This window comes from Strix uralensis, chromosome 11 (assembly GCF_047716275.1).
Source record: "Strix uralensis isolate ZFMK-TIS-50842 chromosome 11, bStrUra1, whole genome shotgun sequence".
NCBI classification, from domain to species: domain Eukaryota; kingdom Metazoa; phylum Chordata; class Aves; order Strigiformes; family Strigidae; genus Strix; species Strix uralensis.
The window spans coordinates 16,838,553-16,899,500 of record NC_133982.1 but is presented as its reverse complement, the minus strand read 5'-3'; the positions used below and the strand labels follow the sequence as shown (position 1 = coordinate 16,899,500).

General features: G+C 49.6%; 1 protein-coding gene across 1 annotated transcript; it reads right to left on the bottom strand.

Moving 5' to 3' along the window:
- Positions 1-1,325: 1,325 nt before the first annotated feature.
- On the bottom strand, positions 1,326-28,034 carry RGMA (repulsive guidance molecule BMP co-receptor a). The gene is made up of 4 exons (XM_074880650.1): positions 27,785-28,034; positions 20,498-20,613; positions 7,323-7,834; positions 1,326-4,838 (listed from the first exon to the last, which is right to left on the bottom strand). The coding sequence occupies exons 1-4, from the start codon at positions 27,796-27,798 to the stop codon at positions 4,137-4,139; spliced, it is 1,344 nt and encodes a 447-aa protein (XP_074736751.1). The 5' UTR covers positions 27,799-28,034; the 3' UTR covers positions 1,326-4,136.
- Positions 28,035-60,948: the final 32,914 nt, after the last annotated feature.

Below are 60,948 nucleotides of genomic sequence, written 5' to 3'. Positions count from 1 at the left end.
AAGCCATTTTTTGGTGAGCAATATTCTGCAGTTGTTTTTCCCAGACAGCCGGCTGTGAAGAGCAGCCGGGTGGCCGCAGTGTCCCTGCTCACCCCGAGCAGTCCCAGGCAAAGCTCAGAGCAGCGAGGCATTGGCCCAAGGCCAGGCTACGGGCAGGCACAGCCAAAACGGAGCTTGAAACCGTACCCGAGACATCAGGCTGCGACACTTGAGCAGCCATCCACCACAGGAAGATGTGCTTCAGACAGAGGGGTAGGATGGGACGGGACCTGGGATCCCCCAGGAGCTGCCCACAGAGGCTGGGGCTGCCCCCTCACCTCCCGCAGAGCATGACCTGGAGAGCAGTTTGAACCTCTCAGATGCCGTAGGGTCATTGCTGCCATCACTGCCCCCGTGTCCTGGTGTCCCTGCATGGCCTGTGATTAACCAGGACAGGAGCATCCTGGTCACTCAGGGGTCACCATCCCCTTACATCCAGCACTTTGTCCCACCAGGAGATGCAGGTATCCTCTTGCTGCTCACTCGCTGCCCAAGGCTGGAGAGCAGAGGACCTTTGGTGATGTTTTGGCAGTGCAGCGAGTGAGGGAGACCCCCAGCCCCGCCATGCTCTGGGCAGTTTTTATATGACTTTGCAGATGTGGCTAAAGCTGAGCTCTTGTGAGCTGATGAAAGTGGTGGCAGAGGGAGTGGGTTTGGCTCTTTCCAAAAGCTGCTGGTTCTTCAGGACTCTGAAGGAGGGGGAGGTCAGATCTCAGATCTTGTGCTGGGTGTCTTTGCATGGATTTGCAAACACAAATAATGTGTTTTCCATTGATGCCGGTGTCCTACCCAGCCTCACTGTCTCCCTGGCCCAGCTGCCGGCACAAAGGAGTCCTGCAGCTTTCCAAAGGAAAATTAACAAAAAGATTGCAGTTTTGGTTTCCCTCATTAGAGGGCAGTAACAGACCCAGCTGGTGACAAGAGCGATGTCCAAGAAAGGGGACATGATCAAAAGCAGAAATTAGGAGGGACAGATGCCGGCTGCTGGCGTGAGCAGGGGAAGGGCAACGGTACCTGCTTGAACTCCATTGCTGCACATCTCCTTTCCCAGTGAAGCTCAGCTCTGATAGTTTATTAACCGTATTTCCCCCCCCTCTTCCTTTTTATTTTTCTCATTTGGCTGTAGATAAATAAATCTCAAAATTCTCAGGAGAATTTAGGACAGAAATGAGCTCTCAAAGGGTGCTTGTGTTACAGGTGGAAGAAAGCTGCTTTAAAGTGAATGCAGAAATGGAGCAGCATTTGCATCCTGCGTGGCAAACAGCACCATCCAACACACCGGGAACAAAACAAGACCCACTCGTTTATTGTCAAAAAACCTCAAACTTTACTTGTGTTTCTCTCAATAAATAATTTACAGTATATACACGCGGTGACACTCCCGTGGGTCTCAACACAGGGAGGAGATGGGGGGGCCTTCTCATAATGCCCCCCCTCTTTGCCTAAGTATTTTTTTTGTTTCCAAGTATCGGGTCTTTCTTGGCCACACTTCACCTTTAACCAGAACTGGGTCAAACACAAACCAAAATAAAGTGCTTCACTGTTTGCTTCTAAAATAGGGATACCCCAACCACCGTACGACAGCTGGCCACCACTGGAGTGCTCACCTGGACAGCGGGACTGAGCCACGCCATCATCAGACAGACTTTTCCTGGCTGGAAATTGCCCCTAAACCACAGCCCATCGTGCCAGAGGGCCATCGCTTTATAGGAGAGGGAGGTCTTAAGGGAAGTATTGACTTGTCACGCTGTAGCTTGGACAGCTTAGACTGCTTTCAAGAAGCACTGTGTCTTCAGAGGAATGCTTTGCACAGCTGCTGTTATCTATGGGATAACACAGAATCATCAAGGTTGGAAAAGACCTTGAAGATCATCCAGTCCAACACACCTCCCAGGGATGGGGACTCCACCACTGCCCTGGGCAGCCCATTCCAAGGCCTAACAACCCGTTCTGTAAAGAAATGCTTCATAATATCCAGTCTGAACCGTCCCTGGCCATTCCCTCTTGTCCTATAGCTTGTTACTTGGTTAAAGAGACTCATCACCAGTTCTCTGCAACCTCCTTTCAGGTAGTTGTAGAGGGCGACGAAGTCTTCCCTCAGCCTCCTCTTCTCCAGACTAAACAACACAGCAAGAAACAAATGTTCCCTTACCCAGTGACAAGTATGAGCTTTCAAAACTTGCGCTTTGATTTTTCTAGGGAAGACAAAAACTTGGTTCTTTCTTGAACAAAGGAAAGAAAAAGTCCAAATCAGCTTGGCTAGGCAATTAGTGCATTGGGAAACTAAACTGTCCTGTGCCACAGTCCAGTGGTTGCTCTCCTTGGTGCCTCCAAACTGTGATACCCTTATTTCAAAACCTCCCCTAAACAGAATACCTGGGGCACCAGCAAACAAAGCAAGGAGCAAAAGTAGTAAACACATCTTTTTGTTTCTTTTCTTTCCTTAAACATTTAAAAACCAATTACATCTCTTCATCTGTACAGTCACACGAGATCAATGCCAGGGCTCTATATATTAAAGAGACAATATAAATTACATCCATTAACACAATTTTGCATTTCTCTGCTGCTTTACAAATGGAGCTCTAGAGCTGTTAGGACACAATGAATAGTCACGTTGAGTATTTACACCAGGCTGCCTCTTGGCACCAGTTCAGATTGCCAAACGCAGCCTGTTCCCACCTCTTTTGGTGCTAGCTTGTCTCATCATGCCCAGAGACCTCCTTTGAGAGAAGGAGGTGCCCCCAAGAGTGACATGTTTTGGGGCTTCTTTCTGGGAACTTCCCCCTGAGGAAAGGAGGGGAAGCCCATCAGGAGGTCTCTAAGATGCAGACCAAAGATGGTCTTGCTGTTTGTTCAGTAAGTGATGAGGTGAACCACAGAGGAACATGGAGAGGAGGAGATGGGCAGCACTACGTGGTGGGGGAAGACTACTGATGGTTTCAAGGCAGGGAACAGACATTTGGAGGCAGTTGGGGGGGTCCTCTGCTGCATCCCATCTCCTGGCTGGATTTCTAACATTGCCCCATTTCCGATCCAAGCCCAGAAGGGCTTAAGGTGCAACTGGTCTGCAATGGGGTTGCAAGTCGCGGCCCCAGGATGAGGAGCGGAGCAGAGACCTAGCAGCAAACAAACAGAGCGCGATGCTCCTGCTCCATCCCAGGGCCTGGCTGAGCCGCGGGCAGATGAGTGCGTGCAGGGCTGGAGGGAGGTGCAGATCAGGTCTCTCCCATCGAGCAGCCTCCCTGCTGCCAGTTTTAGGGGATTGGAGAGCAAATGGTGCGAGGAACTCATCCAACGCTGGGCAGAAGTTGCAGAAACCGCTTGAATACTGGCCAGGTTTCTCCCATTGCCTTCAAGAGTCCTCAGTGGGTCCGGGCAGAGACAAGGGAGCCAGGAATAAAACTACTGAGTGATCAGCCGAATGGGCTGGCTAAAATAGGAGATGCCCTTTGAACCACAGCAAATGCAAGCCGAGGCTTGAGGAACATGTCCTCCTTCTACCCAGAAGATGCCTGGCACCAGCGGCCGGGCAAGCATGGGACCATTCCCCACTTTGGCCCCTTGCACCACTTCCTGCAACAATGGGGCTGTGGGCAGAGTGGGACATGCCCGAAAAGCAGAGCACGGCCCTGCTGAGCAGAGAGCCCAGCCCCATTGCGCTGGCCAGGCTCAGCCCCGTCTCACTGCTCGGTGCCCTTCTGGTGGGCTCTGCTCTCCAAAGACAAAGCCACGTTCATGTACACCAATGTCACATTCACCATGTGCATTTTTGGGACCTGGGGGAAGCGCTACAAGGAGGTGGGGGCTCCTCAGCAACCACACTACTGGGAGGAGGACGAGGAGAGCGGGACGTGAGGAAAGTTCAGACAAGGTACAGTCCAGCAAAAACTCCTCACTGGTCCCACTGGCAGCACGTTCCTCCCAGGCAAGAACTGGGAAGGTGAAGGACCTGGTGTGAAAAGAGAGGGGCTGACGTGTGAGGACAAGCCACGCAGCTCTGAAATCCAACCTCCTGTTGTCCAACACTGCCATCTCCTCCCTGGTTCTCTCCTGCTCCCCCTTCCCCGCTCTCCATGATGCGAAGGAGCAAACCTCTATAACAAGCACAACCAACTCTGACTCAAACACAGCAGTGCTACCCAGAGGGCAGGGGGGGTCCCTGAGGGAGCCGTGTTGCCCGGGGCCAGGTCCCGTGTCCTTTCATAGAGGTGCAGCTTGTCTTTGTTGGAGTGAAGCATCTTCACATCCTCAAAGGCATAGTAAGCAGCCAGCATGAAGTTGACGTCCCCTGTGGTGAGGAGGTCGAAGACGCAGGACTGAAAGTAGAGGTCCTCCACGGGCAGCTTTTCCCTGCACTTGGCTGTGGCTGTTTCGTACGTGAAGGCCTCGGGGGAGGCTGGCAGGCTGGGTCCCTTCCTACGAGCACGACCCTCTGTGGCCTGAGCCGAGCGGATGGTCTGGAAGTCAATCTGTTGGTTGAGCGGACAACCGCGGAGGCACAGGTAGAGGCCCTGACTGTCCCGGTCCTCCACGGCATTGACCACCTCCTCCGGCATGCGCACGGCAAAGGTGAGGTACCGGCCCACCTGCCTCACCACGATGGTGGTGCCAATGTACTTCGCCTGGATCTCGATGTGTTGGCCCGACACCTTCTCAGTGATCTTCAGGCTGTTGGCTCCGTGTTTGTCCCCACCGTTCTTGGAGCCATCAGCAAAGGCAGCAGGGAGCTCGTCCATCTCTGCCTGGTACACTTTCTGGTCCACACACTCCTGGAAGCTCTTGAAGATGATGGTGAGCTATGGGGAGGAAAGAAAGGAACAGGGTTACAACCAGCCACGACCACCTGAGAGCACATGGCCACCACCAGGAGAGGCATGGGAGGTGGAGGACTTGTCTGCTCAGCTCGGCCAGGAGCTTCATCCTAAGAAATTGCCCAACTTCTAGGCACCCAGACATGGTCATCCTGCTTCAGCACAGGGGTGAGGACACCGTGTATGGATGCAAGACCCAGAGGCTGAACTGAACATACCACCTGGATCTGCACTGTTATCTCCAGGCCCAACACAGGAGCTCCCTTGTAGATGGAGCTGGGTGGAGTATCACTACTCACAGGCCTGTGGCGACATGCCTGCGCATGCAGCACTGTCTTGCCTCCAGGGCCTGGCAGATGGGGATGAGCCCTGACTTTCTTAGAGGTGGTGGAGCTTCTCCTCTGGCTCCCATGACATTTACATCCCAAAGGCTGGGCCTCTTCCCTTTCCTGGCCACTCATAGACCAAGTCTTCTCCTCTGGGCTCCAGAACACATCATGCTCCATCTCAGACATGCAGACACACACGTGTTTAGCATGTTTGAATGGGCAGGCCTTTCTAGGGGTGATATGGGCATAGACTGAGCCCAACATGACTCCCCAACCTTGGCTGGGCTCAAACACGGGTCTCTTGCTGGAGGAAGAACCTCAGCACTTGCTCCTCCCTTGCTGACCTGGCTTTGGAGGGAAGGCTTGAGGAGGAGGAGGAGGAAGAGTTTGGAGGGGAGGGAGAGCAACTGGCTTTTCTCCCCATGCAAACTACGCTTCCTTTTTCACCTCCTGCAGACTTGCTCTTCTTCTTGCACCTCTCTCCGTGAGGGAGGAGCAGTAAGGGGGACCTCTTGCCACGTGGCCACCATGAAGGGGCAGACTGAGACACGGCCAGAGTGGGGCAGGGCTGGAGGAGAGACAGCTCCAGCAGCTACAGGGCAGGTATGCCCGAGGGCTGAGCATGAGGGGAAAAACTGAGGCTCCCCAAGGACTGGGCTGAGCAGAGTGGTGCTGGTGAGGAGCACAGAGCTGTCCAGAGCCCTGGCAAGGTCTGTCTCTCCCACCCACTCCTCCGCCGAGTGTCCAGATGCTCCCAGCCCCGCGGCAGCTCTTGCTATCGCCTCGGTTTCAGGCTGTACTAGCCCTCGCATGGACCTCCCTGCTACCTCCTCTGGGTCCAGCCCTGCCTCTGGGCAGACCAGAGAACATCATGCAAAAACACGAGTGCCATGGACCCAGAGGCTCCCATCCTTTCCAACAGCACATGGTCCTCTAGCAGTAACCCAGTAATGCTTTCCACGGTTCATGCTGGAGATCTCATGACTAATCCCTCCTCACCACAAGCCCGTGAGGCAGATAACGGGTGAAAAGGCTCAATTAAGATGGTGATCCTGGGATCCAGACTAGAAATTGCAGGTCCCTGGGGTTCTTAAGGACCACTTTCCTCAAGCCAGACTTCCTTACAAGCTTCAGCAGGTTTTGATGTCTTTTGATAGGTAAGAAGCCTCATTAAGTGTCTTTAGGGAGGTTTATTAGGGACAGGTTAAAACCAAAATGTCAGCTCCAGCTCAGGCTAAAAAAGGGGACATTCAGAGCTCAGAAACAATCCCTGTCCTACATGTGCTTCTCTCATCTCCCCACACGCAGGGAGAAGCAGAACTCCCAGACACGGCGGGACAGGACATTTTCCAAAAGCAAGAGGATGCCTCCTGCTAAGCCTCCCTTTTTTTTTGGCACAAAAAGTGGCCTGTTACTTTTAGAGCTTGCGCACCATGGAGCAACGTAACAGTTCATCAGCTACAGGTCTCTCCTGAAGCTGAGGTCATGCACACAAGTCCTGCTGTATCACAGCAACATTTTCGCTTGGGTTTTCTCAGTGTTTGCCTTGTACCTTCAGGGTGTTTATTTAGGCTGTCAAAGCACCTCCAGAACAGACTATGTCCCACAAAATGCCTTGACTTGGCTGCAAACCACAGAGACAATTACAAGCCTGGGCAGAGGGGAAGGCAGTGTAAGGAGCTCAGCTCCCTCCAGGCTTTTCCCTGCAAGCTGGAGCCTCCCTGGAAGGCAGTCCTGGGTTTGCTTGGCCCTTGGGGTGTCCCCCAAAAGGTGCCACAATCCTTCCTGGTCTGCTTGTTCACAGCAACCTGGAGTCCCCCAGGTGGGAGCCCTCTTAATTTGCAATCCCCCACTTTGGCCGTGATGACCTTCGGAGCTGCAGCATCTCAGCCTGCTCATCATGATGGGGCTGGATGTGCTCAGGAGGAAACCACAGGCCATTTAAGTGAAGGAGGAGTCAAGGAAAGGATGGGCGTCTGATATTTAGGGCCAAAAGCTCAAGTCCAGAGGAGTGCTCACCCGGTCTTACCCTCCCCAAGGAGATGGGCAAATAGTGCAGACAGATGGTGGAAAGAAAGGCTGTTCAGAAGCACCTTTGCCCTTGCCCACCTCTGCTCACAGGGACGTGCCCAAGGCTCACCTTGCTGGTGGCGGTGGCCGTGGAGCCAGGCAGCACCGGCGTGTTGGTGACCTGGACGTTCAGGTAGTTATTGTCTATCAGCGGCCAAGCCCCTTGCACCTTGCAGGTTTGGAAAGTGTCTGTGAAAGTCCTGAGGTGGGGGTCCCCGAAGAGCCCACAGTGGGTGTAGTTGGGGGCGGCTGAGTGTTTGTGAAAGCTCTTCTCATAGTGGCAGATTTCGGGGCTGTCGGAGCGCTCCTGGCTGTCCCCGGGGGGCAATGTCCGGAGGCGGGGCTGGGACGTGGGGCCATCCTTGGAGCAGTTGTGTTGCGCCATGAGATCGTCTATGCCATGCGCGGCGGAGTGGTAGGCCAGGTCGCCCCTGCAAGTGCGGGCGGTGCGGCGGGTGCAGTGCGCGTAGGCGCGCAGCGCCGTGCAGAATTCGGGCGCTTCTTCCGTGCCCAGGTGGTGGGAGCCCGACGTGGCCGCCCAGAACTCAGAGTTGCACTTGAGGATCTTGCATGGAGATGTCACTGTGGGAGGGGAAGAAAACAAGGTGGTCAGTGCTTGCATGCCTGCTAGTGGGACGGCCAACTCTACCCCCAGCAAGAGGCTGGTGTCCTCCTCCCACAGCCCAAACTCATGACATTGGCTCTACCACATGACAAGGCCTCTCTCACCAGACGTGACACTCTCACATGACCCAACTCTCATGCATCAAAGCCAAAGAAACCAACAGGATCTGCCTCAATTTAAGCCAAGAAGGGAAACAGCATCCAACTTTCAGATGAATGCTCCTGGAGGGAAAAAACAGGGTGGGGAAGAATAGGATGTATTCATTAGCAGGGATTTGGCAGGATCATTCATGTGGGGGGAGATGCAATGGGGTTTTTAATGTCCTTTTAGGGTTTGACATTCAAAGCTCTGTGCTGCATGAATTATTGTGCGTTGCGTCCAGACCGAGCTCCATGAGGGCAAAAATCTGTCTGCCTTCCATTTCCTCCTCTACAGGCACGGGGAAACCCAGCCCCAGCATGACTGCTGTGCCCCAGCCCCACGTCGACATGCAGAGGTTAGAGCAGGATCTGTGCCGTGACCAACCCTGCATCAGAGCCCGCTGCCACCCCACCACCCTCACGGCTGCAGCGGTGCTGGGAATGGTGCCTGCCAGTGTCCCTGTGCACCCGGAAAGAAGCAGGAGCCAAAAAAACCTCTTTCTTAACTGCTGTGTGGCTCAGCCCAGCCCCAGGAGCCAGTTCCCCACCACGGCCCGCTGAGAGAGAACAAGAGGTGGAGGAGAAAAACCGGCGCAGCAGGGTGTGGGGATGCCAGCGGAGCCCCCGCCTCGCATTGCCCACGCAGAGGCAAAGCCAAAGGCAGCAGGACCTTTGCCGCACTCAGCCGGAGCCTCGGTGCTTGCTGGCAAGGCAGAGGAAGGCAAAGAAAATTCAGATCCTGTTTTCTTCTCCCCCACCGTCTGCTCCCTGGGGCAGCGTGGCTTCCCCGGAGCAGACTTGAAAGCAGCTGTGCAAAAAGCACATGGCCATCGCTGAACATCGCACAGACACTGCTCTGCTGTGCCAGTTCGGAGTCTTGCTGGGTGAACCCAGGCTCACACCGCTTGAAATTCATGGCGTTTTCCTTCCTCTCCTCTTAATCGAGTCCCTCGGAGGGCTTGGAGACAGGATGGGCTCAAGCACAAAAGGCGGCAGAAGGATGAGAAGAAAAGTCCCTCCATTTCCAGATGCTTTCATGGTGCCTCTTGCAGGCATACACGTATATTGCCATCTCGGGGTTTGTTTAGAAGTAGGCTGGCAAGGCATCTGTGCCAAAACCCTTTCAGATTTGTTTAAAAAGAAAGTTACAAAACCCAGTATTGTTTCAGGGAAAACAGTATGTTTTAGTTTTAAACACTGCAGTGCTGGAAACCTAAACATAGTTGGTGCTGGAAAATCAGAAAAGGAGACTGAGGCTATAAAACACTAAGCAGTCCAGCTTTAAGAAACAAGCTTGCCTCCTCTCCCTTTCCAAGAAGAGTGAAGTGTAAATAGGAAATGGTGACAGGTTCCTCACAGTTTTAAAATTCTTGTTTAATAAACTCAGATGCTAGCAACAACACTGAGAACCCAGGAGCTGTTTCATCTTGGCAGCATCCCATTTAAACCTGCAAGAAGACTGCGGAAAGTCTTTAACTCATCATTGACCAGAGGTAACTCGATAACAAGCTTTTGACCTGGGACATGGGCTCACATTTCTGCTAAGCCTTCTGCACATACAGGTCAAATTTAAGAATATTTATTATTTCATTTAAGAATATTTATTATTTCATATCCCTTTCTTTTCTGCCCCAAGAATGTGGTTTTCCACCAAAGACATTCTGCTTATCAGTGGGCTTCCCATCACAGCCAGTTGGCTTGCCATGGAGTATGCCTGGTGTTTCTCCTAGATGAGACACGTGATGCAAGTGATGTCTTGTTATTCAGCACGCAGAAAAGCCTGGCTCCCCAGCACTGCCCGCCTTGGCGCTGGGGGCTATACGTTCAAGCACGGCTGTTACAATATGCTATAGCTAGCACAGTGCCTAAACTCGGAGGGAGAAGTAAGGGATGGTATTTAATGCAGGTGATTGCACATGGTAGCACAGCTGGAACGACAGTAGCAAGTGAGCTTGCTGGCATGGGGAATGCAAGCAGGGGTATTTCGGGGCGAGATACTCATGGTGCAGGTGTGGGTTGATCAGGGTGGAAAATAAGGAAATTGCACCTCACTCCCTGTGACAAGAGACTGTGAGCATAGCTTTGCAGATCCCCCAGGACCCTCCTGGGGGGAAGCCAGGAGTCAAAAAAAAAGCATGCAGGATTGTGACCGGTGCCACCACTGCCGGTTATCCCAAACAGCTGTGGCATCAGGCAATTAAAATCATTGCTCTCCTAGTAGTTATGCTAATATACAGCTTGAGGATGCCTTGAGGTTGCATGTGGCCTAATGCACTGTCACTGCAGACAGACTTGCCAGCACAGCCCGGGGAGGAGCTGGAGGACACATCCCTGGACACGCAGGACCCGCACACCCCACTTCACCTGACAGCTCAGTAAGGCACCGGGACGCACTGTGCGAAGTGTCCTGTCCAGTGAGCAGCTGGCAGAGTCCAGGCTGCAGCATTCCGGCTGCTGTAGCCCTTCAGCTGCTATGTGGATGCAACTTCTTAATAAGAATAAAGCCACAGCCTGTTGCTCTTTAAGGACATGCTTCGTTTGCTTGGATCAGGAGTGAGCTGTGGCAGCCTACAGACACAGCGGGCTGCTGCAAAACAGTCCCCCCACACTCCATGACACTCCATCCCTCCCTGCCGCATCACCCCAGGGTCGCGCATGACTTTATAAGGTCTGAGTTAAAAAAAAAAAAAACACAAAACAACAAAGCTGAGGGCAGGGAAGCCCATCGCCTTCCTCCCTGGGCCTGAAGGGGGAGCGTTCTTCTTTAAGATGTTATCGCTCCAGTTTTGGCACCCGTCCCCTTTGCGCTGTTTCGCTCAGGGCCCCATATAAGGCCAGATTTCCAAAGCCAGGTGCCGCAGCAGCGATGTGCGAGTGGGGCCGCACGCCCTCTTCGGCCCCTCGCGCTTGGGCTTTCTCATTGACATGTCTCCAACCACACCGGCAGCCACCAGGTTTGGCAAATCCCTCGCCCTGCTGGGGAGGGACCACGGCCGATAGAGGCTGTGGAGGAGAGCAAACACGACCCTCTCCTCCTCCTGACATGCACGCCTTGCCTCGTCCCCTCTAGCAGCAGCTTTGGCACAGCAGTGCAGGCCCATTTGTACCCAGGCCAAGAAACGATGTTTATTCAATTTCGCATAATCTATTTTCCATCGACTCGCAATGGATCTGTTTTTCAACCACAGATGACTTAGCACGGAAACGAATCCCTCTCAAGCAGGAACCCAGCAATGCTCTCCTGGGATCTGAGAGACACCCCTGCGTCTGGGTGATGCCAACACCCTTGTCCATCACAAAGGGTCCTTCGTACCAGGGACAAATGACTTCAACCCCTGGTAGCCCAGCCACCTCCCAACTTCCCCTTTCAAGGTCTTGGTGTCACTCAAACCAGGCACAAAATTTTCTTAAGTATCTTGAAACCAACAGTTTCAGAATATTTAAAAGCCAGAAGAAATCGTTAAATCATCTGGACTAAGCCAGCCCCCGTCCGTAGGCCGGTGCCCCACATTTGTTCAGGTATACCTCCCATGAGGACTTCTGCAGCCTGCGCGGTCTGAAAAGCCACCCCTTTCCTCAGCAGGCTGTTTCAGGAGTTTATCACCTTTACAAATCGTGGGTCTTGGTTATAAGTGGATTTTATCTGACTTCATTGTAATGACATAAAAAGAACCAGCAATTTTCTCCAAAGCAGTAAAAGGTCCGTTAGTAACCAGTATGTTTCCCACAAAGATATTTACACACTGCAATCAAGTCACTTGTCAATCCTCTAGATAAGCTTAACGGTTCGCACTTTTAAGTTCTCACTGGAAGGTGTTTGCCCAGCCTCACCATCAGCCCTCCCCACGGCAGGCTTGTTTCCTGCAAAACCTACCACCCAGACGGACGATACCGATGCGGGACATGCTCACCAGTCACCCGTTTCGCCGGGGCATTGCACCGCAGTGGGCACCAAGATGTGCTGTTTGGTTGTGACCTTCTCTAGAGCTCCCAGTTTGCAAAGCACCAGTCCTCCATCCAGCAATATCCCATGGTCCACCAAACACATGCTCAGGGGCCTGGGGTATCACACGACCCAGGTCCTGCTGCTCTGCCCTCATTGTTGGTACATTATATTACACACTTAAATTAAGTGTTCAAACATATTACATGCACACATCTAACTTTAACAGCCTTTTAATTATCAGTGCCCCCTATTTTCCCCTTCAGCTGGTGTCAGGTTACCTGGATTTCATTTACCCAAATCAAGCGCTTTCAGAAAACTAGCACAAAATCAACAATTCATCTGTTCTCCTGTAATTTCTCTAGCAACGAGAATTGCTGGAAATTAATTTCAGTAAGCAAAAGCCAATTCTTTTAAGACTCTTGGGTGCATGTTAACTAGACCTGTTAATTTTAAAGTGTTCACTCCTAAGAGATGTTGTTTAATATTCTCTTGGTTACTAACAGGCTGGAAAGTATTTCATCACCCACATGTGATGCAAATACATCATCCCGCATCTTTCCAAATATATGGATTGAAGTGTAGATGTGCAAGCCTCACACATGCAGTAAAGGGCTTTCTCGGAGAACACAGTAAAACGTAATTACCTTTGGCCTCAGATCTGAGCACCTAGACTTAGGCTCCTAAACACATATTTATTTAAGTAATCTAAATAAACATATTTATGCTGACACCTCAATAGGAAAGGCACGATTCTCGGAGGTGCTAAATACCAGCAACATCTACCAACTTCAAGGAGATGTGGACTGCTCAGCTCCTGGGTGGACAGCAGTCACCACCAGCACCAAAATGTCCCCAAAAGTTTTAAAAAAAAAAAAATTAAAAAAAAAAAAAAATCGCATTGCTAGTCAAAAACGTGGCTGACAGGATCCCTTCCAGCAAGGTTTCAGAAGTCCAAAGCGAAACCAGAGGGCATGAACAACATCAGCCCTTTGCATCCAGCCCCTCACACTGTCCCTGTCCCGGCAGGGAAGTCTACATGAGCCACGCCACGTGCCAGCCATGCTGGTCCCAAATCGCAGTGTGGGCTACGAGACTGGATATAAGGAAGAAATTTTTTACGATGAGGGTGGTGAAACACAGGAACAGGCTGCTCAGAGAGGTCGTAGATGCCCCATCCCTGGAAACATTCAAGATCGGGTTGGACGGGGATGTGAGTGACCTGGTCTAGTTGAAGATGTCCCTTGCTCACTGCGGGGAAGGTTGGACTAGGTGACCTTTAAAGGTCCCTTCCAACACAAACTATTCTATGATTCTATTTTACGACAGACATCAACCGGCGCCTCATCATGCCAGGGAGGGAAAGGAGCCCATCGGTATGTCCACAGCCCTGATGGATGGGGTGTCACGGGCAGGGGCAGCTCTCCCGCAGCCCCACAGGGCACCGTGGGGCGAGGAAGACCCAAAGGCCACCTGACCCAAGCTTCGTGAAAGGATTTGTGCTCGATGGCAGCAACGGGCTCTTCCAGCGACCTCCTTTGAACTGTTAATCAAGCACAATCTTGCAGAATAATAGCCTGGTTATTATTGCCTTGTTTGCATAACAAAGAGGCCCAATAAAACTGATTTGACTGTGCTCAGAGGGGGTGTGAAAGATCAGCCCTGAGAAAAGAGCTGCAGGAATGCAGCAAACTGCTCCAAAGCCTCAACCCAGGAAGAAAGACAATGCAATTTGCCATCAAGAAAAGCCCAATAGACCAATAAATTACCCATGTGCAAAGGGATTAGATCAGGTTTCAGTTGCACTGAAGTGGGGGGAGGAGGACTGGGAGGAGGGAACTGAAGGAGAAAAATAAACCTGACTCTCTTAAAGCGCTGGAGCTCATATTTTGCAAGGGCGTGCATGGTGAGGTTGGCTCGGAGGGGCAACCTTCCACCCTGGGGCCTGGGTTTTGTGCTCTCTTACACTGGCAAAAGCAGCAGATGCATTCAATCTAGACAACGGAAGCACTGATAGAGTGACTCTGGATGTATCCGAGCACACACCTCGATCCATGCAGTTTCTTTTAACCCAGTCTTTGTCTTGCTTCAAGAGGATGCTGGCAAAAGGCTTTCTCCAGTTCTTTTAAGTCAGAAGAGGGACACAGAAGTTTTCTCGTTTCAACCTGTGTCAATCACTAAAGCATCTGGAGGACCTGCCACGGCCAATTCTCTTTTGTCCTCAGCGCCGAGTTCATGGCCCCCCATCTCTCCTCTCCAGGCGTTGCAGAGACATGGGGCAAGCACAGGCAGGAAAAAAGCAGAGTCAGTGTCTTTACCGGCTACGGCACGAACCATTGGATGCTGCCGAAGGAGTCCTTGATCGTTCCTGTCACTTAGTCAGCTCTTTTGGCTCGGCGAGTCAGCTTACCGTTGACCCGGCATGCTTAGCGAGTGCGAATGTATCTCTCCCCAGCCCCCCCAGCCACCACTGCTCCTCCAAGCTCACCCTGACATCCCCACACAGGGAGGAGGGCGAGCAGACACCACTGGAGAGCACATCAGCCATGCAGCTTGTAGCTGGAGCCACGAGCAGCTGGTGATGCTGCTTGGGGAATTACCGGCAAATCTTGAGAAGTTCAGGAGGCATGATGGGCTGAAAGGAGGAACCAGAGTTAACAGCCAAAGCAGCAACAGTCACAGACTTTGCTTTTAAAACTTCATCCTGGGATTTCGGCTTCAGCGTTGCCTTTGCAGCAACCACTGAGCTTTCACCTCCTCCTTGGAAGCAGCGCTGGTGGATGGTTCAGAGGATGCAGGATTTGCTCCACCATGAGCTGGTGGATGGAGGACAAGAAGGGAGGGAAGCGATCTCTGATTCTCCATCTGCAGAAGGGCGCTAATGAAGCTGGCTCCCTGCCATGGCATACCGCGGGCTGGAAAGCTGTGCTGGAGCTGCACACCTGACCTTCCCAGCTGGGGAGCACCCAGCCACTTTTCACCAACAGTTCTCAAGAGCTGGTAAATCTTGAGGGGAATGGTCCATTTTACAGATGAGGACGCTGAGGATGTGAAGGGTTTCACCCAAGACGAGTCCAGTGGTAAGAGAGATGGATTTGCTCTCTCAAGCCCTGCATGAAGCGTCACCCTCAGCTTCCTCCCCCAGCCAACACCACCCCTGTCCCCATCCTTCTGAAGCAGCAGTACCCAGACAAGGTCACCTTTGCCAGCCACCCCCATTGCCAAGTGTTTCGGGTTTCCAGCAGACATCACTCTCCCCATGCTGAAGCTGTTTTCCCAGGGTGCCTTTGAAGGCACGGCTGCCACCCACCAGCGCCCGGGGGCCCCCCAGGTGTGGCAGCGGGTCCCTCGCCCTCCTCCCCCTCGCCTGGGCCGCAGCGGGGCTGGCAGGGAAACGCTTTCTGCTCACAGGTGTGGATTCCCTCTAGGAATAATCATCCCTGCCGTGCTCTTGTGAAATTTCAACCCTTCAAACACAGAGGTAAATGAGACACGAAACGAGGAGATGGAGAAAAGCCCGGAGCACATAAATCTGGATGAGGCAAATTTATACAATTAAACGCCTGCCAAAAAATTGCGGCATCTCAATCGGAGGCGTTGGTTTGCGCGCAGGGCGTGGGGTGGCAGCTGCCTGGCTGGCAGGCAGCAGCCCCATGAGCCCACCGAAAACCCACATGGGCACCCAACTGATGCTGGAGCCGCACCTGGGGACGCAGGGGATCTAGTGGACCCCCTCCTGCAGGTTGGGCTCCTACCCAGCACCAGACACGCTCCCCATTGCTTGTGCCCCATGGAAGCCATAGTATCTGTTCCTCCTTCACAGCCACAGACCTTCAGAGCTTATTTATTTCTAAATGCATCTGACTGATGGCTCCCCCGGGCTCAGGTTTTAATTTTAAGAGAAAAAGTAACTTTGTAACTGGAACCCACCCCTCCCGTCCTGCTGCTCCCCACCCGCCTGTCCCCAGCACAGCGATGCTCCCGCATCACTGTGGGCTGGCAAAGCCCAGAGCCAGGATCCATCCCTAAAACATCCTGCCGCATATCCTCATCTTCTCAGAAAGGGCCAGCTGGAGTGTGTCACATAGCAAGAAAAAAAAAAAATAGGTAGCTTGTCCGAAAACCAAAACGCCATAGATCATTGCTAGGGCTTTGGGGACCAAAGTCAACAGCTGTCCAGGAAGGAGAGGAAACCGAGGGAGGAGAAAACACTTTGGGCTCAAGTGAAGCTTGCTCTCTGCCTGACCCATAAAATCCCTATATATGCAGGGATAGCTCTGCTTGCTGGGAATTAAATGGGCAAACTCCCCTGGATGCTCATGCAGCGGAAAGTGGGACTTGACACCCTTCTGCTGCTCCACCCTGAAGGACTTACTGTTCTCCCATCGGCAGGGACGCCAGCCTCCAGCTGCCCCACACACCATGGCCAGGCCATTAGACAGAGCAGCTCAGTCTGCGCCTACGAGGGCTGCGTGTGTGTAGGAGCCAGCTTGTTCTCCGCAGTCAGAGCCCGATGACTTCATCAAGGGGATGGCATCTGGTTTTGCAGTTGGCCATAATTCAATTCTCCCCCTTGCTGCAGGAATTTCAGCTGGTGAAGCAGTGATTTACTCAGCCGGGCTGCACTTGAGTGCAAAGCAATCTTGAGGCTACAATCGAACGCCCTGTTATTTTGAGAGCTCACGGACAAGGGAATAAATATCCTCTTCTTTTCATCCCAGTAGTTGCCAAGTGCAGGGTACAAAAGCTTTTTAAAGGCATTTAGGGGCTCTCCTCTTACAAGTGCGCTCTGCGTGCCGTCCATGGCCAGGCAAGGCCCTGCCTGCACAGCTCCTGATCTGCAGCATCAAGACAGGATTTGCCAGGACAACCAGAAAAAGGCCAGGGCACCCCCACACCTGCCCCACCACAGCCTCCATCTCCGAGCATCCCCCATCCTCCCCAAAAGCACTTCTCTGTCACCCCAGCACACACCACTCCTGGCCTGCAGCAGCCCTGAGTTCACCCCGGCCCCCTCCAAACCACATGGGACCCCAACGTTTTTTTGGTCCTGGGTTCCTACACTCCCCCCTATTCCAAGTTTGGTGTCTGCTCCAATAGGAAAAGCAAATCAAACCTATCCAGATGGACCAAACCCCCTTGTCTTTGACCTTCTTTGCTGTCCCAGGAATGCTCAACCCTTGGGAGCTGTAGGGCTTGGCTGGGGGGGTTCCCTGAAGGACTGATGGGCTGAGGAGGGGCTCACACGGGGTGTGCACCACCCTGCCAGAGCCTCTGGCTGCTTTATGGGATGTGCCCATCAGGGAGCCAGACGAGAGACCGCAAAACTCATTGTCGCTGGGGCCTGATCCAGCGCTGCAGCCCGGCTCTCCAGGGACAGCAGGTTGGTGCAGAGACTGAGCAGAGCCCCCAGGTTAGGAAGTTTTTATATGGCTGCCCAGCCCTGTGAGCACTTCCATGTGCACATCCGACTCGGCACAGCTATTTGGGCCACAAAGAAGGAAACCTCAGCTGCTGCCATGATAAACTCACAGCCACTCTTAATATCCCCCCATTCCCAGTAACCAAGGGCTGGGAATTGCAGGATTTCTGTGTAAAAAAGCAACATATCCACCCCACCTGCATTAAAAACAAGGCACCTCCTTCCAGCCCCGCAATAAGCCTTGCTGGCAATTGCTGAGAACTCCCCGTTCCAAGTACGAGACCGGCTCTGAGCGAGCAACAAAAACAGGGAAGCCAAAATATTTCCAGGTTTACGTTTGAATCCCTCCCTTCTTCTCTGCCCTGACAACATCCCGTACAGGCGCGCTCCTCCCCTGCTGCCACCTTCTCCAGCCCCCAGCCCAGCTCTCCGTTTGCAGTGTTGGGGAGGTTTTAACAGCCTCTAAGCCCCTCTTCTCAATTTCGGCTTAATGCTGCGATCACGTCCCTCCCTGCTGCTGAGACAAAAGCCATTTATCAACCGATCCGATACACCTCCAGTAGGGACGGATCCTTATCTGGAATCAACTGCATTGCCCAGATGGACCAAGGGCAGAAAATCCCAATTTTATCTGGAGGCAGAAGTGTATTACAGCCAAAACAGCAAAGACGAACTGGGAAAGCCAAAGCAAAGGGAGTGGAGCGAGCAAGGCTTGACATCTGGGGCAAAACACCCAGGGCCAGATTTTGAAAGTACAAAAGAATTTGCAGGAAAACTCAGAACAGCCCATACTGGGAGGCACAGGTGGGGGTCAGCTGAGCACCCAGGGAAACCAAGGTCCCAGCTGGGGGGGGGGGGACAGCGCCCATGAGCATCCAATGCTGGGACTTGGCACAAGCCCCGAGCAGGACTTCTGCCAGGGAAACTGTCAGCAGTGGCCTGCTCTGCCCAAACCTCCTTCCCCAGCTGCTCCACGCTCAGCGGCCACTCTGACCCATGTGTGGGGGGACCCACGCCGGTACCCCCAGCCCAAGGGTGCTCGATGGCGGGGGCTGCCCAGGAGGTGAGAGAGCAACACAAGCAGGAATCCAGCCTGGGGTGTGCGTGTAGCGGTGGAGGGGGGGTTTTAAGCAAATAAATAGGGCAGGACTTGGGGGGGCACCGATCCGACACAGCCTCCAGCAGCCCCACTCACCCGGGGCTCCCAGGAGGGGTGCAAAGCTTCCTCAGAGCTGGGAACCTACAAATTCCCAGGAAGCACAGGGAGGAGAAGGAGCAAAGGATTATGCCAGGGAATAAATCGCCCCCCTTTTTCCTACCTTCCCACCCCAAAAAGCTTTCAACGAAAGCCCCCGGCGTGCTCCCAGCCCTATGCATGGGGAGCACCATCTCTGCCTGCGCCCCGCTCCTGCGGGCCCTGGATCGCCTCGTTCTGCCAGTTCCTTGCACCTTATTTGCCTGCTGAAGGGAGAAGCAAACAAAGCAGCCAGCCAGATCTCCTATCAAGTTCTTTCTTGCACCGTAAATCTCACAGCCTCAACGCTTCGCAACTCAACCGCTCCGAAAAGGGCGTTAAGCAACACACATGGGAGCAGCTCCAGAGTTTCCAGAAAAAATAAAAAAAAAAAAAAAGGGGGGGGGGGGAATTCAGCTTCCAGCTTGCTGGGAAGTCCCCTGGGAGAAGTGGGGGTCCAGAAGGACACCTCAGTGCTAAGGGCAGCGCTGAAAAGACTCGCTTTCCTGCGATAGGGCTAAGAGGGCAAAGGGGGGAGGAAGGGCGTAAAGCAGTTATTTATTTATTTACTACGTGTGTGTGCAAGACTGCTTCACCTACGGTTATGCAAAAGAAATGCAGAGGCGATTTAAAAATTAATAAAGGAAAAGGAAAGTTTTACTAAACTAAAAAGATAAATAGGGAGATTTAAGCGTTAAGAGGTTTTCTTTCTCCCTCCTGCTTTCTTTTTTTTTTCCCCCCTTGCAAATGAAAAAAAAAAAAAAAGGAGGTAAAGAAACTGGAGAGTTTTGGAAGGAACAAATCCGCCTCTGTGGACTGGGTTTCCCCTCCCCCAACAAAAACAAGCACTCAGGGCTTGAAGGAATTTGCAGGCAGAGATCTGCCAAAAACATTGTGAAAAACTATGGGGGATTCATTGGAAACAGATGGCGTTTTCAGCTGTAATTCTGAAATTCTCTCCTTTTCTGACACAATACAAACAAACCGGGGATGGGGAGGGGGGAGGCAGAGACCAGCCGTAGGTGCGAGCGGCCGGGGGTGCGCGGGGAAGGGCGGGCGGGCGAGCGAGCGAGGGCTCGGCCAGGGGAGCCCATGCTTGCCATTTGGTTGCCATCCCGCCCTCGGACAGCACAACACCTCCCGGCCCGGCCGGAATAAATTTTCCGACGAAATAGTGGTGCTGAGCTCACAAAACCCCCAGGCCGAGGCCGAGAAAGGCGGGGGGGGGGGGGGGGGGGGGCCGCTCCGCGCATCCTCCGCCGCCCACCGCGCTGCCCGGCCCAGGTGAACCCCCGAGGCCGTGCAACCCCCCCCCGGACACCCCACCTTTCCCGAAATCACAAAGCAACGACCCCGCCCCCTCCTTTACACCCCCCCCCCAACCCACCCCCCCGCAACCGCTCTCCGGCTCTTCCCTCCCCGGGGGGCTCGGAGCGGGGACCCCCCACTGCATTCAAGGGCAGAAATCTGGCATCTGGGGGGGTCGGGTGTGGGTCCCCCCCCTTCCTCTCAAGGCGCAGAGCACACCCGGGAACGAGAGAACAACGTAACCTGCCTGACGCTGTCAGAAACAACCCCCGGCTGCCTTCGCCGGGGATTGCTTTGATTCCGACCATCTCCTTCCTTGTGGGATGAGGCAGCAGGGAGACAAAGAAGATGAGGTCAAGGAAAAACACCCACCGCAATTGCTTAGGGAAGAGGGAATGAGGGGGGGCCACACACCAAAACTGAGCCCCACTTGCTTATTTTAAACATGTGGCAAACTGCTGCAAAGAGAGGGAGAGAGAAAGAGGCCCAGAGACAGGGGGAACTGAGGCGGCTATCCAAGGGCTGCGAGAAATACAGGAAAAAATTCTTCAACATAAAGAGGCTGTTCCTTACCTGAAGGGAAGATGCAGAGAAAGACAGGGAGGATTTGGAAAAGTCCCAGGGCTGTGGATCCTGCCCCTCTCCCCATACCCATCCATCCAGCTCGAGCTTTAACCACTATCCTCTCCCTGGAAGAAGAGTTTAAAAAGGAAAAAAAAAAAAAAAAAAAAAAGAGAAGGGAAGAGAGAAAGAGAAAAAAACAAAAGGGAAAAATAAATCAATCGAAAGAAAGAATTGAAAAAAAAAAACTAAAATCAAAAGCCCCACATGGCTCCGCGGAGCGGTGCAGGGACGGGCAGCCCCAGCTCCGGGCTCCGGTGGCCTCCGCACTGAAAGATTACACAGAGTTTTTCTCCTCCTCTCCTTCCCCTCCCATTACAAACCAGCCCAAACCATCAATCATCCCGGCTGCCCTCCAATGTCTGCATCCTCTGCCTGCGCCGCCTCCGCCCGCCTCCCCGGCCATGCTGCTCCGGCGGCGGGGAAGGGGCGGAGGGACGGGCGCCGTGCACCGCAGCCGGGGCGGGGGGAGAGGGGAAGAAAGAGCCTGGGAAGACCCGGAGAAGGGGGTTACTGCTGTGGGTCGAGCCCCCAAACCCTCCCCAGCCCTGCGGGGAGGGGCGCCGGGGGGTTGGGGGGGCCGTGGTTCCACGCGGGATGGGCTGTGGGAAGCGCTCCGCAGGTTCTGCTGCTTCCCCGCCTCAGGCATCGCAGCTCGGCTGCAATTTGGGAGCGGGGCTTCCTCCCACCCCCGTGGGTCTGCACCCCCGGCGCGCCCTCCCTGCCTCCTTCCCATGGGCCTAACGAGAGCTCTTTGGATTTCTCCGAAATGAAGCGATTTGGGGCCAAGAGGCCGTTGTACGGCAGACGGGGGAAACTGAGGCAGGGAGCCGCTGGGCACCTTGTGCGGGGCAGAGGTTGCGAGAGCGATGCTGCGGCCCCCAGCCCGCTGGGGCATGCCCCCCCCCCGGCACGGGGAGCTCCTCTGCGCTGCCCCAGCCCTGGCTGCGCAGGAGGGGTGAGCGTTTCACAACCTTGCCGGGTCGTTCACCGGCACTGGCAGAGGTGAAGTAAGCTCAGACGACCCAGAACAGCAAGTCTCATAGATCCTTATCATTAGACGACAGTCCTCAGAGAGGGGGGTGGCTGCTGGGGGGTCCCAAATCCAGCTGCCAGCCCGCTGAGGACTGAGAGAGGACTAAGGTGTACCTGCACTCTCCCAGGACCTCCACCACCAGCCCGCCTATAGACCTGGGGAAGTCTCACCAGCTGGGTTGGTACAGTTGTCCATCGGGTCTCACTGTGAGCTCTCCTTAGACACCCTTTGGGCAGTCCCTGGGCAGATAGCAGTCCTGGGAGCACCCTCCCTGCTCACCGACCATGTAGATGGAGCAGCAGCTTGAAGCACACAGGCATTTGCCTGCTGGGCTTCAAAATCCTGCTCGTTTCCACCTCCTGGGATGCCACAGCGTGAGGAGGTGAGTAGGCTGGATCCGCAGCCCCACCATCCCAGGGGTCTGTGCCACCCAGGAAAGGGCTGGGCCGGCAGGGAGGCATCCCCTTAACAGCCCACTTGGATCTAGTTAAAATTTCTCTTGAAGGGTGTTTTAGCCACAGTGAACTAAGACAACTTCCCTTCAGAATGAGAGTGCGCACGGGTGTAATATGCTTTAATTAATATGCTTTAATTTCCCTGTTTTAGATCCTTAGCCCTCCTTCGGTTGAGTGTCCCCTTGCCATCCTAATGTTTCATCTCCTTTCTCTTGGGGATCTTATACAAAGAATAAAAGGATTCTGATTGTTTTATACAACCCATCTCCCAACTCTGTAAATGCCCTTTAACAGTGTGTCTTTCCTCCTGTAGCTTGGTATAGGCCAGGGATGCTCCCTGACCTTGCTTCTAGCTGTCCTTGGAAATCCCCATCTCGTCCACTCACAATCACCCTTAAGGATGCTTTTTGGAGTGAGGATAGCTTAAAGTCTCCAAGAAGAGTTCTTGATCTCCTCCTGTTGTGCACTGAATCTGTGATTTGGCTACAACAAATATCCCATGGAAGGTGAGGTGAGGAAGAGGAGATGGGAATAAATATCTACGAAGCAAAGGGACCTAACAACTCCCATCTAGTTCTCCTTGGAGAATTTGAGCCCCCTTGCCTCCAAATGAAGGAGGAGCTTCACTGGGGCTTTATTCAGGCTGCAACTGGAATTAAAATGCTGAAGCTTTTTACATCTGGGACCCAGATGGGATCCAAAAATCCTGGGGCCTTGCCTGCTTGACTGGAGATCTGTCTTGGTCCTGATCCTTCTACAGCTGCACTCAGATGATGTCCACTAAATTCAGAAGGAGCTCTGTGTGCAGAAGAGCTGCCAGACTGGGCTGAGCTGGGCAGGAGATGAAAGCTGGCAGGCCGGATCCAGACCTGTAGCACAGGCAGTGTGGGAGGAACGCCTACTCGAAGCACCTCTTTGTGGGGGATGTCAAACAGGGGCAAATATGTCCAAACCCTGCCAGCTGCTGCTACCACCCAAGAAGAAATGCCTGCTGATGGGATGTGTAGGCAGCTGGAGCTGGAAGGGCCCTGGGGAGGCTGGAAGGAGCCTGGGGGGAGGAGGGAGAGGGTCCATGAGCTGGGGAGAGCCCAGGCAGTGGGGAGAGACCCAGGGGATGGGGTTTCAGACCCCAAACCCCTCCTTTTGCTCTCACCCTGTCCTCTTGCAATGCAACTTTTGCTTTTATTTCAATCTGAAAAACATCACTTCTGCTATTATCTCACCTGATGACATATGGCATGATCTATATTTTTAACTCAAAAGCCCATCTGAATTATGAACTTCTAAAATTCAGCTGTGAAATAGCTGCTGCGAGGCTGGTTTGATTGTTTGACCTAAAGCGCCACTTTAGTATTGCCATTTTTGTATCAAGCTGACACATTGCAATGATAGACTGGAATCCAGTTTGAAGCATTATTTTTAAAATAAGACCCTTGTTGGAGCTTCTGCCTTTGGTGTAGGGAAAACTGCGCTGCCATAAAGCAACGGTCCGATGCCCCTGGCTCCAGTTTGTAAAAATTTCTCCTTGATTTTGCTCAGTTGCATCATGCATTGCAAATGGGATTGCTGTTTTTGGCACTGATCAAAGCAGCGGATTTCGCTGGAGAAAACAACAGATGTGTCCAAACCGTAACTGCAGAGCAGGAAAAGGCCCCAAATAAGGTGTGTTTCTGAAATCCTGCTCCCCCTTCCATGTTTTTCAAGTAACCTTCACCTTTCTGATTAGCTTTAAATCGCCTACTGAATCGCAGGCTGTGTGAAATTTGGATCTCTGCCTCATTTAATGGGGATATCTAGGCTTGGAAATGTGGAGTGACTGCGTTTTCCCCAGCTTCTTTCCTTCTCGAAGCCTGGCCGGGGCTCCCCGTTTAGGCAGCACTGAGCCTGATGCTCTTTGCAAACAGTATGTGGGAAACCACCCACCGCTAAAATGCAAACACCTCTGAGGCACAGCGGAGTTACGCCGTGCAGCGGCTCAGCTCTGGGGCCAAAGGCACCTCCGTGGTCATCTACACGATGATTCTCGTGTTTGGTGTCATTATGGAGGGGTGACATGCAAATCACAGCCGGGGTTAGCCGACAGCATTCTCCGAGGTATTTGCAGGATGAGCAGGAAGGTTCCCAGTTCCCAGGGGAAGCTCAGCTGGGATCACTCCTCTGAACTTTCCTTCGCCCCACGTCACCCCGTGCATGGCTGTGGGCTTCAACGGGGCTGAATGGACGTGTCTAATTTGAACCCTTAGGTTTACAGATGATACCTCCCCTTACAGCCTTCCTAATGGAATTATTCACTACCTGTAATTATATGGCTAAAATAGTAAACATGGGTATTTCTGAGGACTGTAACTAGTAGTTAGAGGAATGGATGTCAGGGCTCCTGGCCTGCTCCTGACTCTGCCATGAACTTTCTGCGTGGCCACTCTTCACACAGCTATCTCCATACAGCTTCAGCACGTGCCTTTGCCTGCTCTGCCTCAGGACAAGGCATTCAACGAACGCTGCTCGTGGCCTGGCTGGGATAAGCTGTGATCACCCATGCGGGAAGCTAATCCTGAAATGTTCTGCAATGATATGTGTTTGGGGTGAGCAGCAAAAAGCAAATCGCTCCCTAAAAGAGGAAGAAAGAAAGTTTGGAGTGGAAACCCCCAAACAGTTGTCCGGGGAGGTTTGTCAACTGATCCCAAAATGTTCATGGGAGTAAAAGCAAACAGCTGTACTCTGAACAGTTCCCTTACTAAAGAAAAAACCTCTGAACAAGAAGAAAAACAAAAAAACCCGCCCCTTCATCTTTCTGCAGTAACAGCCACACCCCTGATGTTTACAATACTGGAAAACGCTGCAGTTCATTTTAAAGACCTTCCTTTTACTCATCATTCAGATTTGTTATCACTTTAGTTTCCCGGGCTGACAGCATGAGCAGAGGCTCTCTCTGAGCTGTGCACCTCGAAGCCGCCGACTATGCATCTAAACCTACTTCCCTCCTAACCTGTTGCCTTGCAGTACAACGCCTGGTAGAGCAGCTGACAGGGAAAGTGTCCCCCCCAGGTCTCATTAGTGCCCTGCACTGAACTTTTGCAGTAATTGTGTGGGGCAGGCAGGTGATGGCAAGGAGCTGGGCTTTGAAGACTGACCCACTCCTGCGTAGCAAAGTGCAGAGAAGAGTTTGCTGGTTTAGCTAATCCACCTCCCCACAGCTGCCTCTGTGAACATTAGATTTGCCAATCTGGCTGTGTAAAAAGAGGCCAGTGGGTTGAAGGTGGGATAAAACACAGCTTTGTAACACCAATAAATAAAATAGCAAGAATGCTTTGTTCACCTGCATCTTTGCATCCACAGATTAACTGATTAACAGCAGCCCCGACTGAGTATCCCTGCTGTGGGATCTCTCTTCGAAATGCCTGCTCCAAGCTCACAGCAGTAGCAGTCACCTCTACATGCTCGCAGCCACCCAGGCTGGACAAGGGGAAGGGAGGATGGGCTGGTGGAAGACTTCCAGTCTCACCCATGACAGAAAGCAAAACAAGCAGGGATATTTTCAGGCAAATAGGGTTCATCACGTCAACTTTTTTTGACTGGTGGCATTCATTCGTTTCTCTCCCTTCCCCTTGCTTGCAAAGCCCTGTGGGGTGAGGCCTGTCTCCTACACATGGGAGCATGTAACCATCCCTTGTTCGGCCGTGTTTGGAGGGCTGGCTGGAATTCACCATCTGTATATTTAGTTCTCTGCAGGGAGCTGGTCTTCCTGGCCCAGACTCCTCTTTGGGGTAAATATCAAGCAATATCTCTTCAGTGTATCTTCTTCACATCTGGGCTCCCCTCTAAAAAAATAGAAGATGTCTGGGAGGTTCCCAAGAGCAAGTTCAAATGGCCAAATGTCAGCTCAGCAGAAAAGATGGATAAATCTGAACGGCCAAAAAATGAACAGAAGAATTGCAGAGAACTGGGTACTTATCAGCAGAGACAGAAACCAGTCTGTGTAATGGGACAGTCTTTCTCTGCTGCTTTTAAAAGCTACAGGTATCTTGAGAAAGTGCAAACACTGCTCCCTAATTCCACCCCCCCCAACCGACAGGTCAGCTAAGGACACCTCCTGGGTCTCATTTAGAGGTGGGAGATGGCATCGGGTGTTTGCAAATCTGCAGCTCCAGCCCTTTGAGAAAGGAGTGTTTGAAGGATCCTATGGAAAAAACTCTGTGAAACCCAATCCCCTTTCCCAGGTCCCCTTCTGTCAATTCCTGACAGCATCAGGATGCCTTTCCTGAGCTCTTGGTCACAAAACACTAAATGACAGTGTCATCAGCTGATTTAAAACTTTTTCCTGGTTATCTGAGAAAGAGACATTCCTTCTTATGGGAAAAACCCAACCAAACAACTTTAATCCAGCACCTCTACAGGTATTTTGGCAAATGAAACTGGGAGTTTTTGTGGAGGGGGAACAGCTCAGAGGTGACACCGGGAGTCTTCCCGGGAGCACCCGGCTCGGGGCTGGGCTGGGACTAGGGCTGGGGCTGAGCTGAGATTGGGACTGGGTCTAGGATTAGAACTAGGGTTTGGGCTGGGCTGGGTTGGGACTGAGACTGGGACTAGGACTAGGGCTGGGGCTGGGGTTGGGCTGGGACTAGTGTTGGAGCTGGGCTGGGACTAGGACTAGGGCTGGGCTGGGAGCTGGGCTGGGCTGGGACTAGGGCTGTGCTGCGGCCCCGCTGGGTGGTGCTGTTATCCCTGCGCCGTCTGTAAAAGTATCCAGTTTATAAAATAAATGCAATCCAACGCCGCCTTAAACCACATGACATAACAGCAGCTTGCGAGCTCCCATTAAAATCTCAATTTGGGGAAATTGATTCTACCTCTGAGCAATTGCGATGCAATTACTCCAACAGGCAGCAATCAAGAATCACATCAAAACAACACCAAACTTTCATCTCCTGCCTTGCAACCACCACCACAACAAAAAGCACCTGTCTTGCAAACACAGCCCGGTTTCCTTAAATGTATAGAATATTTAGGAAGGGCAACCTGCAGGTCCCAAGAGTGGGAAGCAAGCCTCGACAGGGGCTGCTCTGGCTGGTGCCTCTGAACTGTCCTGACTGGGGGCTCTATTCTGTCCCCCCAGCTCCTGGCTGAGGTTTTGGGCGATTTACGGACCAGTCCATCAGGAGCAAAGTCTCCCCCCGGCCAGACAGGCTCCAGCTGCCCATCCTCTCCCTGCGCACAGATGTGGCCGTCCCTGCCCATGTCCCACATCTGTCCAGCTGTCACCCCCCCCCTCCCCTTCTTTCCCCCGGAGCTTGCAAACACCCCAGCGCTTCACAAGACCGGGAGTTAAGCTTTGTGTCTCCCCAAATGAAACGCTCCGGTCTCGATAATCACGACCAGACCCGTGATGAGCTATCCAACGGAAAGGGGAAAATATTGGGGAGGATATTTTCAGTTCTCATCAGTGGTCTGCAAGGAATTATTCGACTGACTTAGCCCAGCAGGGTGCATTTTTAGTGGCAACCATCAGAAGGGAGGATAAATGAATAACCGCATGCACGCCAGGCTAGGATCAAGCCGGACAGAGGGAGCGAGCTGGGCAGAGAAAATGGGGAAGAATCGAGGTTTCTTGTAAAAACAGCTCGGGGAGGGAGGAGGCAGCCGGGGACCGGGAGCGACAGCCTCAACAGGTCCCGCGGAGGAAGGGCCATGCAGGGAGCCGGGGGCAGCATGCGGCGGGGGGGCCCCGCGCAGCCCCCCGCACCCGCTTACCTTAGCGGCCGCATCAGCCTCTCCAGCCCGCCGCGGGGGTCGGTGCAGGGAGCGGCGGCTTTGGCTTTTTTTTTTTTTTTTCCCCCTTTTTCCTTCCAGGAGGGTAAATAAAAAATAAGAAAAAAAAAAAAAAGAAAAGAAACCCAAATAAAATCAAAGCAAATAGTAAACAAAAGCGCCAAGGGCAGAAGTGGCAGCGGCGGGCGGGGGGTGCGGGCGGCCCCCCCCTGCCCTGCGCAGGGCAGCCCCGGCGGGGTGCAGCGCGGCCTCGCTCAGCGGGACGCGGGGAGCCGCATCGCCCTCCCGGAGCATGTGAGAGGCAGCGGAGGAGATAGAGCCAGATAGGGAGGTCCCCTCCCTCCCTCCTTCCTCCCTCCCTCCCTCCTTCCCTCCGCACACGCTGAGCAGCGTCGTTAGCTTGCGGCGGCGGAGGGAGGGCAGGCGCAGCCCCCCCGGCCAGGCGGAGGGGAGGGGGGGTTGGGGGGGTCCCCCCGTTGCAAAATCCCCCCCCCCGTCCGCACAGCCACGGCACCCCCTCTCCCTGTGCAGGCAGCCAGGGCTGGGGGAGGTGGAGGGGGACTTGCAGGGTTCACCCCCTCCCGGAGGGGTGGGGATGCTCCACCTGCAGCGGGAGTGTATGGAGGGAAAGGGGGGTTTGGGGGGGGCACCCCCTCTCCAACAACTGGGGCGCATATAACTGCATCTTTCCCTTGATGCGGGTTTGCAGTGAGGACTGGGGTTGGGAGAGGGAAGAGGACCCAGGCAATGGGGAAGGGATGGAGACCCCAGGCTGCCCCAGTAGCCCCCCGGCCCCAGCACCCAGCACTGCCTGGAGTTGGGCAGTGTGGCTGCACCCCCCCCCCGGCCTCCAGCCTCCCCTGCCATCGGGGTGAGCACCCATCTCCCATAGAGGCCTGGGGGGACTGATTTTGGCACTCATGGGTACCGGAGTGCCTGCTTTTCTGCCACTGTGATGGGAAAGCTCCGGGTGCGAGGCTGTGCCAGCCAGAGTGTCAGACACACAATTAATTACTGCAGCCCCAGAGCCACAAACGCGCTAAATATGCTGTTGCCGTAGTGTGTGGATAATAGCAGCCCTTTGCAAAGTGTTTCTTTCTCCCCTTTCTTTTTTTTTTTTCCCGGTGCAAGAGACAACAATTGCAGAGAGCACACAGCAGCTCTCCACTGCTTGATTAAGTCAGCAGCGAAGACAAAATGTGCCTGTACAGCTCAGGCTTAAGGAGGGATTTGAGTGTGTGTTAGGTACAAATTAGAAAATGGATGTGATTTAATCACAACAAATCTAAACAGCCCTGCTACGGAAACCCTGCCATCAAAGAGGTCTTTTTCTTAAATGTGGATACTACAGGCATATATAGTCCTGACAAAGGAACAGCGTGTTTGTGGATGAAGCAAGAACAGAGAAAAGACTGGGGAAAGCCTGATGTATACCAGATAAGTTATCAGCTATAGAAGGAACGGCTTCCTTCCGTAATAATTATTTGCAAATCAGTTCGCAGTTCTGGATACTGTGGTGTCTGGATAGTACAGTACAGACAGAGCCGCTTCTGTCAGGCCTGGGACGCTGCACAGACAGGAAACCAGGCACAAACCCTGCCTGAGAGGAGAAGGTAAACTGCTTGTTCAGAGAAGCCCAAGTGAATGCAGCAGACAAAGAGGAGGGGGGAGAAGTGATGGCAAGCCCAGGCCTTCCTGCAGGTGTGCGCAGTGGGTCGGGCTCAAGTCCCAGGCTGTAAAATACTGTACGCTGGAGCGTTACTAATCTGAGCGCTTGGGGACTGTGTCACCACTGGTTTGGGGGGGGGTGGGTGGGCATTGCCACGGCAAACACATCAGTTTGGTTGTGCTGTGGAAGCGCTTCCCTGAGAAGACAAAGCACAAGACAGAAGAAATGCTAATGCACAGGGCGCTGGAAGTGCTTTGGTAACAGCGGCAGAGCATCGCGGCGGCAGCAAATTGGTGCCGAGCCTGGTTCCTGTCGGGAGCCGGGAGCCCCGGAGCAGGCAGGCTCCCAGCAAAGCTCAGCTGCACCCACGGGGACTCTCAGAAGTCTCCGCCGGCCACTTCCCCCAGCTCTTATCAGTGTGCCGTTAATCTCTGGCATCGCAACAGGAGTTGGCACCTTCAGTTCCAGGTGCAAGGTGCATGTCTTTGACCTTGCCATTTCCACCATAAACACCCAGCAAGGTGTAGAGTGTAGGCATAGGTGTAATGGCACCCCTCTGCGGGCACCCTTCTGCATGAGCTTTGCCCCTGGGGCGAGAGCAACACCTGGCTCACAGGGCATTAAAGTAGATGCAGCAGATTGATAACTGCAGATCGTGGGAGAAGGACTTGATGGGGAATGGACTATTGGCCTTTTAGACAGGCTTCAAGAGCTGTGGTGTAAATTTTCTCCTGGTGTGTAAAGTACAGCCAGGTGAAAATTAAATCCAGAATATTCAGGTTTCCCTTTCCTTTGCTTGTCCTGGGAATTCCCAATTTAGTGCCTGGGACCAGTTTCACCTACTTGTACTGTAGGTGAATTTGCCCCTCTCCCTGCACAGGGACCTGCTTGGCCACAGAACAAACAAGGCAAATCATGCCAGTACACTTTGACCTTCCAGAAACGGTTAAGACAACACAACTGAGTTGGCCGTTAAAGGAGGAGCTTGGCCATGGGAGAAGAGGGATGGTAGTTCAAGATCCATCATCAGCAGGCAGGTGGCTGTCCTGAAGAGCAGGAGGGTTCGGGTGACCTGGGGAATGTTGATTGTCGGGTTGGGGCATGTGGCAGAGATCACTCCACAGCTCACTGAAGCTGATGGAAGTCATCTTCAAGGGTTCGTGGGCATCACCAGGTTGAGATGCAGGGGCAATGGAGAGTATGAGACACATGAGCTTTTCCTTTGCCATTTTCATCCATGTACAAGAGTTGCCCCAATCTATTATTTTGAAGGCATTTTCCATGCTGCAGCTATCTTCCTTGACCTCTAAAAGATCTGGCTGATCCTGATCTCAAGATGAAAGATTGCCACCTCACGGGTCGTGAACACCCGTCCGTGAGATTAGGCTCTGAATTATTAATACAATCAATGACTACCTCTTTTCATCCTAGAAGAGGCACAAAGGAAAGCTACGGGGGCCCTGAAAGGGAGGGAGGATTCTCGAGCAAAGGGGGAGAGTCACCAGTGGAAACTGGTTTTCTCTGGGTGGAAACGCCTCCTGTGTCTGTTTTATTTTGGAGGCAGGAACAATGGCACCATTCAGGAGGTGATGACCCATCTGTGTTGGTAGGGCTGATGGTGGCACTGAGAAACCCCCCGTGGGGACTGTCTGTCTGGGGAAGGACATCCTTCCTTCCAGCTCCTTTCCTGTATTCAGTGTGTCATGGGCTAAACCAAAATGGGGTCCCCAAAATCTTAAACTTCAGAGCTAAAGCATGTGGAACCATCAAGGAGGGGAAGGGCTGAGGAGCAGAGATATGTGTTTATCCTTCCAGCGCCACAAAGCTACCAACAGCTACACTCTTTTACCCATGCAAGGAGGTGAGACCTGACCCCCAGGCAGGTGATTGAGCCTGTGTTTTGTGGGGTGCATTTAGCTCTGTATGGGGTTTCTTCACCATGGGGAGGACATGGATGTCTCAAGACTGGAGCCCAGCAGCAAACCAGTGTGGGAGAGACTGCAAGGCTGAGCATTTGCTGCCTGCAGCATGGCAGCCTTTCCTTTCCCCTCTCCCCTGTGAACACTTCAGTGTGGCGGTGCTGTCAACATGTGCTGCTGGGTCTCTGTTCTGATCTTTACACTTCCTTGGCTTGGGCCTGACCTACCTATTTGGGACATTTCAGTGAAATTGGTTCCTTTCTGCTCCTTTCCCTGTTGCATTTGGGAGGAAGGTACCATGGCCCCATTCTGATCAAGGACCAGGGAAAAGGCACCACTCCCCAATTCTGAGCCCCATGTAGAAAATGAAGCCAACTGGAAACCAAAAATAAAATACTATCTTCACTCCATTTTTCAAGAGGTTTTTTTTTAAAAAAGCTATTGTACTAATAGAGCTATTCTTTCTGGGTAGATAATGCAAAGCATTGCTTGAGAGCTGGCCAAAATGTCTGAGAAACATTTTTTTCCTCATTTTCATTAAAGTTCATATCAACATTGCAAATAAGATAAGAAAAGAAGTGTACAGTTACAATTATGTAGTGCTTTGTGATCACAAACAGATTCTGTAATCCCTGCTCAGGGGGTTTTAGAGCTGAATTTAGCTTATTTCAGAGCATAAAGATGAGCTCAGCCAAGACTGCTCTCCTACTCCGTATGATCCTCATCTGTGCTCTGGTCACACGAGAGACCCGTGGCAAGCCAGGCTGCACAGCCAAGCAAAATCTCACAGATGCATCAGCTGCCCTGGCTGAGGACCAAGCCTCCTTTTTTCCTATGCAGCCATTTATTAATATTCTTCTATCTATTACTTTTAAATTGAAGCTTGCTTTAAACATAAACCTGATATCGGTTCAACTGCAACCTGAGCAGTAAATGCACAGCATGGCTACAGAGAAACACCAGAAGTCCTTTCTGTTGCCAGATATTGCTAGAGAAAATATTTAAGCCTTGGTTCAACAGAGAATTTATAATTCTGCCATGCCAGGAGTTCACTGCTGCTGAAAAGCTGCATGTGGGCACATAACCTGTCTGCCAGAGTCTCTGGTGAAAAATGTGAAGCTCCAGCAAAGATACTGTGGAAAAGACTGTTTTGAGCTTCACATCTCTGGGAATGAGCCCATCAGCAGCTGCAGCCAAGGAGTCCTCCTCACCATGGCTAAGAGTGAGCATTTATGGGCTCTGACCTGGTCAACGCTGTCCTCTCTTAAGTGGGGCCATGGCCCATGGGCAAAGACAGGATCCCGAGCAGGTGGAAATATTCCTCCTCCCTTGCCTGTGCTTCTAAACTGTCTGACCTCAAAGTATTTGCAGCAGCCATGGGAGTAGTCCCTTGGGTTCAGCATGGCCATCCTATGTTTAAATTTAGGCAGAAGTTGAAATACCTGGCTGAGTGTAACATTTACCCCTGTCAGTTATATGAACTCAATAGAGCGATGCAATCCACAGCAAACATTAAATTCAGTGCCAGGCTTCGCACAGATAAAGCTACAGAGACAGAGAGATGGACAGGAGTCAAGTGCATCTGGGCTTCTGGGGAGCAACCCCAGCTGCTCACGGCTTCTGCTGTCATTCCTTGACTTTACGTCACAAGATGCAAAGAGCAGAGGATATAAGGTCAGTGGCAAGAGGATGCCCCCTCAGCAAAAATAGTCCTTCATTGTGCTACAGAGCTCTACCTCCGTTTCCTGGCAGCTGTTAGAGAAACATTTTTGTATCACTATATCTCCTAGAGTAATCTGCAAAGAGTAGCTTAGGGAGGCATTTGGGTTTTATGTGAATTTAGGTTGCAGTTTGCAAAAGTGCTTCATTCCTAAAACGCTGATTAGGTTTACTGTAGAGACTGGTGTGTTAGAGGCAAGTCTGGCTAGAAGGTCCATAAAACGTCACCTGCCAAGCAGTTTGGAGAACCTGAGCCTCCCTAGATAATTCAGCCCCAGTAGGTGCCTCATGCAAGATACCAGGCTGTATAGTCTTCAGTTCAGAGGGCTACATCTGAAGAGAGAGTGTTGGGGAAAAGTTAAATTCAATTGGAAAGTTCAGTTAAGGATTTTGGTGGTGTTCTGCAGAGATGGTGTTAACTTCAGTCTCAGTCACTTCCAGAGTTGATGACTTAAATCTAGAAATAAAGAGTAATGGAGATTGGGGCTCCAAAAAGCAGCAGAGCTGCGTGGAGTTCGACGCCTGCAAAATGGCATGAAGACCCCGAAGAAGCGTTAAATGATTAATACCGCTGGGTGAAGGCATCTAAGAGCCTTCTCCCCCAAAGCAGCCTTTCCAGGCTGCGTGCTGCCCACCCCAGCAGAGACGTTAGCCCAGCATCCCCATCCCAGGCAGCCCAGTGTGGAGCCCCACAGCACGGCTGTGATGTCCCCCTCCCCGGGACCAGCCACCCTCCCCTCGCTGTTGCTGGTGGCTCGCTATTGCTGGCTGCTCCGCTCCAGCGCCTCCTCACCGGGGGAATACAAATTGGGCAGCGCTGAAGCATATGGAGGGGAAGAATGCTCAGCTGTGAATTTCGGGGATGGGTATTATACAAACCCAACCACCAGCACATCACCTTTTCAAAGGCTTCAAATCCGCTACAAATTGCTTCTGAATGACAATGGGAATTTCTCGCCCTTCACAAAGCCCCCCATATTAGCATCTTTATTGGAATAAACTAGCTAATTTCTCCAGTTGGAGGACTGGTCTGGAGAATCCCTAATTCCAATTAGATGGATATTCATCAGCACCCCGACGCTTGTGGGGCAGCAGGGAAGGCTGCTGTCTGGTCCGGCGAGCGGCTCGCCACCTGCCCCAGTCCGGTTCAGAGACAAAGAGAAGGGGAGCACTCGGTCCCCGGGGCCAGCAGCAAAGCAGGATATCGCAGGGACTGAGGGGTCCTTTTAATCCTCAATTTGCTCTTTGTGGCATTTGGTAATTCCCAGGCACAGGGTGGGGAGGCTGAACCTGTATTTGCAGGAATAATAGTAAATCTGTGCCCTTCACTATCCTTCAGGTTCCTGTATGACAAATCTATGTATGGCTAAGCCAGGCTGACTGACTGCAGCTGGACTGAAACACTTAGGGAGTAAAAGGAGGTATAGTCTGTCTGTCTATCCATCCTGAACAACTGTACGGCAGCTTGTGATTAGGTTCTGCATTTATTTTGTAAAATAGTTAATGGGATTTCTCCAAACCAAGGGGTGATGGCTGTGCAGTTGGCAGTGTTGCAAAGATGAAATTTCTTCTTTGTTGCTAACAATAGATTCCATAAAGAAAAACAAAAAAGAAGAAGAGAAAAGCCAAAGTCCATAAATATAAATACCCCAAATCTAAAACCTGATGATCTTGCAGGTAAACAGAGCTCATTTCTCACTATGGATTAAAAATGTGAAGACTTGGGAGGGTTTTTCCTAGATGCCTGCTCCCTGGAACAGGATTTATTTGGGCATTCACAGTGCAGCACTGGCCTGGCCCACAGCTGGGATGGCTCAGGACTGTCCCCCCAAATAACCCCAAGCTATAGCCCAGGTACCAGCCACACTGTACTAACTGCAGCACTATCAGAGGGAGCAAGGAGAATGGGTGATGTGCCTTCTTGCCTGTAGCAGGCATCATTCATCTCTGATCAGAAGTGGCTCAGATCTGTTGGGTTCGGTGGCTCTGACTGTCAGCAGAACAATATTTCCCCTTTGTTTTTATGTTAAACTCTTGGATTTAACCCATGGGGCATGGTTGTCCTGGAGTACTGAAATCTCCCTCGTGTCATTTGGGGGGCGACAGGTCCTTTGGATTTTATTCTCTTACAAGGTCAGACTAGGTGGAGGAATTCTGAAAATGTCTCATCTCTGTGCTGAATAAACACAGCCCGAAGGCAGAGCGGGGCTAGCTTTGACACCGTCTGTCTAATCGTCAGAACAGCGAAAGCCCCCCCAGATGTGCAACATCACAGGCAAAGCTGGCGACTTCAGAGTCGTTATAAATGCTCTGTCTCTCCCAGTGTGCTGTGCACCAGGCAAAGCCAAACCCATGTCAGGTTGCTGTCTCTATGCTTCTTCCCCTATGGATAAACACTGGCTCAGCCTCTCCCCACGGTGTTGCCTGAGAGCAGCTCACTGCCTTGGTGCAGAGCACCAACCACCCAGCGTGACAAGCCCGTTCCTTTACCTCCCTCCCACCTCCTCTGAGGGTTAATGGAAACAGGAGATGGGCTGCTGAAATGCCAGTAAACAAGGCTCAGCTGCCGGTGGGGGGAGAGGGTCAAAGGACAAAAATGAGGACAAGTCTGTACGTAGCCCCGGCGGCTGCTGCTGCCACCTGCCCCAGCCCCAGGATGGAAATTGCTGCTTGAGTCTCCCTTCCTCCCATTGAAGATGCCACCCTTCATCTACACTGTGTTTATTTGTATTTCATTGTATTTGTCAGAGGGTTTCTTCTCCCCTAGTCAAGCGGCTCGTGAAGGTCCCATGGATGCAAGTTGTCTCATTCTGGGTTTTTTCTGAGATGGAGGCACAAGGGTTCCAGCTGAGGAGGGGATTTGACCCAACACGTGCAGAGCAGTGTGCGTTTGCTGTCCATCCCCCAAACCGCCGGGCAACCTCCCTGCCCATGCGACGTTACACAGGCAGATCACAGAGTGAGTCCGAACCATGCTGCTGCGTGCTTTGTGGTCATGAGTGAGCGTGGCTATGGACTTATTTATGCTGGACAAATTACTTTTGATAATTGCTTCACCAGCCCCTGATAGGCAGCCACTGCTGGGGTGGGGTATGAGAGCCTTGATAAGGTTTCCCTATCCCTTGCAAGTGCTCCTATCCCAAGTATCAACCATCTTTCAGCAGTGCTCTGGTGATGGGATTAACATGCATTAGGAGTTTTTGTTCTCATCTCTCCCAGGGAGGATCGAATGCAGTGAAATATCTCATTTTGCTGGTTGCTTTTTGAAAAATGTGTGGTATGTCTTAACGTTAGAAAGGCAAGGTCAGAGGAACAGGACCATAGCACACAGGGCTGTCCTTTTAGGACATGGAGTTCAGTCCATGTTATCGTAGCCCTATTTGCGCTGTTTTAAAAGTAGTGCAGTTGTTTACCCTCAGCACATACGCTGCAAGGCTCTTGCTGGATCACAACTGTTTTCTGTGAAGAAATGTGGAAGAAAAGCTGAGGGTCTTGTGTCACTTGTCCTTCAACAAAAGACCAAACCCTGTGCCAGCTCAGTGTGAGCTCTGTCTCCTGCACACACAGGCATTATCTTTCCTAGGAAGGCTTCCACTTTACCTAACAAACACAAGTGGTTGCTGATATTTATCCCAGAGTTTTACATTGGCTATTCAGGCTGGAGGAGTGTGAACTTGAGTTTGAGCAGGGTTTCAGCAGAAGTCAGCACTGAACGGAGACTACTTTGTAAGAGACAGCTATGGGATGGTTTAGGAAGGATGTCGAGAGTATCATATCCAGCTGAAAGAAGCATCGGTGGGGGCAAGTTTAAACACCAAAAGCCATTTAGCTAGCATGAATTTATGAAGTATGTTGCTACCAGCATCACATACAGCTGTTAACTAAGTGTTTTGCTGATTAAGGATACCAATTAAACTCGGACACCAGAGTGAAAAGAGTAGGCGTATTTTACTGCTGATAACTAAATAATGTAACAGAGTAATACAGAAAACATACAATAAGAAAAGACAGAATAATGCACTTAAAGCAAACAAATAGGACTTAAAGCGAACAAATAGGAAAATACAGGGTAATGCATCAAATCATTACTACCTGAGAGAGAGAATAATAATCAAGAAAGACCCATCACCACTTGCATACGTTACCACCATCCAGACCCGCAGTCGCTGGGCAGCCCCGGTTACAGCGAGGATTTGGGGAGCCTGTGCTGGCAAGTGGGAAATCCTATGTGGTGCGTCCACCCGTAGGTGAGGCATCCAAAGTCGCTGTAAGAGGGTCCAGCCTTATAAACTAAAAATCAGCAAGCCAAAATAACTGGCACGTTTGTTTTGAGTGGAAAATATCTGTTTTCATTCTGCTGTTGGATTCCACCCAAAGCCTGGCCAGGGCTTGGGGGGGAAAACCAAGGGGGTTTCTAACATGGCCGAATACTTGAGTTCTCAGCCTTGAACAGGCCTGAGAAAGGAAAGTTGGATACATTCTCTCAGCATTTCATCCTCACTACTGATTATGTTCTGACTAAGCTGCATCTTTCACTAGTGAGCATACATAGTTCATTAATGACTACATGCTAAGTTAGCGGGTTCGGCTCGGGGCTTGTTGTTCAGGCTTCAATACTTCAACACTTTAGCACTTTTACATCAGCATAGGTGGTTTGTTATAACCTAGTACAATACCAGTAGCACAATGGTTACCAGTTATAAAATATACAGGATTCATCTATAGGTCAACTCTGGCTTGGGCTTGTTGTCCAAGCCTTAGCACTTCACTAAGAGCTTTGATGGACAAAGGGTCCCATGTGACATCCCTACCAACCACCTCCTGCGCACCTGGATTCCCCACTGATCTGTGACCCATTTCTCTTATGGGGCCAATGCCCCCAGCCTGACCCGCTCGAGCTCAGAGTCATCTCATCCTGAAACTGTCCCCATGTGGAAGCAGAAGTGGTTTTAGATGAACTGCTGGGGATAATTCATGCTATGGTTCTTCTAGTTTGGTACCTATAGTACAGAGAGCTCTGAAGAAGTCCCCTTGTAATGGTGCTTCACATATTGCTTTTGTTGGCTTTTCCCTCCTGAAGTTTGTCCTCCTTCCTGGATCGCAGTAGTGCTGGGGTGGATTGGTGTCCAAAGAGGGTTGCACCTTCTTCTGAGCAGATATGACACTTTGCAGCAGCTAGAGGTGACCACTGAGTGGATCTGGGTCATGCTCCTGCCGTATGGCTTGAAGTGAGTCCCACAATGAATGGTGCAATGGGAGGGTTATAAACCCTTTCAGGAAACAGATTTACAAAGACAGGAGTTTTACAAGCAATGGAGTGAAATTAGTGGTAGCAATGGCAGGAACACTGTTTTTGTGGTGAAGAAAACATTGTGTGGACAATGCCAATACAGTTCAACCAGCTTCCTGGAAGACTCTCCTGAGCAGTTTGTTTCACTTTGGCTGTTGGCACTATCTCCCACATGTATTCTGTTCCCCAGTGATTTTAGCTGAGTTGGTGAGTTTTCAAAAGCCAGGCCTCCAAACCCAAACTTGTTGCTGAATCAAAGGTAGATTTGCCAGAAATGCCTGGGCTCAAACCTGATTGTGAGCTCTCTCCAAACTGTCCTGGACCAAGAGTTGATGTCCCATCCAAGTCAGCAACCATGGATGGAATGGATGAGGCGCCGTGGTGGTATTGGCTGATGTCGTGGCTGCTGGGCTGGGGTGGGAAGGCACATGTTATGTTTTATGAGGGATGAGTCTCCTCTCCCTATGGCATGAGTATTGTTGGCTCCAGTTCCCTCATACTGAAAGTTTTAAAGGTCTGGTTGCACCCTGGATACCTGACAGGCAGCCCTGGGCATGACACTTCTCCAGCACTTCTTATAACAATGAAGCACTTTGTATGTCTTTTATGCTCTTCATGCCCACAGAGCTCCAGCTGTGGGATTAAAATTAGCTGGGGTGGACAGTTCTTGAGGGGACATGACCTGAATCTGGGGCACCCCAGCAAACCACACAGGGAGATGAAATAAAGATGTTGATGATAACATGGGGATGGAGTACGGTCCCCCCAGAAACCTTGAAGGCAGACAGGGCAATGAAGGAAACTACTCACACCAGCGTTTGTCAGGACGCTGTGACTAGCAGCCACGACTCTGCTCATGGGAGATTTCCATCTACAAAGTTACAAATAATGCACCGGCAGGAGCGAGCGGGGAACCAAAAGCTGGATTTTTCAACTGTTAATTATCAAGGTCACATTGCATTTATGTTGGATTTTTCTGCTGTTGTGTTTTAATTTCATTACAGTTGTGTTTGCTAGGATATAGCTGGTACAAGTATGGATGAGCATTGAGAGAATTCCTCCTGCAGAACATGCTGTTTTCCGAATGTGCAGTTCATGCATTTCTTGTTCATAGCAGCATACTTCTGGAAGACGAGCAATTTTCTTCCCTTTAAAAGGACTTGGGGAAAAAGGACCATCATTTCCAGGCAGAAATTTTTCTGAGGAGGATATTTTTGTGCCTGGCTAAGGAGAGACATGAAAAGGTCAAAGAAAATTAAAATCACATGCTCAGAACATTTCAGGGCAGGTGTTTTTCCTAATCCAGAATTCAGTCTTTGGAGGGTGTATCCCAGGATTTATACTTCTCCTAACATTTCACCTGTTGCACTAGTACTGTAGGGCGAATGATTTCATAACCCTAGCAGCCTGGTTTCCCTGGCCCCAGCTCAATAACATTGCTTTAAACACATTGCAACTTTTGCAGCTAGAACGAAGCCTCAGACAAGCGCTCCAGTCTGGCTACTCATCACTGCATTTCACTTGGCATGTAGGCTACGGATGAGGAATGCACAGAATTTCCTTTTCCACCCCGTCAGATCCTCTGTCTTGAGCCTGGCCCAGCCCCAAGAGCACAACGGATGCAGCTGGAGAAGGGCAGGTCCAATCTTGCTGCTAAGCTCCAGTGACACTTAACCTCCTCTGCTGTGTGATCAGCCAGCAGCTGGAGGTGGATGCTAATAAGTGGCCGAGCATCAGCTGCTGCCTGTTGAAATGGGTTGTTTGTGAAGGAAAAGAAATTTATTCCCCAGGCTGGAGGAGGTGATGGAGTCTAGGGCTCTTGTGGAAGAAGGAGGTAGCCTTGAATCTGGATGAAGGTGGTTTTCTGATTTTGCATCTTGATTTCTTCATTGGTGTTGGTCTACTTGAGCAGGTAATGGGACTGTAGGCTTTCCCTCTGCCTGCTAAAGATTGCTGCCAGCAGTCTTGTCCCAGTGTGAAAACTGGCTGCAACTAATTGTAATTTCTTGGTGTCAGCAGTAGGTGGGAATCAATAGGGAGCTCTGAGCTATCAAATAATGAGACCAGTTAATCCTTTGTGTTGCTCCAGCAAATGCATTAGGGAGGAACGTTAGCCCTTTGGGGTAAACTGTCTTCTCGGTGACACCTATGCTCTGTGAGACAGCGAGGCTTTCCCACAGGTCTGTTAGCTTGGCCTTGGTTGCAATGGGAGCTGTAAACACAGGATCAAATTCTGTCTTATCTCATCCCTAAAAATTATTTTTCTTGGCCTGGAATGGAGCACTAACTGGCTTCTTTCCTAAAGCAGCTGTACAGCAAAGATGGGATTGAATGAACCTCTTTCCCTTGAGCTTAGGAACAACTCAAGATGGGTAGAAAACTGCTATTGCATCACTGATACAGAAATAACTATAATTCACACCATGTACAAAGATACCAGAGTCTGATTACTAACAGCGATGCTTGTAGTGGTCAAAGTTATCTTTACTGCATCAGGAAAAGAGTTTTATCCCAAGGATGCTGCTGAAGAAGAGGCTTTGGTTTTGTTTAGTTTTTTCTTTTTTTTTTTGTTTTCAGTGGAATCATCCCAGCAAACAGTGTATAAATTGCTGGAAGAAAGTCAGACTTCAAAAGGCATTAGAAAATATTCTTCTTTCTTCCCACACTATAGATTGTCTTTATTGGAAGAACAGTGCCTTGAAAATAGCCTATAATAAAATTTGCTGTTTAATTAGTCTTTGTTTTATGTATTTAATTTTGCTGGAATGGTTAAAGACTACTCAGGTTGAGGGAATTTCCTTTTTTTTTTTCCTTCTGTGTATTCCTTATCTTAGAATTTTTAGGACTGTCAAATGTTCTGTCTGATTTTGCTAGGAGGTCTTCCTTGGCTGTGTAGAGGCAGGTTTGCCTAATAATGTTTATTAACTTAATCAAAATATTAACAAAGACCTCTTTTAAACAAAGTGCTGGCTAGGCACCGGTATGAAATAACTGTTAACAAAACCTATGAGTTTAAACTAGAAAGGAACTTTTCTCAATCATTCAGCTTTGTGTTCCTAATGGTGTCACTTTTTGCTATTCAGTAATCATATAGACCCCAATTGTCACTTGATTTTTCACATAAATAATCAAAAGACGTTTCTGCAGAGTTTTTCAGGCTTGTCTCTCCAGCGAAAAGGAATCCAACCTTAATTCTCCTACATATTGCTGTCTCTGGCCTCTTGGCCAATTATGTTGGGTTGGGTTTAGTTTAACCCAAAACAATCATCAGGTCACGGTGACTCTGGAAACAATTTTTTTTTTTTTTTTTAAACTGAACTATTTTGTTCTTGTCTCTTCCCTCCAGTTGCTATAAAGCAAAAGGCTTCAGTTGTCTTTTCTCCAGAGAGATCAACAGCAGCATGCAGAACAAGTGCTGTGCTAATGAAATCCTGTCTTGGTTTAATTTAAGCAGGGATTTCAGTTAAACTCTGTTTGTTCAGTGTCCCCCCTCCCCAGCACAGAAGTGCCCTGGGAGTGGGTCAGGCTATGGGACAGCTCTGGAGAGATCAGGTCTGGGGACTGAACCTGGGCAGTGGTATCCCAGTGCTGGTGTTATCCCCAATTCCTGATGCCTGGCTATGATGGGGATAGAGCAGAGGGGAAAATGTAATCCTGGTTTCCTCTGTATCACCAGGAATAACTTTGTAATGTGAACAGCTGTGCAGCCATGCCCTGTCCCCTGTGCTGAGGATGCTGAGCAGGTGGTGGGGAGGAGGAAGGGGGCTGCCGTTCTGCTGCTTAGCAGAGCATCCCAGGACCCCGCGCAGCTCACGCAGGTTGTGTGTGCTGTACCACCTCCTCTGCGGTGGGCAGGTGAGAGCACAGCCCCACCTTACCAGTGCACAGTGTGGAAAATCCCCTCCCAGACTCCGAAGCATATTACAATGATGCAGGATGTACAAAATGGACAGCATTTGAAGTGTTTCCTTATAGGATAATCAGAGGAAGTCATTGTATTAAATATCCATTTGTGTCATTAGCCTTTTATTTGGTGCTTTGTCCAGACATCCTGTTTGCTTCCCCTTTGAAATAATGAATATATTTCCTGTGTGACGGGTCCGATCCAAAGCTCCCATGTAAAAGCAAGGCACCGAGCTGAGATCAGTCATGTACTCAGTGGGGAAAGTTATCTCCAGACTCATCTTGTGTGAGGAGTTTTGGGATAAATCTAGAGCAACGTTTAATGGTTGCCCTTAAAACCACACTCCTTGGGCTACCCTGCCCCGAGGTTATAGCTACCTGCTCCCTGTGGTACAGGGGAGAAGTTTCTGGCATTTGAGACCTCATGCTATTGTGGTGGAGCATTACAGCAACATCACTATGTTGTCCTGACTGGTTCAGAGATCTGGTCCCACTCCAAGGCTTCACAGAGCAAATGCTGAACCATAATTCTGTATATTAGGAGGTATCAGGTGTAAAGAATTGGGACCTCTCAGTCTTTAAACCTGGAAAGTCACAAAACTGCTCTACATCCCTCTCCCTTCCTCCTTCCAGTTCTCACTGAGAAAGGTCCCACTGTCTTTCATGCAGGAAGGATCAGTGTCCAGCTGCTTGTTTGAAGTAATTGCTTTGTACCTGCTACCTTAGTCATCCTCAGGGGTTGAACCTGGCATCTCCACAGCTAGCACAAAAAGCTGCTGTTTCTAAACCTGTATCTGGGAAAAGAGATGGAGGCTTTGTATATGGGGCCTGGAGGTAGAGGCATGCCATATGCTAATGAGTAGATTATAGCCACATCCAAGGTACACATTAAATACTATGAGGAATGCTATGCCAGCATGTGGGATCCTGCCCCAAGAAACAGCTGGAGGAGCTGCATAACCCCTTTGAATGCCTTTTCACCCTTGACTGAGGTGGGGAGGGCAAGAAGGAGGGTAACAAACTATTTGTGCCTATCAGACAAGTGCTAGTCTCTTTTGCTGCCAGGTTGGGAAGGGTTAATCAGGGAAGCACAACCCCTAAGGACTGGGACTGTTGTTCCATGCAGATTGGCTTGTTCTTGTTTCTTCTATTGATCGCAATCACTCAGAGCTGTGCCTGTAACAAACTGCCTTAAATCATTGCAATCATAATAAGCACACCTTGGTAAATAATGCATGAGATGTCCGTAAGCCTATATTCATTAGAAGGAAGGTGCATATAGAGCATGGTAATCATCTGGGTTTGAGTGGGGGCTTGGCTGGTTGGACTGAGATGCAGTAGCTGCTAGGGATCAGCCCTGAACTGAGTTGGGTTTCAGGAAGGCTCCCCAGCCCCTCAAGATGTTGGAAATATAGACAGGCTCCTTTTCATGTTCATGAATTTTGTACGAGATGTTTAAAATGCCTTCAAGTTTCACAGCATAATACAGGTTGGGCAGAAGTGGGCTTGTGGCAAGTCTCCAAATAGCATAATAGCAAGGCATCACAATTAATAGTATTTAATATATCTTAATGACAACAAAACACATAGTGGGTAACAAGTTTTGCTGTGAAAGCCTCATAGCCAAGTTAATGGTCTGGATATTAGAAGCCTTTGTTTTGAAATGCAAATTAAAAATGCTTAGCTTTCCATTTGTCTTGAGGAGCAGAGTGATGTTAAAGTGTTGAGCTTCTTTAAGGCAACTTTGCTCGGGCTGGGGGTTGGTGTAGTCCTTGGCCAGATCCCACAGCAGGGCAGGCTCAGGTGCTGTAGCCTTCATTAGAAGGTTCCCAGAGCAAATTGCAGGGAAAATCAGTTAGGCAGTAATTTCCACCTCCCTTTCATCCTAGTGAGATGACTTTTTGTTGTTGTTGTTGTTAAATGACAATGACAAGGATAGTTTGGCTTTTGTATGGTTAGAAGAGGTGAAGGCAGAAACATTCCTGGTTATATCAGACAGCTGTGGATGGTGATGGGTCATTTCGCTCCATTATGGTTTCTGGCAAGTGAGTATTAAAGGGTGTGTGAGGGCATCGTTTCTCAGCGATGACTTCATTTGGCTGTTTAAACAAACAGCCGTTCCTCACCAGGTGCAAAGGTCCTTGTATTTGTTTTTTCCTCCATGAAGGGAAAAGAAATACCTAAAGTGAAAATAGCACCAGTGGATTGTATCTGCTTGACAGCCGTGGTGGTCTCTACCTCCTGCAAAACAGCAGTGAAGTGAGCCATGGCAGGGAAAACTCACTTGTCCATTCTCAGCCCCGATGGAGTGCCTTCATGGCCAGATGAGTAGGTTCAAAAGCCCGGACCCCCAAACTCACAGACCTTCTGTTCGCACTGGTTGGCTCTAGGTTGTCTGTATCCAACATGCAGGTCTGCTGAGCAGTGCCCACAGTGGACTGAGTGCGTAAGGTCTAAGCTTGCACAGGGCATGAAGGTCTTGTAGGAGCAGTTGCTAAGCCCTTGAGGTATGTGCTGGAGGGAGGGCTAAGCCTCTGGTGTGCTTGATCTATCTGAGATTGACTGGCTCCTTCTAAAACACAAGTGTGGGAACTAATCTTGTGGATGGTGGCTGAGTCTGGCCTTGAGAATGGATGAAGAGACAAACCTGGCTGGTAACTCAATTACACAGCCCATGTCTAGCTGTCCTTCTGCACCTCGTCCTTCACTGGTGCAGCTGCTTGCATGCATCAAACTTCAGTGATCCCGCTTTTCTTTAAGTTGGGAAGCAGAAATTTGGAAGTGCTGGGAAGTCTACTGTCCCTGGAAGGAAATGTCCTCTTTGAGAGTGCCAGCTGGTTTGGAAGAACATCTCCGCTTCACTTCTTTCTCACCAAACTTGAGCATTTTGTAGATGCAAACAATTTAAACTTACTTCAGATCTGTAAGTAGGCCACATCTTGGATAAATTTAAAAACCCAGCTCTCCTGTTGGCAGCCACATCTTAAACTTTCATTAAACTGCTCTACCTTCATCTCTAAAGCTGTATTTTTGTCCCTGATACTCTTCCTGGAAGGCTGTTGCAGAAACTCACAGTTGGTGGTTACAGTTATATATAAGGAAAAGTAGTAAAATTTTCCCTCTTTAAAAATACATTTCTGAGTGTCAAGCTCAGTCTTATCTCCAGGAACAGTCTGAAAAGCTTGAGATGATTTTTGGGTCCCTTTTTTTTTTTTTTTTTTCCCCAGAATCAATTATTTTTGCTTCTTTCTAGTGTAATTAAAGAAATAAATCCCCCAGCAGTTCAGTTCCACTTGAAGCAGAGCCCCCCAAAGAAAAGTGATGATCCTAGCTATTTTATAGTTAAACTATATTTTTCTGCACTTTTAACTGCATCATCTGTCACAGAGAGAAGCAGAATGACAAAGAGAGAAAAGGTCAGTAAATTTTAAGCTGGTCCAGTTTGACTGGAGAAAAAAATATCAGCAAACTCAAGGGAAAGCAAATAAATGGGGAAACGTTACCTGGGCTGCCTTCACCTTCACACTGTGTTGCCTCGGATGCTGCTTGCCTTTGCAGTGCTCATAAGAGATGTGGCTATTTGTAGCCACGAATCTATTTGTCTAGTCAAGGTCCCCTGGATGCGGAGCCCCAGTATAGGCATCCTATGAGGGGCATGGGGTGCTGGGTCTGGGTCTGGGTGTGGTGTGTAACACATCTGGCTGCTGGGGGAGGCAGATGGTGGTTAGAGCCCATCAGACTCACTTTCTTTGGTAACCTGAGCCAGGATTTGAGCTGAGGCCTCCAAAGGTGAAAGGCTAATACACTCGCCTCCCTCCCTGCCACTGAGCCCCCTTTGCTTTGTTAAGGCAATGCACTAACTTTGGGAAATCACTCCTGCAACCCATAAATGATGAATGAAATGAAAGCCCTGCTCGGTGCACAGGGATAATGTGCTGGCTGCTGGGCTGTTTGCTCTGTGATATTCAGCAAACAGGCTGCAAAGAAAGCTCAGCAAGATCCTGGACAAAAGGAGAGGACAATCAAGTGAAGAACTCACTGCATTCAATTATGGTCTGGAATTTAATCCCAGTAGGTTTTGTAGGGCTCCCCCTTCAAACCATTTGCTCCCCAGGCAAAATCCATCTTGCAAGTAGGTTTGTCTGTGGTCTCAGGACAGCATGCAGAGGTATTAGGCTCATAAAGGGTTTCTTATTCACATAAAGCCCTGTAGATACCACAGAAGCTTGTACAGATTACTTCTGGGTGAGGCCATAATGCTGGAAGTGAAAGGGGCTGGGATGTTCTTGTGGCTGGGAAATCCAGGCTGCAAAGAAGAGAGGGGTGGTTAAAGCCCATAAATAGTTCTCAACTAATGAAATTGCTGGGTGGGGAAAAGGGGAAAATAGCTCCTTTTTAAAGCAGATGAGGCAAACATGTCTCCCAACATATTTTCTCCTCATAAAACTCAGTCTGGGTTTCTAGGTAACTAGCGGAGATAGATACCCCAGGGAGAAGTTTCTAAGGGTTTCCCACAGTTGCTAGATTTGAATAACCAAATGGAAGTGCTGGCTATCAACCATATCTCACACAATGTGGCTTACCCCATCCCACCTCTCCTGAGGCTCACTCATGTGTGAAACAAACCTGAAAGCCTGGGGGTCCCTCATATTGGGAGACCCAATGTTGGGATCCAACATTCACAAAGCACGAGACTAAGAAGGACCATTATTATATGATCCGGTCTGACCTCCTGGCTAGCTCTGCTTAAATCCAGTTTTGTTCTCTATGTTTGAGTGTTGTCCTGGGCTCCAGGGGCTGCCCATCCTCTCACAGAGCCATCTGCCTTGGATGGCTTGTTCACCTGCTGGATGGGGTTTCAGCATCTGATGGGCATTCATAAAGTACTGATCCTGCTCTGGATCTTACTGCTTCTTTTTGGTTTATTTTTGAACATTTTTATTTTATTTCTATGCAGCAGTTACTTTCTGGAGCTCAAATACTCTGCTGGTCTCAGGCCCCCTTCAATTCTGCCTATAGTCTTGCTGTGCTTTGTAATAAGGTAGTGAGTTGAATTACTTATCAAAGTCACAGAGAAGTTCAAAGGCTGGGATGGATTTTTGTTCCTTGCTGGCCATGCTTTGCTTGCAGGACCAGGCTGTGCTTGCAAACTGTGGGTGGATAAGCAAGGAAAAGGGCTCCTTCTTTCTTCCATTGCGAGGATGGAGCTGGGAGTGACCAGTGGTCCTATTAAAATTATTTTGAATATTTGTCCCTGACTCTTTAAGATAGTTAGGTTTACCCTAGTCAGTATTGCACTGGAAATAAGCATTCAGATCCCAGATAAGCCTTGATGTGAGCAGAGGCATTACAATGAAATCAAACTGGATGAACATTTGGTTTACATGGGCCTTTTTCCATACTGGCTCCCTGTCTTCACTGGGATTCAGACCAGTTAATCCAGTGTGTGAAAGATTGTCTGGTACAATGCTGCAGTCCAAAACACTATAGGGTTCTTGCAAGTTGTAAGCTGAATCTCAAGTCCAGGGAAGCCTTGAATGGCAAAGCGGGGAATCCAGGTGGGTTAAATACACTACTGCTGTTTTGTGCACAAGGACAACTTAAATCTAGGTGACAAACTTTGTGTTAGTCACTGCTGTCAAAAAGCAGCTATAGAGAAAGTAAACAGCCAGCTGATTATCCCTGCAGTATAAATGGGCCTCAGGATGGAGAAGGTGCAGGTACTTTTCCTGTTTGCAGCCAGTGCTGTGGTGGGCAGGCAGGGATGCTGAAGGGACAAACAGCACAGAGATCATTTACTGTTGTGATTGAATTTAATATTACTCATATGCCCATGCAAACTGGTGGCCGCACACATGAAGGTGCAGGGTAGTGCCTGTATCCTTCCCCTCATGCAGAGGAAGGCAAGCTGCTGATGTGTGCAGAAAGGATAAATTCAGAGGAAGGAAACGGCACGTGCCTGCTTCCAGAGGGCCAAGCCTGCACAGGCAGGATGGCTGAATACGGCTGTGATGAAATCTGGTGATAAGTGCGTTAAAAGGGGGTGTCTTTCTGCAGATGCAGAGGTCAGGTATGACTGTCTGCAAAGGCTGAGAAAACTCTCAGTGTCTCAGGATTAATTAACACAGGCTGCCAATCTCTGCAAACACAAGCTGCTCTTGTGTCTGCAGGGTAGGAGCTGTAAATGAAACACAACAAACTGTGTGGCTGACAAGTGAAGAGAAGAAATAGTCTTATTAATCAAAGTCTGGAAAAGATTGTCTGGGGAACTAGTTTCAAACCCATCTTGTCAGGCCTGGGACCAGCCAGTTGCTGTTGCTGGCAGAGATGTTGGGCAATCCCACCAGTTGATCTTGCCTTTGCAATGTGTCATTTGCTGTAGCTGTTATCCTAGGTCTTGGTCCTGGTCATTTTGTCCTAACGGCCAATTTCTGCTTCCCGACATGGCTGTCCTTGTCCCTGCTCCCAGCCAACCCACCCTACCATACCAGGCTGACCTTTGTTGTTCAGGGTCCTTCCCCAAAAAGCCAGGGAGTTCACAGGATGGTCTGGTGTGACTGGGCCTTTCTCTGACCTCACTCTTGCTTTGGTACACCTGCCCTGTCTCTAGTTTCTTGACTCTTGGCATGCCTGAGCATTGCTTTAGCCCAGGCTTGTGGTTTAGTACAATCCCAGATTTCTCTGTTTCCTGATACCTGCTCCAAAACCAGTTCTAGCTGGGCTCTAACTACCTAGACTACCTGCATCATTTTCTAGCTTAAATGATAGTTTGAGGCCCACAGGAGCTGCTAATGTCTGTTCAGGTATTTAGCAGAGGCTGACTTGTGTTGCGAGGAGAGGACTATATGTTCTATACATCCATCCCTCCCTCCCTGAAGCCATTGCTTCAGATCTATTTTATTCCCCCCCACTAGACACTCTTTGGGAGGACAGATATAAATTAAAAGCAAATTATGTAACTGGATACCATCAGTCAACAGACACCTATCTCTGCCCACATACCCCGAATAAATGAAACCACCATCGTATCTGACTACAGACTATGGAAAAGCTGAGGGGGAGGTTTGAAGGTCAAAACACTCAGACACTGTATCCATCATGCATTTGGGCAGATTTTGAATAGTGCTGCATCAAGCAAGTGCCTTTCCCTTCGCGGTTGTGCTTGGAAACGCTGGCAGTTTCAGGTGACAGCTATTGGATCAAAAAGCAGAAAGGGGTGGCATGAAATTCCCTTCGGAGAAAAGATGGATGATGCGCATTTCTGTTCACTGTACCGAGTACCTGATGCAGTCTGGGATCTGCTTCCCCTTGCAGGGAATATTCTCTCCTGTAGCTGCTACTGCAGATGCACAGACCTTTGGAGAGTGCTGACAGCCAGGCGAGGAGGTCCGGATGATGGGGGTGCAGGACATCCATTCGTCCCTTATTGTGGGAAGGGTTTGCACAATGCCACTTTTCTTTGCATTGACAGGAGGTACGTAACCTTCCTGCTCCCCAGGAGCTCAGCTCCACCCATGCTGGAAATCAGAGTTGGCTGCATCTCATTTCCAACCACCTTCTGACCAGTGAGAGATCTGGTGTCCTTGAATACGTTCAACACTGTGCACTCCAGCTAGCCAGCCACCCCCTCCTCCCAGCTGCAGTTCACCTATGTAAATGCGACTCACCGTTAAGTCCATGCTTGCAATGCTTTAAAAGACTACAGACACTGAAACCCAACTGCTTGGGGCTGTGCTGCAACCAGCTGGGTGCTGTTTATTGCCCCAAAAGCTCTAATTGCAGGAGCTAGCAAGGCAGTGCCGACCGAAGGGCTCAGCTGCAGGCTCCTGTTTCATCGGAGGCGGCTGAGCACAGCAGTTATTCTCTCCCACCTTCTTCCATGTGAGGATTTTGTGTCTCAGGATGAGATACAGGTCTGGCTGCTCAGTGTGAGCTCTCAAAGCTTGAGTGAGAACCCAAGTCCCTCTTTCTTCTCTGCCTGCCTCTTCCTGGCAGGTGGTGTGGGGCTAAGCCGAACCTGATGCGAGGGATGCTCCAGCTGGTGTCCGTAAGAGATCCCCCATCTTGTGCTTCTGTCTTGTTCTCTACAGAGCTGAAAAGTTGAATTTTCCTCTGAAAACCCACTGTTCCTCTGGAGAAGAGTGAGGCCATGCCTGTCCTGGAGCTGAATGCTCTCCCATGGTGGAAGGTGAGGCATAAAATTAGGCAAATGGGGAAGCTCATGGAAGATGAGAGTGAGCTCAGGGGTTCAGCTTGAGGGTCCCATGGAGCAGAGACCTTGAAACAGGTGTCCTTGGGACTGGGGACAGCCTCCTGCATGGTCTGCCCTCCATCGGTACCTGCTAAGCTTCTCCATTCCTGATTTAGTTGATTATGCACCAAGAATCTGTCTTTATAGCATGTCACCATTTCTGGAGATGGTGTTCCCTTCCTCACATTTGCTTCTATGGCCATACAGTGGGAGCAGGAGAGTATTTATTCTGCCTGGTTGAGAAAAGCATCCAAGCTACTGTCTCCTTCATATGGCTGAAGAGTGCTGATGGATGCAGTGGGTAGGAAATGCCCAGATTTTCTTTAAATCACCGAATTCTTTCTCTCAGTGATATCAGAGAGTGCTGTAGTAACTGTCTCTGGAACTCTGAGGCACCCTCTCTCAAGAGCTCAAACAACCTGTTGCATTTCAGGTTGGCTGGATAACATCTCCAGTGACAAGCTCAGCCCACAAAGAAGGCTTGAAGGATATTACTGCATTTCCCAGGAGTGCCCAGCTTTTGAAATGCCATTTCCCCTGGTATTGGGAGTTCTGGAAGCTGAAACCAGCCAGAAGATCAGTATCTTTAACTGTATCATGAGGACTTCTTTTGGGAAAAGGCATCTGTATATAACGAATTGTCACGGGCACATGAATGAAGTGTTGAAAATCAGCTGAGGGGCAGAGCATGTGGGGGAGGGTGTGTCTCTGGGTGTGCTGAAAGGAAACGTTATCTCCAAATTGCTCATTAAAAACTTCATTTTGATGTCTTCATTCAGATCCTGTTTATTCCAGTGCAACTGGGAGTAGCTCCCCTGAAGCAAAGCCCGTGCCCAGCGTTACAGCAGTACCAGCCAGCGGGGTTGCAGCAGGAGGAACGTGACAGCAGAGTCAAGCCCCACATCTTGGACTCCTTACTGTTTTGGAGCACGCAGTAGTTTTAACTCGACCTCAAGAAAAGCCCCATTTGAGGGAATTTCTCCATCAATATTGAATATAAGCCCTCGCTGTTGATTCTTTGGTCTTACCTGGCTTTGATCATCAGCTAGTCAGTCCCGGGTCCGCTGTTCTTGAGATCCAGTAATGCTGCTTTGGCAGATGTTGGAGGCAGTTTGAGTAGTCATTCAAACGCTGTTCAAAACCCTCATCTAATAAGCTAGTAGCAAAGCGGCTTCCAGAGCTGTACTCTATTCCAGCAACTCCCTTTGCCAGCTAGAAATTACACTATTTTCCAATTTCATTATTACCTCTGTTTTTTATTATAGCATCATTAGAGTGAGAAAACTGGAAAGGAAGCGAGGATTGTATAATGCAGGAAATAGTGAATTAATACCTCTACCATATGATGGAACGGTGCAGAGCTGTGACTGTGTCAGGAAAATAGAGCAAATAAAGATCATGCTGTCTGCATAAGGACAAGAGTTTGCCACTTGCTCTGGGGAGTATAAACTTGCAAAAAGAATTATTTCTCAGAAATGCAAGATGTGCATTTTCTTTTTGCATGCACATATGCTGCTTGTGAATAAAGCCATCACAGGGATATGGAATACGGGGGGGAAAAAAAAGCTTTTATGGTACGTAGATGGGCTTTAGCACATTGGTGAAAGAAAGCTGATTTATTGCCTGAGAAATCATGTCAGGGCATTTTAAGGAAGGGCCTATGTATGATGATAACAAAGAATTGTCTATTCCTTACCATGTGCTTCTCCAGTGCTAAATCCTGAGAAGTGTTTATTAGCTCTTGAGCATTTATAACTACCGGCTTCAGTGGGCTGGGGTCTGAATAGGAAAGTGCAGCTCACGACAGCCAGGAATGTGGAAGGGATTGTCTTTTTTATTCTGAAAGGGTAGGCAGCGCTAAATAGTGAAAAACACCCTGGTTTTTTCTTTTTTTTTTTCCCCCACTTTTCAAATGACTTCTATATTTTCAGGCTCATTGACCTTACACTGACATACACAAATCAGACAAATAACCTACTATTTACTCTGCGCCCTGAAATTTCTGGTGGAGCATGGAAATTCAGCTGTTATAATACATGGAAATGGCATTGCCTGCAGTTTCTGCGGATGCTCGAATAAAAGCCTTTGTAAAATGTATCCCTTAAAAACCCATTTCCTTTGTAGTAACACCAGAAAGTAATTAAATATGGGTATGTATCATTTTTATTTTGACACTGTCTTTTGAGAAGTTAAGTAAGTGATTAGTTAGGGTAAACAACTCTGCAGCAGAAACTGTATGTATCCGTTGTGCAGTTGTCAGACCTCAACAAATGTGCTTTTAATAACAGCTTGTTATTCAGTTCGCTGGGTTGCAAATAGATGCAGGTTTTAGAAACAACTTCTTATTTATATATCTTCTGATCATTTTGAACGCCTGACAGCACTGCAATAAAGATGCCTCTTAGCTGAGTAAATATCTTCAAAGGACTTGCAGGCAATCCGATAACGAAGGGAAAAACACAAATATCCGTTGGGCAGGATACTATGAATTTTTAAGGTATAAAATCCAGATTATACATTTCTAGAGTCTCTTGAAGCTTTAAACTCTTACAGCCTGTTGAGAGCAGAATGATCTCTGACTTCCTGCGTGGAGGCCAGCACCGGGGTGGAGGGATGCAGCTGCTTCACCAGCATGGAGCAGCTGGGCAAGGCTGGAAGGGATGCGAAGAAGCGTTTTGCATCACCTGAAAACGCACGGAGGAGGTGGAAGGAAGCCGGTTGTGGTGACCTAACCTGCGATGAGTCCCTGGAAAGGCAGTGGCTCTTGGGCGCGTTCCTACTGCAGCTGCAGAGATCAGTGCGGCAGGCTGGAGCGACCCCCAGCAATGCTCTGAAGGTCCAAGAGTTATACAGGAAAATTATGGGATGTGAAATAAAATACTAGGCGATCGATGAAAAACATACATTTATTGAGATGTAACAGTCAATTGCATGGCTGTTAAACAGCTATAACTATGTATTAAATAATCAGTTCAGCTGGTATTTATTTAATATAATCGCAGCCTATTAAACCTGAATTAAGTACAGAGTTAAGTGTCTCTGGGACACACAGCTGAAAATGGTGCCAGGAACATTTTATGTTGCCTGAAACCCTTTGTGGAAAACTCCCACAAACACAGGCTTTTCAAAACTGTCCTTCACTTGACAGGGGAAACACAATATGAGATTTTTAATTCTGACCTGAACTGCAACAGTTATCTAGCAACTTTTACCTAGGCTGAGACTTAATGTAGATGCATAGTTTCTGTAGATCAAAAATACCTGACTGACTTTTTGGAACTGTTCCTTTACAGATTTTCGTATGGTTTATTTTGCTTTACTTGCACATCTTTGCTCCCCTGATTGCTTGATACTTATGCAGTTATTCACACCAGCCCAAAGTGAGTCCAAAGTAAATGTAAAATGCTGCTAAATCAACAAAGAATTTGCTCTGACCTGACTGGGCTTACAAACGGGAGATGTGAATATGGAGCGACTCTCACTCTGGAAATGCGAGGTCAGAGGACCCAAGGGGACATACAGTCCTGAACTCCCAGCAACTTTTCAATTTCTTTCTACCAGCTTATGGAGGTTTGTGCCCTGGCTCACGGACATAGGCCATCGGTGTGATTTACTCGATGCGTGTTCAAGTGCTGCTCTGAAGGGTACTGGTGCCAAGCGCCTTGGAGCTAGTGCACAGTAACACCTGGGATGAAGCTCATATCTGTTACTTGTTGAAATTGCTGCCGTTGATGTTCTGGGTTTGGGTCAAAGTATTTCTATTTTTGCTTACTTTATGCCTCTTCTTTCTCCTTTTTAGTTACAAATGAAACCAAGCAAAGACTCTTGTCTTTCAAAATAAATATCCAGACTGAATGCCACATAAACTGCATATGGTGTGTGTTATAGATTTATTTTCTTGAGAGCTTGCAAAGAAAAGCTGCTGAAGTCAGGGCAGACCCTCACTTGTTAGCCCTCAATGCCAGGGCTGTCTGAGGTATTTTACGTGCAGATTATTTGTGTTTCTTTTACTGGGCTTTCTGCCTTTCCCCAGCTTCCTGAGCCGATAAGTCATTTCACCATTCCCAGGGTGTGGGAGTGCTGTGGAGAGCCGATGGCAATTTATTGTCCCCATCAGAGATGACTCCCCAGATAGTGGCAAATACAAGTGGAGAGGAGGCGAGTGAACCCACGCGGGGTGTGATCCTGCTTCCAGAGTCTCTCCCGTCTTGCAGCGGGGGCAGAAACAAGGCAGGATTGCACTAACTGGGCAGATCCTGGTTCCTGTGGAACCTGAATGTCTCTGTGTAATGAATGCTACCACCGCAATCCCCGTTCCCCTCCCTCCAGCTAATTAGCCCGTGTTTAACACCCAGACAAAACCCTGCTGCACCTGCACTGCCTTGGGAAGCACAATGCTGGGGCAGCCAACAAAGCGGCATGGCAGGGACCCCAACACAGTGAAAGCCCTGCCATCCCTTGCAAGCACTACTTTGAAAAAGGATGAGAGAAGGGGGTGGGGTGGGGGGGAAGAGGAGGAGGAGATTCACTCACTTGGACTTTTTCACTATTGGAGAGAATGGGTGAAAGCCCCACAAAAGCAGCTTAATAAAAAGGAGAGGGAGAACAAGGCGAGAGGGGAAGCGCAGGGCAGGCTGAAAGGAAGGAAGGCTTTCCAGGTTGTATTGTCCCCTTCGCCCTCCAGAGATCCTTAGTCAACGTCTCAAAAGCTGTCGATGACATCAAGTTGATTGGTTTTGCCGCAGCCGTTAAAAGTAGCTGCTGGAGAATCAATGCGGCCATCTTCCGCGCAGGAGCCACTTGTTAGGAGGACAAAACGAGTCTCATTCATGGGCACTACAAAGGGGCGAGCTCTGCTTTGATGTGGTGATGGATGGCCCCTTCACCTGTTTCTTTCCTTGGGAGGAACCATGCGATGCATTTTCATCTGGCTCTCTGGTCAAGTTCTTCCTAGAAATAGCTGCAGTTCAGCAATAGGTGAAACTATTCATTTTTCAGAAAAATACCAGAAAGTCTTTAATGAGAAGAATATAAATAATTTTCTACCTTTCATCCAAGAAGGGTAGACTTATTCCTCCCTGGCCCATACACATATGGAAGGAAACCTTATGTAGAACCTATGTTTTTTTACAGCCGGTTGGATGACAATTTGGCTCACTTTTAGGACGTGCTTTTTAGAAGATGCTGCTGCTTTGCCATAAATAGTGGTCAGATGTGACACGTGGGGGGGATTCAGGCTTCCACACTGATTGCTTTGCAGCCTCAGGAGAGAGCAAAGTGGGGTGCATTGCTCACAGCCACCTGCAAGATGACCTGAATTGCTACGATTGTTTGTCTGATAGATGAGCTGTGCTACAGGAGGGAAACCGGAGACAGGACGGTTAAATGACTTTCCTGAGATTGCTGAGAAAGTAGGTGTTGAGGATGGCTATAGATCTCAGGAGATTCTTACTTCCAGGCCAGTGTGGCCGTATCTTTAGTCATCTTTTCTTGTCATTATTTGTACAGGATGGAAATAGCGGAGACCACAAAGCCCAGCTGAGATCACAGGTCTGTTGTGCAAGGTGCTGTATTTCTCCTTGCCTGAGTTAGCGCTCCTCGATCCCCAGTTTGGTGCAAAATTCCTAAGAGACATCTTGCTGAAGGGAGTCTGTTCCCTGTGAATGAGCATTCTGACTTAATGATTCACTATTGTTTGTGCTTAGGAGGTCTAGGACACCCTGAGCACATCCACATCACCTTCACAGCATCCCCAGGAATACCAAGGCATTGTGGACATGAGTGGGTTGTGTGTGATTGACCAGACACAGGGTGATGCCTATGGTGGTGGGATTTTTGGCATCTGGGACTGCAGGACAAATGGTCAATTAGGAGATTGCTCATAAAAGCAGTAGTAACAGTCATTACAGGCTTCAGGCATAACATGGTTGATCTCGAAACATGAGCAGAATACATTCAGGCTTAAATAGGAGAGTGATCAGAAGGTCAGTCCCAACAAGAATCCCTAGAAGTCTAATACGCTGGACATAAATTAGTATCATTAGTTCAAACACCTTGAAAATTGGAAGTAAATTACTTCAGACACTTAAGACAGATGGTATCCATGCACCAGGCAGAGCCAGAAAGCCCATCTCTCAGGGCAACTCCCATTCCTCCCTCTCCTGTGAGGTGGATTGCAGCAGTGAGATAATGGGACTGTGTCTTGATGCTGATATGAATTCCCTGAACCTCAGAACAGCAGATGAAAGAAGGGGAAAAGAAAGTGATTTTCACCTGGGAACAGATGATTTTTCTGGAAGTACTGCTTCAGTTTCATCCAGAACATGAGCAGCAGAGAGAAAAACTAGTTCACTAACTCAGTCTCCTGCTGCGTCCTCCTACAGTGATATAAATATGGCTGGAAAATGTCTGTACTGTTTATTACTTTGAAGTCAAATGTGCACCGGTTATTTTCAGAAACATGGGAGAAGAAATGCTTTCTGGCTGGCTTTAAGTTGCTAGGTCATCTGACAAATTTCCCTTTCCCTGTTCCCCTGCTTTTATATACACATGGAAATGCAGACATGGATATTTTAATGTATATATTAAAACTAGACCAAACGCTGGTGTGCTATTCGGAGGTGTGTGGCATAGAAATAAATCACTGAGGAGAGCAAGGAAGGAACATGTTCTGCTCCCCGGCAGCTTTGGTTTGCTCAGGGCTGCGCAACCGAGCAAGACACAGCTCCTGAACAAACAGGCAGGCAGGTGGATGCAGATCAGACCCTATGGGCTGAAAGACCATGCACTGTTTTCCTGTGTGTTTGACAGGGGATTCAAAGTGTGTTTAGGGAGTAGCTGCAGAGGGTTCAGCACAGCTCTGACAGCTTCAAGTGGGGAGAGTGTTCATGGCAGGGAGAGGGGAGGAGGGCTCGTTTCGCCATTCCCCAGGGCTATGTGGTTCAACAGGGGCTGCAGCCTTGGGGGACCCTGTGGAGGAGGCTGCTATGGAAGTGGTGGAGGAGAGGACATAGAGGACAGCTGGGCCAGCTCCCTGCCTCAGCCAACTGCATGGAAGTGTCCCAGGACATCAGCTCCAAACAGCCAACCAAAGTGAATCAAGACTTTAAAGAAAGCACAAGGTTAAAGATTATTGAGCTCTTTTGTTTCCTACGTGTCAGGTTGCTATTATTTGCTTTCTGAACCTCGAGATTAGATAAAACAAAAAAAGCCCTTGAAAGGGTGACTTAAGTCTACCCAGGGCCATGAAAACTGGAGGTGCTGTTCTCACAAACAATGAGATATTGGACCTAGCACATAGCAGAGGGCACCAGGGACCAATCCCTCACCTGGTGCCATCAAGAGCAAGCTAGCTCTGCTTGGGGGCACACTATGCTTTCCAAATCTCTGCCTTTCCCTCAGAAAGCTTGTGTTGTTCTGTCTACAACATGGGGGCAAGGCTAATTGCATAGCTCAAATGCTAGGAGAACAGCTATGTGCAAAGCTCCCTGAGAACATGACCTACTCATTACACTCATTCTCATTATCATTATCCATGCGATGGATGGACAACCACATGGCCTCGAGAGTGTTTTGTGCACAGACCTATGCACTGATAGAGAGGAGAGCTGTAACAGGGAGGAGGGTAGGGCCTGGGGTTGTCTTAATTGAGTGTTAATGGGTCCCAACTGGGAGACAGGCTCAGCTGGGTGCCAATTACCCTAATTGATAAGAAGCTCTGACTGGATCCTTGGAGGAAGCTACCTCCTCACTGAGCTTACTAAAGGGAGTCTGGAAAAAGGAAATAGCTGTTGCTTAAAAGGGGAAAGCCTTTGGTTACTGATTTTTTTTTTTTTTTTTGGCTATTATGATTTGGAAATTTGCTATGAAGCAAGCAAACAAAAATCAAAACCAAGAGAGCTGTGTGTCATGGTGAATGAGACTGCAGTGGACGAAACAAAAATGCTTAGAAGAAAGATTCCCAGGGCAGGTGGAAGGGAGCCTTGGAAGAGCTTCCTGATGGGTGTCTACTTGTTCAAGTACTTGTAAGAAAAAACCTAGAGCTGATTCTTTCTACTTCTGCTGTGGCGCTTCCCCAGTAAGTGAGCAGGGCTGGGAGGGGAGTGCATGGAAGCTACAGGCTGTAGGGAAGGTGGTGTTATGTCTCCGGCTCCCTCCTTGCTTGGTCACAGCTATAAACTGCAGAGTTGTCTGCATGGCTTGCAGGGGCTGGTGTATGCTGGGGGGTAGGGTCCCCAGAGGCCTGCAGTAAGATGTGGCTCATCTATATCTTAGGATGAGGAAGCCTATTTGAGCTTGGGATGGCTCTGTACTTGCTGCTGTATGAGGTATTGGGCTCTGTGTCAGTGGTGCATGGAGAAATGGGGTCAGAGGAGAGCAGCTTTTTTCCTATATGTCTCTAAGCATGCTGGCAATACTGATGTGAATGACAGGTTTTGCCTTAAAATAAGATGGTTTCCTTCCTCCTGGGACCTGGTTATTACAGTTGTTGCAGGCAGTTGGAATAGATGGGCCCAAAGGAAATGGGAGCTTCTGGTTGTCCTTGAGTCTGGCAGAGTTAACCCTTTGCAAATAAGAAGGAAACTGAGGCACGGAGTGGTTGTGCACTAAATGCAATCCAGCAAGTCTAAATTAACTCCATTCTGCCAGATAAATCAAGACTGTAACCACACAAGCACATCTGTTGGTGAAGATTCTTTGCTATTTATTTTGGTTAAAATACTAGAAATTTTTCTTTTGGTTGCCAGATTGATTCATGACCCTGACTCTATTGAGAGATGGCACCTTTGGTGTTTCAGAGGCCTTTAAACCTTTCACACAAAGGGTTTTCCTTTCCTTTAAGAGGAAGGAGTGCATCAGGCACTGTGTAGCCTTGCTGCAGTGCCAGGCACTGGTAATAACCTCATTAGAGGATACCCTCTTCCTCTCTCTTTTTCTCTCTAGGACCATAAAGCACTTGCAGATGTGACGGCAGCTTCCAAGCATGTCTCACCTGCTCTTTGCAGTGCTTGGTCTTGATGCACCTCCAGGGAGCTCTTTAGAAAGCCCTAGTAAAAGTATCAAAAGGATGACTGGATGTTTTTGTTAAGGTGGATGTATTGCCTCTGATTTGGCTTTCTGGCTCAGGCTTTGTTGCATTGTTAAAGCTTTATTCTTCTATGAGCAGCTAAGGTACCTGGGCAGACCAAAGGTCTCGTTTGCCCAGCACCCTGCCTCTGAGGCTGTACTTTCGTACTCATTAGTACTGGCTTTGTGCATTGGACTAGTCAGTGATACATCTGCTTTGGATCACCTGTTGGTAGGTACAGCACTTGCACTGGATTTACACCTGTATGCTGAGGAAGCAGGCATGTAGGAATTTGGATGCTCTTTAATGCAACGCAATGCAACAGAGACACCTAATCTGTCAGAACTAATCTGCCAACATTTTTGGAGTTTGAAAAACGCCATTTTCTTTTATCATGTCTTTGAGCTATAACTGGGCAACGAATGTTGGACTTTTTTGAATCACAGCCTTAGATGGTCAATATTAGATGCTTTTGGAAAGAGGATCAGAAGGGGGCAAGTAAGGAGTGATTCTCCTCATATTATTCTCTCAGATGATGTTAACCATACATGAGTGGTCATAACCATATGAATTTTATCTGCCTCTGCCAGCAAAAAAGGAAAAGTACAACAGACATCAAGGAAACCAGCACAGTCTCATCCCCGAGTGCGCACTGCTGACTTATCAGCTTTTAAATTGCTGACAAATGACAAGCTCCTGTAATGATCCAGTTTAGAGGGTACCTTCTTGGAGAAACACAAGGATGCTCCTGGCAGGGTCATTACTGGAAGTCGTTAATCACTGATTTGATATTCAAAGCTGATGGCGAAGTCAAAGCAGGTCAGCATGCTAATGGTCATCAGCGGTGGCAACGACCAATTTCCACAGAATTATTGTCAGTGCAAGCAGCAATAAGCAGCTCAGAAAAGGCAATCTTTTATTTTTAAATGGGAGCCAGTATGGGGTGGGCTGTAGGGGCAGAATGAACTGCTGCCTGACAGGAGGCAGATTTGCTTCTAATTGGAAGAGGCGAGCAGTCAGGAGAGATGCAGCTGTAACTCCAGGGGCAAGCAACATTTCCCAGCTGAGACCATCTGCTGTCATTTTCGACAGAGAAATTAAACAAGGTAGTGCTTCTTGTGAGCATGAGGGAGCTGGTGTGTGTCATGGGTGAGCACTAGTTGGGGGATGAGTCTGTTCTAGTGACTGTAGAGCAGTCCTTCCTCGACTGCCTGCTCCAGTGTGGGAGTTGGGTAGAGCTGTGTGTTGCCCAGTTTAATGGCGGAAAATAAATGCTGGGAGCTCTTGAAGTCATTGCTTAGCCCTTGTCTGGGAGCACACTGTCCAGA

What these genes read in the sequence shown, in the direction of transcription:
- RGMA (XM_074880650.1), bottom strand. An exon ending in TCTCTGCATCTTCCCTTCAG is followed by an intron (nt 7,835 to 20,497) that starts GTAAGGAACAGC and finishes CCCCTCCCACAG; the next exon opens with TGACATCTCCATGCAAGATC. An exon ending in CGGCCACCGCCACCAGCAAG is followed by an intron (nt 4,839 to 7,322) that starts GTGAGCCTTGGG and finishes TCCTCCCCATAG; the next exon opens with CTCACCATCATCTTCAAGAG.